Source organism: Ananas comosus, linkage group 20 (genome assembly GCF_001540865.1).
Source record: "Ananas comosus cultivar F153 linkage group 20, ASM154086v1, whole genome shotgun sequence".
In the NCBI taxonomy this organism is placed as follows: Eukaryota; Viridiplantae; Streptophyta; class Magnoliopsida; order Poales; family Bromeliaceae; genus Ananas; species Ananas comosus.
In genome coordinates this window covers 678,557-730,124 of record NC_033640.1, presented here as the reverse complement: position 1 = coordinate 730,124, position 51,568 = coordinate 678,557, and the positions used below count along the sequence as shown (strand labels likewise).

The window sequence follows — 51,568 nt, the reverse complement described above, 5'->3', positions numbered from 1 at the left end:
AAGATAATTTGGTTATTTTACCATCTTTATTAACGTCGTACCCTCTTAAAATTTTTTTGAAATTTTAAGGGATCAAAATATAGATTTTTAAAAGTCAGGAAGAAAAAATAAAAAAGCAGATATTTACGGTTTACAAGAGATTTTTTATAATTTAGTCTTTTTTTTAATTCGGTTGGTTGTTTGACAAAAAATGAATGAAGTAAAAACCAAAGGCATGAGAGATAGGTGTCAATTACACTAACATACGAAATTTATCGCACACTTCACTCTCCACTTTCCGTGAAACGAAAACACACTTTAATGGCGTGCTTGGTTCACTTGGGCCAGATGTAACGACCCAGCCCACTAGCAATAATAATTTATTGGGCACCACCACCAGCCCAAAATGCTTAAGTCCAGTTATTATTACTAGTGTCTAAGTCTCTTATAAATTTAATGATAATTCCATTCGCATTTGGTGTGGGATTATTGGGGTGTCACACCAGAAGAGGCGATGGCTGCGAGTTTCGATCATACATCCGACTTCACCACGGCAGGAAGAGAAAACGTGCTTTCGCATCGCAGACGAAGTTCAGGGCAGCAGTCACAGCAGTCGAAGGCCGTATGCTTCCAACCGCTCCCTGTGTCCGATCGCCAAGTTCGTGATGAACCAAACATGCCCTAAATGTCCACGTTCACAGTTTGACAAGGTGAGGCAGTTCGCGCCAGAGATTCGGTGAAACAAACAGGCGCCAAGCTAGTGATGCATAAGTTTAAAAGTATTTTATATACAATACATTAATAACTAACAAAAATAGTTTCAGAGAAAAATTTCCCACTATATATAAATTTCATTATTAGACTTTCCACTTACACTCAAACTAAAGTTTGTAAAAAGTATAGATTGCAATTTTGTTTTCAAACTAAAGGCTCATGACACTAATTTATTATAATTTTTACCTCGATTTTTTTTTTATTATTGCAATTAAATCCAACATCCAATCAGCAATACATCACCATTCTAATTGACTTGAACTGTGAGACTTGATTTCAACAAGGCATAAACTTCGAGTCAAAAATTATAATAAATTGAAGTTGTAGAACCAAAGTGTCCCCAGCCTCATAGTTTGGGGATGAAACTAGTGATTTGACCATTGACAAAATTGTAGAACACAACAAGAAAATGTAACATGTAAATTAATATTATATATATGGGAAAAAAAGGATTGCACAGCTGAGTTCAATCTCAATAAATGAAACAAAAAATATCACATTAATTTAGTGATTTTTTGAATCAAATAGTTATATTAAGGTACAAGTTCAATCTCAAAAAATAAATCAAATACTACATTAAAGAATAATTCACATCTATCTAAGAATGGTACACAAACAAACAATGAGAAAAAGAATGAGAATGGAATGATTTTGCATCCTAGCTATTGTGATGCTCCCAATCAATCAATCAATTAACAATTTACTTTCTTAATAATGCACAACAAATCTCAATGAATTATATGACCTTCCCTCATTGTTTTACAGCGTGTGACTTACGAGGGGAGCGCTTCTGGGTAGATTAGATCTTTTCTTGATGCCTTTTTATTAATGAACATCTGAATATGATTGGTATGTTTCAGCTCACCTGCTCACCGATCAGATCGAGCCCGACGATGAGAAAAGTGATACCTTGAAACAGCAAGAAGTAGAAGTGGATCCCTTGGGCCGACAAAAGGCTTCTCGCAGAAGCAGTTAACAGTATAAATGCAAAAGCAAGCTCTTTCCTGTACAGCCGATTCTTCTTGATCTTTTTGGATTTCTTATGCATCTCCAGTCTATTTAGATCTGCGAGACCTGATTCAGAGGAAGCTTTATGGAGAAGCCCCTTGCTTTCAACTTGGGGGGCCGAATCATTCCCAGAAAAGGAAAGTAAATCGGCTTCTGATGATCTCCCCAGCTTCTTGGTTACGATCCATTCGTAGGAACTCCCGAATTTGAACAACCCAGAGACCATCGCGTTGAATTTGGTGACCGACATTGTATTTTCAAATAATAGATATGGGACTATAAATGGGAAGGATTTTGGAGACGGGAGGATATTTACTACAGACATGATACCAGGTACGTAACATATAACCCAAGCGGGCAATTCGGCTTCGGGTAGAAACATGGTTAGTGGGAGGATGATGCAGAAGAGTGTGAAAGAATAGAACGGGAGTATGAGTTTCCGTAGGAGGAAGAAAAGGAAGATCAAATTTGCCTTCTTAAAGATATTTACCTATAAAAGGAGAGGAGAAAAAAAGATCAGTCGGAGGCATAGGCATATGTCGACGGCATTTTTAGCTTGTGCAGAAGAGCTGTTCGAGTAGAGTTATATTTTTTCATTAGAATCTCTTTACAGATTCAGAAATTCTCAGTGCTGCGGAAGCAAAAGCTTCTCCAAGCACAAGCTGTTTGGAGCTTCTACTTCAGGGTGCCAAAAAGCTTATTTTAGCTTCCAGCCACAGCACGAGGGCCATACTCTTTGTTAGTAAAAATACCTAGTTTCTCAAAGCTTTTGCGTTTCTGAGAAGTCATTCAAGCAGCCAGGCCAAACAGACACTCACACAAAAAGTTTAAGCAGGGACATTTTTAATGCTAAGTCTATTGATCTATTCAATACATGGGCTCGACAAGTATGGAAACATCACCTTCGACTGAAGAATGTCAAGAAAGCATAAGCGGAACAGCTGCATTGGGCCAGAATGCCAACGGTATTGCTGCTTTTTGTAGGCCTCATAAGACTCCGGGAGTTCACAAAGACACTGCATATAGAATGGTATAAAAGATTTAAACATCTATGATGGTTTGTAGTAGAGTTGTATAAGACTGATATTTTACAAAAAAAAGTCCCTGCAAAATCATGTACTTTCATATTTATTCTTTTCAAATATGATTTTCATATATACCACAGGAAAGTGCAGAATCTTTATGAAAGTACTCTTACTTTAGCTTGCGAAGCCATTCAATTCATGGGAGAGAAGTTGGTTTTGTGTTAGAATATGCATTTTGCACAGAGGCACTTTTGTGGATACAAGGATATATGAAAAAATTTTAAAATTATCTTTTTTAAGGATATTCATGAAAATTCAGATTTTACAGAGATGTTTTGTATATAGATAAGTTAGCAGGGGCACATATGTAAAAATCCGTATAGTAATTAAATCGCCAAACCTTTACGTCATTTAGGAATATGAATTTCCATCCACAGAGGTGAGCGCGGACGGCAATATCCATGTCCTCCACAGTTGTTCTTTCTAACCAGCCGCCAGATTCTTCAAGTGCTTTTATCCTCCATACCCCAGCAGTTCCATTGAAACCAAAAAAATTAATAAAGATGCCATTGACCTGCTGTTCCACCTCAAAATGGAAGGACAGGTTAATGTTTTGCAGCCTAGTGAGTAGGTTTTCATCCTTGTTGACAAAGCCCCACCTAGTTTGTACAAGGGCCAAATCGTCATTACCCTGTAAATAGAACGGGAAAAAAAGAGATTATATCAGGGAGATTCAAAATAAAATTATCCCTAAACATCATATAGTTTGATCTGAAACTAAGTAAACAGAGGAAGTGTGAATTTACCCTTCTTAATAAAAATATTGTTGTACTTTCTATCTGATTCCTAAGGAAGGTAAAACGCTATACATGCGTAATAAATAAGGGATAATATGTAAGTTTTGATATTTTTTGGAGCGCTTGTTCTACATTTAGCCATAAATAAACATTACCTCTAAGGTTCACAGCCTGGAAAGCAACATAAATTTTAGATGCACTGACTAAATCCCAAGGAGCATATACAGTTCTCTTATTAGCATTTTGCTCACTGGAATTGCACGTGTATTGTAGGAAATCATGAATAGATGTGTCTGTACACTTGACTGTATCAGCTGATCTAAATTGTTTATAGACTAGAAGATTGCAGACGGAAGAATAAGAACTTTTCTAGTTGTCATGTCTAGATAGCAGTTCTGAATGCATTAAAATGCTTGAAACAAATAAGCATATCCCCAAAACTTAATATTACTGTTATCTCTGGGTAAATTTAAAAGCAGGTTCAAGAATGTTCTAAGAATGCAAATATTGAAAAAATATTAGGACTAACATTCAGTAAACTGTTATTAAAACAGAGAGAGAGAGAGAGAGAGAGAGAGAGAGACCAATAGAAAAGGACCCAAACCAAAAAACGAGCTACCTTAAAATGAGGGATAGTCCTTTTCAGGAAATCAGGTGCAGGCTGGAAATCAGCATCAAAAATTGCGACAAACTCATAATCCTTCACATATTCACAGCTCATAGCAGACTTGAGATTCCCTGCCTTGTATCCGGTGCGAATGAGTCGATGCCGATACACGATGTTAACACCCTTTTGTTGCCACTTCAACACCTCCGCTTTTATAAGAAGCTGAACGTCCATATCATCTGAGTCATCCAAGACCTGGACTAGCATTCTATCCCTTGGCCAATCCTGGATACACACTGCTGCTATAGATTGCTGGTATACCTGTTGTTTTATAATAAGTGTTTAGCACTAAAATAACTACCATATATATAAATTTTTACATATACATCCCGAGAAATCATCTATTCACATATATACCCTGGCAAAACTAAGATTTTCATATATATCCCTATCAAGTGCTTTTTTTCCCCTGTCAAACAGCCTATTTATCTTAATTTGAGGAATCATCCAATTCTGGGAGGAAACTGATTTTGTATTAATCTCATTCGATTGTATTATTTCACAAGTATGAGATGATTTTAACAAGTTAATTACTACCATCTCCGTATATGATTGCATTATAATCATCCTTGGTTAAATTTACTAAAAGTAACTACACCAAAACTATGAAGATAGTGATATTATTCTATGCAACACCATCTAGTAAAGATAATGCCTAACAGTAAACTTCTCACGATAGTATGATGAAGCATGCAAGTTTTACAAATTAATCTAAAAGCAATAAAAGCTTTACCATTTCCTCTACCATTAAACCACTTTTGCAATTAGTTGAACTTCATTATACCCATATTGTTATAGTGTTTCTCAACCACCACACCTCAAAAGTGGTCAATATACAAAAGAAACATGACATAGCAAGACATAGTAGCAACCCATGTCAGTCACAAGCAAACAGATCTCATGTTATGTTTCAGGGGGAAAAGAAAGGCATAATGTCTTATAACATGAGAATTTTAATTTGGGTACCCGCCCTCTCCTTCTCCCCCCCGGTCCCCCGAAAAAAAAAAAAAACATCAAGAGCTTTTTCAACCCAAACATGATGCTATTTATAACTCCTATAATCGAAATGCCAAATAATTAATGACTGCACGAGAAAAAATAACTCCTACATCAAGCACACCCTTGGCGTGCTCTTAAAGTAACAAAGTCCACCATTGTGGACCAACAGCATAAGTTTCCAAAAATGACAATGCATCAACATCATAAGGTAAACAAGATTTTCCTCACCTGTTTCATTTCTCAATTGTCGACTAGGCTTTAAAAGTAGAAGTATATAAAAATACAAATGCAAGCAGAACGAAGAAGCTCTAGAACTCATCATACAACTATACAAGAGTGTTATTAGCAACTAATGTGAACTAACCTACAATTTAAATGATATGAAATAATTATGAATAACGATGTCTCTAGTGAATGTCGAATTTTTGCAATTATAAAAGTTGATGTCAACAAATTTACGACGCTAATGAATGCAAGACCAAAATGCTTCCCTGTTACTGCATGATCTAACATACGGCAACAAATGCTTTGTCTAATTCACCTTATAACAATAGTTTTGAGAAGGTAAATTTACAGTTGCACATATAAACACTTTATGGTCAAATTTTAGAACAGCATTATAATCATAAAGAGCTCAGGAGCTCAAGCTAGCACACATCAAGTTACTTCATGTCAATTACTCAAAGATCACATCTTCGGTACCAAATTAGCTACAACTCCAAAACTTTAGTGAATAAGATCAGATAAAGTCATAGATAAAAGAAGAAGAACTATGGGGAGGAACCTACATCTTCTTACCTCCCGCTCGTTGCACATTGGGATCTGGAGCAACACCATGGGATACTCCTTATCACTTCCCGTTTCTCCTCCCATTTCCCCTCCTCCCTCCACATCCCCATTCCCCTCGCTGTACTGTACGGCCGCTACGGGCCGAATCCCCCGGGCCCTAATGTAGATGCACAGGAGCATGAGCACGAGCCGATCCACGGATTGGACGAGGAAGAGGACGATGCACACGTTGGCCACGGCCTGGAGAGGTGGCGCGAGGTAATTGGCTCGAACGAAGAGCCAATTGGCGTAGAGGACCTCGAGGGCGTGGGCGGAGGCGTAGGACGGGGCCTCAAAGTGCCATCCGCGGGCGTAGGCGGCGAGGTCGAGGAGGAGGAGGGCGACGGCGAGTGCGAGGAAGGCGCGGATGAGTCGGTAGAGACGCGGGGATGGCTCCGGCGAGCGCGGGGCCGAGGAGACGCGGCGCGCAGCGGTGGCGACGAGGGAGAGGAGGCGGAAGGGGAGCCCCGCGGCGGCTGCGGCGGGGCGGCGGAGGCGGAGGAGGAGGAGCCCCGAGATCTGGCCCGCGCTGCGGCCGCGCCACTTGGATGCGGCGGCGGTGGGAGTGTCGGCGCCGCCACCGTCTCCGCCGTCGCCGTCGCCGTCGCCGCCGGCGGAGGCGGCGGGGGAGGAGGAGGAGGGGGCCTCGGGCGAGAGGAGGCGATCGCGCTCGCGGTTCCACCACTCCTGGAACTCGTAGTTGGGGCGAGGAGGCGGCATGGAGAGGTAGGGTTTTGAGATCGTCGTCTTCGACCTCTCTCTCTCTCTCTCTCTCTCTCCTGCGATCGCGTTCGATCGATCGCGTCGTTGGGAGAGGGAGGGGCAAAATGGTAAAAGGGCACCGGTTAGGGGGAGCGGGTTCCCTACAAAACCGTTTGTAGAATTTAGTACGCACAGGTTGATCCGACCGTTTATTGACAACGTGGTTGATCTGCGACGTCTATATTAAACGGTGTAGATTATCTCTACGTATAATGAACGGTGGGATCAACTTCTCGCCCGGTGAAATCTACGATCGTGTTGTACCCTTTTCATCCGAGACTAGAGGGCGCGGGTGTGACGTGGCGGGAGGGTAGTGGATCACATGTGTGATGACGTCAGATAAGGGTTAAGGTGGGCCCGGTGGTCAAGGGGGTTAGCTGTAGCTAGGTGATACAAAGGGTTTTTTTATTTTATTTAATTTTTTTTTTAGCAGGAGCTTTGGAACGAATTATTTTTTAGGCTTAATTTGTATAAAAAATTAGGCTGAATTATAAAAAAAAAAATTAATGTCAACATCCGCTTTTTTATTTTTTCTTCTGTCATTTAAAAATCTATAATTTATTTATTTAAAAAATAAAAAATATTCACAAAAGTATATTATGACAAAATAACCAAATTACCCCTTATCTTCTTCAGGATGGGCGTGGATGAAGAGATGGGCGAAGGCAGGCAAGGGTGAGGCGGCGAAGGCGGACGAGAACGCGTGTGTGGGCATGAACAGAGAGGTCGGGGAGGGCGAGGCAGTGCGACCGAAAATGAGAAAAGATGAGAGCTTCAGGAGTATTTTAAATATAAAAAATATGATACAAACAAAATCCTAACGGAACACTCACGACGGGGTTACAAGTGAATATTTTTTATTTTTTAAGAGAATAAAGTGTAGGTTTTTGAATGACAGAAAAAAAAGTTAAAAAGACGGGTATTAACATAAAGATTTTCTATAATTCATCCAAAAAAAAATTATTTTAAAATTTTGTAAAAATATATCTTTTTTAAAACTTGACAGATTTAATCTGAATTTTTTGCTATCTAATGAAAATGCACCTCGTACGTGCCCATCTCACCCGTATTTCTTGATATACGTCTAATATATTGTACTATTAAAAAAAGACAAACAAGGCAAAAAAAAAAAAATTCTTTTTCTATTTTATATTTTATTGGTCTTTAATTTTTTTTTCTAATCCAACATTCATTTCTTTCTACAAGTTATTAATCTCCGTGATTTATTTCAATTAGTTCGGTATAATTGTTTTTACTGAAATTGACACGTGATTGTGTAGCATTAATCCAATTTTAGAAACAAAAAAAAAAAAGAGACTCTCTTCAAACACTCTTTGATTCTTCTTTTTCTTCTTGTTTTTTTTAATTATTTTTCTCAATTTCTTATTCTTTCTTATTATTATTTTTGTTCTTCATTCTTCGTATCATCTGCTTTTCTCTATTTTATATATTTTGTCTTCTTTGTTTTTATTTTTACTTTTGGTTTTTTTCATAATTTTTTTTATCATCTTTTTCAACATCAAGTGTTTGGTACTATCGAGATTTCCGCCGTTAAATTTAACCTTTTGACTATTTTCATCCGTTAGATTGTACTATTAAACCAATAACTCACTCAACCTTAGGGGATCCAGATCATTTTAATCGTACATTTTTCTTATTCAAGGGCCGAAAATCTAATAGCACCAATAATTTGATACTATTGATAGTATTTCAGCCTAGTTCTATAAAATAAAGTTGGACTGCAGAATTATAGCTATAATATTATGATATTCAGAACGTTATATTACGTACAAAAACAAATAAAATATTTGCTCCTCGTACTTTTCTATCGCATATAATGCAATCTCCTGCAATGTAACACATATTGAATTTAGTCACGAACAACGAAATCATGGACCGTAAGAATCCAATTGAAATAAATTATGTATATTAGAAACTTAATTTCCAACAAAGAAAAGAGTTAAGAACCCAACTAAAAAATAGGAAAATGGTTGGGAACCAAGAGTGTAAGTAACCCTTGTATTTTTTAAATGCTTCTCCTAGGCCCTTAATTTCATATTTTAAGTAAAAATAATAATATATAATCAAATATTTTAGGTATAAAAATACAAGTAAATATTTTATATTACTTTTATATTTTTCATGACTAGATCTTCACCTTTTTATCATGTCATATTGGAATTGGTTTGGTATATTTCAAATGCTTCTTATTATAAGTGAATAGATTTTTCTCTTGGATGTGTGTTTTATTTGAATTTTTCTGTAGAGTATCATTTACAGAAGGAAATTTGTTTATTTGAAGAAGTATTATATTTTAAAAATTTTAAAATTTGAAGTTTGAATCCAAAATCCAAACTGCATAATCAGATTGCAAAACACGTCAAATCATTCTCAGATTGAGACTAGGATCAGATCGGACGATATCTACTATGTTTTCATCCTAAGGCCCATTTTTTTCATCGAAGGCGAAGTTCATGTAGAAACAGACTTTCAGCTGAATTAGAACTCGGATAAAAGTTACTTTTCTTCGTTGTTGTTCATTTGTATAGTTATGAAATTAAAATTTTTCCAGTTTTACTTTTTTTTGGCAGAAAGTGAATGGCGTAATAATTGAAGGTGCAAGAGAAGTGTTAATTTTTTTTTTTTACTAACTTTTGTCCCCGTGATTGATTTCGACCTGGTTTGGGCGGAAGTCTATTTTGAAATTTTTGATTTTCAATGGAAAATGACATTACTATGAACCTAACAACGGAAGTAGGCATTTAATACCAAAAACCGCTTTGTACCAAAGATTTAAGTGCCGTGGCACGGGATCGTGTCGGAAACTTGCCGGCACTGTACGGCACGATGCGTGCGGAGCCGTGCCGGTCAAAAAAATTCTTGTGTGCCGACACATAATAGCATGGAATATTTATTTTCTTTAGCAACAAAATATTTTAACTATTTATTATGTCTTTTTATCACATCTTTTGAACTTTATTGAGAAAATTACTTACTAATTTAAAGAATAGAGGGTTTTGAGCTGTGCCATCAGCACGGGGTTTGTATCGTACCGGTATCTTGTTGGCACGGTACGGTACAGTGGATACGGCCCGTGCCGATGGGCACTTAAAATCTTGCTTTGTACCATTCTGTAAACATCAAAGTATCAATAGCAACTCAGAATATAAATAAAGATCTATTTATTTATGATATTATGTTGAAATTATTAACACATTAACGGTCTTCGAAAAAACTTTTTAAAGGATATATTAGTTATATTTTCAATTGTGGAAATTTATTTTGAACGCCAAATAAAGGATAGGGATGTAAACGGGGCGGATCCAGAGGCGGGAAAGTTTCCCTACCTCCCACTCTATTTTTTATCGGGACGAGACGGATTCAGAACGAGTTATTTTTTATTTTCTTTTTAGCTCTCACTTACCGTCCCATTCATGATGGATCGGGGGATGGGTGGATTTTTGGCGGATTAAAGGAAGAAATGGATCTCGCACCTCCCGTTCTATTTATTTGGTGGATTGAGATGGATCAGAGCAAATTATATATTTTTATATTTTTTATTTTTATTTATCGCTTCATTCAAAGCGGATCAGAACAGAAACTCCACCAACCGAGATCCATTTGCATCCCTTATAAAGGATGAGCTCCATATGTAAGAACAATACTACTATTATTACAGTATGTAGGGATGTCAATGGGTATGGATATCCGAAATTTTATCCCAATCCGAACCCGAATGAAACGGATATATTCAATACTAAATGGATATGGATTCGGATATGGATATCAAAAATAAAAATCCGACGGATATGAATTCGGATATAGATTTTGACTGTACCCGACCCGAACTCGAACCCGAATCCGATCCGAATTCGACCTGAACCCGAATTTATTTTGTATTTTATATATATATATATATATATATATATATATATATATATATATATATATATATATATATATATGATGTTATATTTGAATTTATATTTTAAAAGTTTAGATTTAATATAATATATTTTGAAATATTGAAAAAAAATAATTATTTCGGGTTTAAATTTTTAGGTTCAGGTTCGGGTTTCGAATTTTTGGTCGGGTTTCGAATTTTTGGTCGCGTTCGGATTCGGGTCTCGAATTTGAAGTCGGATTCGGGTTTAGATTTTTAAAAATTTACTCTGAATCCGACCCGTTGACATCTCTACTGGTATGTCTAAAAAAATTTGTTGGAAACGATCCAATGTGAGGTAATTCAATTCCTTCATCAATCACATCAACCAATCACATCAACGACACGAATTTCAAAGGACAAATGGAGCGATTCGAGTTGAGCGTTACCAACAATATTGTGCGAATCTCCAAGCAATATGAACGGTGACCTCGCATTAGTGGCTGTTCCAACTTTTATTTATGAGGCAATTACTTACGTACCTTTGAAAATTTTTTGATTTTGTAATTTATTTTTTTTTAGAAGGTTAATATTAAAAATTTTTTTTTTTTTTTACATTTCAACCTATTTCAAATATATATTTAGAGTTAAATATTTCAACATATTTCAAATATATATTTAGAGTTAAATATTGTTAATAAACGATTAACAATAGCTGTTATATATATAAAATTATTATTATCGACTTTTCTTATTTGCTCTTTAAGTTAGGAGTACAAAAATTATTTTAATTTTTTATCTTTTTAAATATACCTTTCTATCATCATTAATATTTCTTATTTGTTTTTAAGCTAAGGACAAAAGAGGCATTTTAATTTTTTTTTAAACTTTAATAGATATTTAACTCACATTTAACCTATATTAATTTAACGGATGGTAACTACAGGGGTATTTTGAAATAACGATGGAACATGTGAGAAGTATATTGGAATGAAAAAAAATAGCGATAAATGAGATATTTCTGAAGTTTTGAGGGATATATAGGTAATTATTCTTTTATTTTTTTGTTTTTTTTTTTCACGCGGATCGCACACGAAGCATGATTGGGCCCAAACTTGGCCAAATTGGGCCAAAGCTGGCCCGGTCCGGTCCGGTTCGGTTCGGTCCGGTCCATCTTCAGGCCTATACTAGTCAACGGTGAGCGAGGAGTCTCCGCACCGCGCCCATCCATCACACACTCCGAATCTGCCCTTGAAATCGTATCCAACGGTCCAGATTAATCCGCTCATCCGGTAACTTTCTTTATTCTCACGCATAGTGATCGTACTGTAGCATTTTCAAATCCCGTAAAATCATAAATAAATAAATTCAAATGACGATTCTACCCTTCCCTAATTTCAAATCGCTTCCCCCTTTCGCCCTCCTCCCCACGCTCTCAACGTCTCTCTCTCTCTCTCTCTCTCTCTCTCTCTCTCTTAGGGTTTCGATCTCTCTCTCTCTCCTCCATTAGAGATCTCGATGAAGGCCCTCTTCCACTCGAGGAGCGGGAGGGCTGCGGAAACCCTAACCCCTTCCTCCCAGAAGCAGCGCCCGCCGCGGGTCCCGAAGGAGAACGTCGATCCCAGCCCCGCGGCGGCAGCGGTGCCGCCGCCGGAGTCGTCGCCGTTCCGGTCGCCGTCGTCGGGTGGCGCGAAGCCTCTCGCGCCGAAGAACCGGAGCCCGCTCCCGCCGCGGCCGCCGCAGGGGTCTTCGAACCCTCTCAAGAGGAAGCTGAGCTTGGAAACCCTACCGGAGAATGGTGCTCCTCCCGCATCGGCTTCAGAATCTGGTGTCCAGGTTTGGTTTTGTTCTTTTGTTGTGGATTTGACCCGATTAGGTGCTAAAGATCTATTCTTGTAGACACTTCGCTTGCGTTTGAGATCTTTGTTGGGGTTTCAGGTTATTGTTCGGATTAGGCCTCCGAACGGAGAAGAAGAAGAAAGCGACCTCATTGTGCAGAAGACCTCGCCGAACTCCGTCTCGATTCTTGATCACACCTTTACTTTCGATTCAGTCGCTGATGTCGGATCCACGCAGGCGAGTTCTCATTTCATTAATTCCAAGTTAAAGCTCCCCATTTACCTAAATTCTGATGCTTTAGCATTCGCTCCTTGAATCGTGTATCAGGAGGCTTTATTCCAGCTTGTCGGGATTCCGTTAGTAGAGAATTGCCTTGCTGGGTTCAACAGTTCTATCTTTGCATATGGGCAGGTTGTTTCAGCTTCAGTAACTTAACATCTTGTTGAAAATTTTCACATCTTAATTTGATAACCGCGAACCTGGAACTTATCTTGATTTATATTTTTTTTCCTGAAAAGACCGGCAGCGGGAAAACTTATACGATGTGGGGACCGCCGAGTGCTTTGTCCGAAGGCAGCTCATTAAGCAGCGAGCGAGGATTAACTCCCCGCGTGTTTGAGCTGCTGTTTTCTCGGATCGCGGAAGTGGGTAGCTGTAAAAATTATATTTTTGTGGCATATGGGAAATTGATTTGGTTTATGTTTTCTAACTTATGTTTTTACCGTAGGAGCAAGCTAAGCATTCAGACAGGCAATTGATTTATCATTGCTGCTGTTCTTTTCTGGAGGCAAGTGTACCGATGCTACTTGAATAATGCATGCATTTGTTTTATTTACCTGTTTTTTCTGGTTTATAAATCGTCGCTTGACTTGCAGATTTATAATGAGCAAATAACGGACTTGTTGGATCCAACACAAAGGAACCTTCAGGTTAGAAAATATATTGAATTTGTTTTACTTTGTTTTCTGCTCAAGTACTGCTCTTTCTCCGTGTATACTGATTTGGCTCATGCATTTTCAGATCAGGGAAGATACTAAAGTTGGTGTCTATGTCGATAATTTGACAGAGGAGAATGTGTGCACCATGAAGGATGTAACTCAGTTGTTAATAAAGGTGTGGATGAGAGCGTCCTCTCTTTAAGGATAATTAAAAGTTACAATTTTCTTTTTTTGTTTTATATTGCTTACGACTACTAGTGTTTATCATCCCACTCTTCCTGCTACTCGTGCGTGTTTATGAGTTAAAATTGGTCACTAAGTTCAACCCTTAATCTAACAATTAAATGGTGCATCTTAAAAAATGAGTTTGCCTGGTATTTACGAAATCTGAATAGAGCTGATCAACTTTAGTTAGTTTTGGCTAGTTTAATTCATTATGGCTAAAATTTGTCTAGTTTCATGCAATAAACTAGTTCTAGTGAAAATCATGAAATGAAGATATCTCTGTTTGCTGTTTATTTGGTTCATTTACACTATCTTGGTGATATTGCAGGGATTGGCAAATAGACGAACAGGCGCAACAAGTGTAAATGTAGAGAGTTCCCGTTCACATTGCGTTTTCACTTGCATAGTCAAATGCCAATCCAAGGTAATAGTCTACTATTGCTTGTGGTAAGATAAATGGTTAGTTGAATAATTTAAACACATTGTAATCCGTATAATGTAATCAAAATAGGCTGTAGTTTTCCTTTTAGTAAAATCTATCAAAACGATCTCCCTTTTTTTGGCAATTATTGTAGAACACAGCAGATGGTTTCAACAGCTTAAGAATTAGCAGAATCAATTTGGTTGATCTTGCTGGATCGGAGAGGCAAAAGCTTACAGATGCAGCTGGAGAGCGTTTGAGGGAAGCAGGAAATATAAATCGTTCACTTTCACAACTTGGGTACGATTTCTGTAAATGGAGCTTGCCTTGGTTCTGATGATTATATGTTTCTTTTGTTGTAAGATTGATTGATTGACCTTGTAGGAGTGTAGGACTTAGTTTTGACTTAATAATTGCTTGTTCCCGTAAAGAAAATCTTATGAATATAATTCAAATGAAAATCTTGATTTATACACACACACACACACATATATATATATATATATATATATACATATATATATATATATATATATATATGCATGTATGTATGTATGTATATATGTATGTATGTATGTATGAACCACCATAACTAAGATCTCCTCACCATATTGTCTATGGTAAACCAAGTTAATCAAGTGCTAACCAATGCAATTGGCCGACAATAGAATGAGTAAATTTGAGAATATTCCCATAAAATGATGGCATGTTTGAAGCTACTCGATTTCTGCTAATACTTATATATTCTGTCATTGCAGGAACTTAATTAATATCCTCGCTGAAGTTTCACAGTCCGGCAAGCATAGGCATATTCCTTACCGTGATTCCAAACTGACCTTTTTACTGCAGGAATCTCTTGGTGGTAATGCGAAGCTGGCAATGATATGTGCCATTTCACCGTCTCAAAGGTAATTCTTTGGAATTTTGTTGTGCCTTCTTCTGTCGTTATGGGTGTCTTTTTTTTTCTTGGGTTTTCTTCTTCACCCTTTTCTTTTCTTTCTTGGGGTGTTAAAAGTACATCCTGTGTACTTTTCTATTTATATATACGCCCCTCTTAAACCTTGATTATCATATATAACCTTGAAAGTGCAGTTTCTCACAAAATACCTGTAAGTGAGCAGTTCAATTCATCGGGAAGCTTGGTTTTGCATTTTAAAATCTTTTCTAGGGCCATATCTGTAAGGAGCATCTATATACTTACAAGTTTGCAATCCAGCTTATGGCAACTTTTTAAAACATGCATATGTGGCTATATTTAATTGACAGGTGTGCATGAAGTATGAAAAAGTAGGCATGATTTACCAGGCTAAGGGGGGAAAAAATCCAACATTTGAATGGCATTTGATTTGTAAACATTTTGGTTGTAAGCATAGAATTACTCCTTTTTTAGTAGAAGAGGTATACATGAAAATATGGATTTTCATGGATGTAAGTAAACTGGTAATTTTGTGGGGAGTATTTGTATGTAAATATTTTCCTTTTTGTGCTCTTACTGGAAATTACTAAATGCAGCTGTAAGAGCGAATCCTTCAGTACTCTTAGATTTGCGCAGCGTGCAAAGGCCATAAAAAATAAAGCAGTTGTGAATGAAATTACACAGGATGATGTAAATGTCTTGCGTGAGCAGATCCGACAATTAAAGGTATAAATATTATCATCTTTTTTTTTCCTTGATTAGATATTACTCATGAACCAAATTTTTACTGCATTATACTAGAATTATTCTGATAATAAATGTTCTAACAGGACGAACTTCTAAGAATGAAGTCCAATGGGGCTGTGGCCGCAGAAAATGGAAGTTATTCGACAGGATGGAACGCAAGGAGGAGTTTAAATCTTTTGAGAATGAGTTTATGTCGTGCTACGGGATTACCCCCTTCAAATAAAGATGATAGTGATGAAGAGATGGAAATTGATGAGAACGATGTTGAGAAGCCTTTTCTTCAATTAAGTGTACAACCATCTTGTAGTGAAGAAGAAGTACCTTCAAAATCAGAGAACTTGGGGGAAGGAAAATCCTCTCCCACCTGTAAGGGAGCGGTTGGTGATTCTGAATTAGAGGGTACGACTGAAGCCTTGCGAAGGTCTGCTCAGAATGAGCATGAATTGACCGATGAGGAGAAAGTTCCTGAAGTTGGCCTATTTTTGGAAGGAAAGGGTTGTGAATTCCAGGACATGGTGTTGGGGGGAGATTGTACTCATGATATGGTTGCAGACTTGTGTACTGAATCTTCTCACTCTTCAAGTTCCATCACAGCACCATCTTCTAACCTTAGTATTGTGCCGTGCCAGATGTCACCGGTTCTTCAGCCGCCTACATTGAGCATCTCACCTGTTTTGGAGAATTATAGTAGGAAGAGTCTGAATACTTCGTCTGCAATATCTGCATCCCAGAATAAGATACCAGAAATTGCAAATTTTCCAAATAATTCTCCAATCAGAAAAAGTAAGAAGTTTCGCTCCTCAACCGAACACCTTGCCGCTAGTCTTCGCCGTGGCCTTGAAGCTATTGAGCTTCACCAAAGTAGTTCGGTTTTAAGGAGGTCGTCATTCAAGTTTCCTGTTCAGTCGGTACAGAAGGTTGATGTTGGTATTCAAACGCTTGATTGTGAATTAGAAGAATATTTACCTGTAGCTACTTGTAGCTGTTCGAAGAATGAAACTTCCTCAGATGAAAATAAAGATATTGGCAACAGCATGAATTTGCAATTAGTTCCAGTTGATGGACCAGTGCCATCAGATAAACCAAAGAAGCAACAAGTTATTAAAGTAGGTCTCAACCTATCCATTTTAATACCTCTGATTACTTGGTGGATACCTCTTATTGTTTATTTTTTGTGTTTTTGATTTTGCTCAAGTTTTTTTTGTGGTTAAAGTTATTCAGGGATAGCATTCTATAACTTTTCTATTGCTGAGCCTAAAGATACTTAAGGATAGCCTTCTATTTTCTGCTATTGTTAGGTTATATTCTAACTCTTTATATTTATTGGTTTTGTTTCACAACAATCATGAAAAACAATAGTAGTTTTTTATTTGTTTCTTTCATTCTTTGTGTGAAAATGATGGTGACTTTACAAACTAGCCGACTATTGCAAAAGTAAACCTTCAAGTGCATAGAACTTGAGGGGAAAAAAACAACGAAAAGAAAACACGTAAAATGCCGGAGAGACCGTTAAAGATTTATTTTTCTGTTGCGTTAGGATGTCAGGTTATGTAATTTAGGTTGAAGTAAGAGTAAGTATTGCAGTAATATGAATTTCTTCTTATCTTGGTAGGCTGTGGAGAAGGTCTTAGCCGGAGCAATCCGACGAGAAATGGCACTGGAAGAGCATTGTGCAAAGCAGGCTTCTGAGATTTCGCAACTACACCGTTTGGTATGTGTTCTTTTTTTTTTTTTCCTTCTGTATTTTTGCTTCTTATTCAGAACCTTTAGAAGCAAGAAATTATTAGATGTCCTAATCACCATTGATTTTCAGGTCCAACAATATAAGCATGAGCGGGAATGCAATGCGATAATTGCAGAGACGCGTGAGGACAAGATTTCCCGTCTTGAGAGCCTTATGGATGGTATTTTTTCGACTGAAGAGTTCATGCATGAAGAGTTCGTCTCTTTGACAAATGAACACAAGGTCTTTCATACCATAGTCTTTCGTTGTCATCTTATCATCCACATTGATTATTGTTTGAGTTGTTTAATACATACCCCTGCTAAATTATCTATTGACCTATTTATCCCTGCAAAACCAGAGCCTTTACATAATATAATGCCTTTCAAAATCTTACTTGTACCATTCAGTGTACCGAAGCTTTTCTACTGCACTTCTTAGAAGTAAATATGTATAAGTAGATGATTTTGCAGAGATATGTCCATAGAAGCCCCTAATTTCTTTTCTATGATAAATACAGCTTCTAAAAGAGAAATATGAGAACCATCCCGAAGTTCTGCAACTAAAAATTGAGCTGAAGAGTGTTCAAGAGGAGTTGGATCGATACAAGAACTTCTTCGATTTGGGCGAAAAGGATGTCCTTATTGAGGAAATTCAGGATCTACGAGACCAATTGCACTACTACATAGATTCCTCTTCTATGTCAAATCAAAAGACCAAACCGGTTCTTCAACTGACACACTTTAATGAGCCCATATCATCTCCTCTAACTACAATACCTGAATCGAACGAAGAGAGTATCGATATTGCAAAACTCGAAGAGGAGAGACGGCAATGGACCGAAGCAGAAAGCAGATGGATTACACTCACTGAAGAACTTAGAGTCGAATTGGAAAAACATCGGTCTCTTTATGAAAAATGTAGGCTTGAACTCGATTCTGAAAAGAAATGCTCGGAGGAGTTAAAAGAGGCACTGCAAACAGCCATGCAGGGCCACGCACGGATTTTGGAGCAGTACGCGGATCTTCAGGAGAATCATATGGATTTGCTTTATAGGCATAGAAAGATAAGCGACGGTATTGAGGATGTGAAACGAGCGGCGGCGAAAGCCGGCGTTAAGGGGGCGGAATCTAGGTTCATTAATTCTCTTGCTGCTGAGATTTCTGTACTGAGGGCCGAGAGGGAGAAGGAGAGGAGGTATTGGAGGGATGAGAATAAAGGGCTTCAGGCGCAGCTTCGGGATACTGCTGAAGCTGTTCAGGCCGCCGGGGAGTTGCTCGTGCGGTTGAAAGAAGCAGAAGAAGCAGCTGCAGTTGCTCAGGTACTCGACTGTGTGCTAACTTATATTTCTTAGACAAGATGTAGGAAAATTTTAAAGCTTCTGTTTCAGCTTATTCGAATTTGTTTTGGTTCTGTAAACATAGTACATGCTTTAATATTCAATCATCCTTGTCACAGAAGCGAGCAATGTTAGCAGAACAAGAGACCAAGAAGGCGCGTGAAGAGATCGATAACTTGAAGACGAACTACGACAGAGAGATCGCCTTGCTGAATCAGTTCCTCGCCGAGTCGCGATTGCCCCGCGATGCTTTAAGACCTACTGAAGCCAATGATACTAACGCAGCCAAATACGACGAAGGCGGCAGTCTCACCGACCAGCGGTGGAGAGAGGAGTTCGAGCCGTTCTACCAAGGAATGGGCAACAACGCCTTCTCCAATGGCTCGGATCCGAAATCCTGGTTCTCCGGTTATGACCGATGCAACATCTGAAGCAATGTTTCTTTTATTGTGGCAAAAGAGATGAATGTATTGTACACTCTGTTCTTTTGGTAAAAAAAAAAATCATCTGTTGTAGATTGGACATAACTGTATCTTCAGCTTCTCACTGTCTATGAGAAGCAATGTTTGTTTAGATTCTCAGTATATTGCATTTAAGCCCTGTAAAATCTGGAATCATGTGGGCTATTTTTCTTGTAAACAACCCGTAAAGTAATATATTTTTTTCTCTTTTTTTTTTTTTTTCAGTTTTGATTGGTTATAAATACTAGGGGTGTCAACGAGCCGAACACGAATATGTTTAGTATCGAGTCGAAAAATTTAGCTTTTGTTCGACTCAGAACCGAATATGAGCTGGCTCAGGAACAACAAATTAAAAGGATTAGAAAGGATATTTATAGGAAATATAAATGAGTTTTTTTTAATTGAGTTGAGCTTATATTTAAGTTGGATTAAAAATTAAATAATAAAAATATGTATTATATATATAGCTATTTATTTATATATGTAAATACAAAATATGTGTATTCGAGTTGTTATCGAGCTGAACACGAGCGATCTGACCTCGATCCGTGTTCAGTTTGTTGAAAAATTTTGCTTGTTGAAAAATTTTGCTCGTGTTTGATCATTTACTAAACTACTGATTCGATCTCGAACTTATTTTGAGCTGAACAAGTAGCTCGGAAACAAACAAGTGCCTTGTGATCTTAATTGTCAAAAATGCCTGTAATTGAAGGGGTCCTTTGTAAAGTTTCACCTTCACCGGGGACACGTGACAACATAAATATCGCGCAACACCCCCTATAAAATCCCCTTTTCCCAAATCACTCCCTCTCTCGTACTCTCCCCACCCCCCAAATCCATGGCCTCCTCCTACTCCTCCTCCGGCGAGGGGGAGTCGCGAGTTCGACGTTGTCATCCTCGGCGCCTCGGGGTTCACGGGGAGGTACGTGGTGCGCGAAGCCCTAAAAGCGCTCTCGGCCCCCTCCTCGCCGCTCCGCTCCCTCGCCCTCGCGGGGCGCTCCCCCTCCAAGCTCGCCGCCGCGCTCCGGTGGGCCTCGTCCTCGTCCCCTTCCCCTCCCCCCTCGATCCCCCTCGTCCCCGCCGACGCCTCTGACCCCGCCTCGCTCCTCGCCCTCGCCCGCCGCGCCCGCCTCGTCCTCTCCTGCGTCGGCCCCTTCCGCCTCTACGGCGCCCCCGTCGCCGCCGCCTGCGCCGCGGCCGGCGCCGACTACCTCGACATCTCCGGCGAGCCCGAGTTCATGGAGCGCCTCGAGGCCGACCTCCACCCCCAAGCCCTAGAATCCGGCTCCCTCCTCGTCTCCGCCTGCGGCTTCGACTCCGTCCCCGCCGAATTCGGCCTCCTCTTCCATTCCCATCATTGGACCGCCCGTGGCGCGGTTCCGAATCGCGCTGAGGCCTACGTGAGCTTGGAATCGGAGCGCCGGATCGTCGGGAATTTGGGTACCTACGAGTCGGCGGTGCTCGGCGTCGCCAATGTGGAGAAGCTCCAGGAGCTGAGGAGATCCAGGCCTAGAAAACCTAGGCCTGTGGTATGCTAAAAATCCCTCCTTTTTTTGTGCCCCTCTCATTTTACCTATATATCAGAGCTAAACTTTCACGTTAGATTCAATTTCGTCGTGTAGCTATTTAGTTCATAGAGCTTGATCTTGATCAAATTCATACTAAGAGCTTCAATTCTATTGTTTGTGTCCTCTCTCTTGTGGGGTGTAGAATTATTAATTACCTCATTCTGTTGTATTGTATCTTCCTGATGTTTAGATGCAAACTATCCACTTCTTAGTTGCAATTGTGAACCTCATTGATTTTGTTAACAATTTGACCTTCCCTGCATGTTTGCGGAACCTCTCAGTTTTCTGACAGGTTGATTGCGCATTTACGCTGCGCACCATTCATAGGTTTGAGTATCGCGTCGTCGAATTCCTCACCTTTGTTTCTTTTACTAGCTTACTTGAATTAGATTTATCAAAAATGGATCAAGTTGTCAGAAAGGTTACAGACTCAAATGCTGAGTTAAAAGTGAACCTCATTGATTTTGTTAACAATTTGACCTTCCCTGCATGTTTGCGGAACCTCTCAGTTTTCTGACAGGTTGATTGCGCATTTGCGCTGCGCACCATTCGTAGATTTGAGTATCCCGTCATCGAATTCCTCACCTTTGTGGCTTTTACTATCCCTATGAATAGTTAACTCGAATTAGATTTATCAAAAATGGATCAAGTTGTCAGAACGGTTACAGACTCAAATGCTGAGTTTAAAAGTGCGGCGATTAAGTCGCACCTGAATATACAGGAACTACTCTATAATTTAAGAGTAAGATGATGAAGTTGCAGTGATCCATGTTATGTATTCATTCTTAATCCAGATTCCTGGCCCCCCGCCTCCGAAAGGACCTTTGATCGAGCATCAAAAAACCATCGGATTATGGGCGATAAAGCTGCCATCTGCAGACTCCGTAGTGGTCCGCAGAACCCTTGCGACTTTGACAGAGAATCCTCAAGGCCTTCCCGGAGTCAACGAATCGGAAGATTTCGCGGAGAAACGAAAGCAGTTCTGGTCGTCGGTGAAGCCCGCTCACTTTGGTGTAAAGATCGGTTCGAAATCTATTCTCGGCATGCTGCGGTTCATCTTCACCGGATTATTCATCGGGCTTCTCGGAAAGTACTCTTTTGGGAGAAAAATCCTCTTAAAATTCCCAGAAATTTTCTCTCTCGGCTGGTTTAGGAAAACAGGGCCGACCGAAGAAGAGGTGAGAAGCGCGACTTTCAAAATGTGGTTTATCGGTAAAGGGTATAGCAATCAAAGTGTTGCATCACAACCCGGCAGTAAACTGGATACAGAGATTATTACTAGAGTGTCGGGGCCGGAGATTGGGTACTTGACGACTCCGATAATACTCATTCAGTGCGCTTTGATTGTGCTGGGCCAAAGAGAGAATTTGCCGAAGGGGGGAGTGTATACGCCTGGGATCGTCTTCGGCCCCACCGANATATATAATAATTAATAGAGTCCGGCTACTATACTATTATGAGTATTAGAGTCCTCGTACTCAAATTTTAAAATTTTAAATCTCAAATTTTGTCCTGGAACTTTAATTTTTTACAATTTTACAAAACCCGCCATCTGTCGAGTAATGTTTGTGCTTACGAATAAATTTTACAGCATTTTATAAACTAACATACTTAGCAGTATTTAAGTATAAATTAAGAGGAAATAAGCATGATTTATAATTTTGAGATTGAAATCCAACCATTAATTTGTACTATTTGAAAGTGCTGTAAGATTTATTTGTAAGAAATGTATTTTCCTCCTCAATAATAATTGCACAACTAATTGAAAAAAAGTTAATAATGCTCAATAAAATTTAGATAAAAAAGTATAAAACTTATGTAAACTATGGTCATTTTGAATCAGCTAATCAACCTTTCGAAAGTTTAATTTTACTATTTAACCTCCTAATTTGTTTGATTTGAGCAAATCAACAATACTTCATAGTTGCGAAAATTATATAAAATATATTAATAAAATATATAAAAATAAATAACGCATTCAAATTTTGAAGTTCAAATATCGTTGATAGATTCAAATTAAAAAAATTAAAATAGTCTATAGTTGAGATAAATTTTCTCTGTGTTTACTTAAAATTTAACACCCCGTTTAGTTGGGGTTATCTCTCCTTTGTNATGTTTGCGGAACCTCTCAGTTTTCTGACAGGTTGATTGCGCATCTACGCTGCGCACCATTCATAGATTTGAGTATCGCGTTGTCGAATTCCTCACCTTTGTTTCTTTTACTAGTTTACTTGAATTAGATTTATCAAAAATGGATCAAGTTGTCAGAAAGGTTACAGACTCAAATGCTGAGTTAAAAGTGAACCTCATTGATTTTGTTAACAATTTGACCTTCCCTGCATGTTTGCGGAACCTCTCAGTTTTCTGACAGGTTGATTGCGCATTTGCGCTGCGCACCATTCGTAGATTTGAGTATCCCGTCATCGAATTCCTCACCTTTGTGGCTTTTACTATCCCTATGAATAGTTAACTCGAATTAGATTTATCAAAAATGGATCAAGTTGTCAGAACGGTTACAGACTCAAATGCTGAGTTTAAAAGTGCGGCGATTAAGTCGCACCTGAATATACAGGAACTACTCTATAATTTAAGAGTAAGATGATGAAGTTGCAGTGATCCATGTTATGTATTCACTCTTAACCCAGATTCCTGGCCCCCCGCCTCCGAAAGGACCTTTGATCGAGCATCAAAAAACCATCGGATTATGGGCGATAAAGCTGCCATCTGCAGACTCCGTAGTGGTCCGCAGAACCCTTGCGACTTTGACAGAGAATCCTCAAGGCCTTCCCGGAGTCAACGAATCGGAAGATTTCGCGGAGAAACGAAAGCAGTTCTGGTCGTCGGTGAAGCCCGCTCACTTTGGTGTAAAGATCGGTTCGAAATCTATTCTCGGCATGCTGCGGTTCATCTTCACCGGATTATTCATCGGGCTTCTCGGAAAGTACTCTTTTGGGAGAAAAATCCTCTTAAAATTCCCAGAAATTTTCTCTCTCGGCTGGTTTAGGAAAACAGGGCCGACCGAAGAAGAGGTGAGAAGCGCGACTTTCAAAATGTGGTTTATCGGTAAAGGGTATAGCAATCAAAGTGTTGCATCACAACCCGGCAGTAAACTGGATACAGAGATTATTACTAGAGTGTCGGGGCCGGAGATTGGGTACTTGACGACTCCGATAATACTCATTCAGTGCGCTTTGATTGTGCTGGGCCAAAGAGAGAATTTGCCGAAGGGGGGAGTGTATACGCCTGGGATCGTCTTCGGCCCCACCGATTTACAGCAGAGGTTGCAGGAAAATGGAATCACTTTCGATGTCATTTCGACCAAGACTGACCAGAATTAGCTGCTTTTCATCAGGTTTCAGCTCAACTCTTTTATACTTTGTTGTAATAAGACTCTCTCTCTCTCTCTCTATATATATATCTATAAGTTTCTACTTGTTTGGTGAAACCTTTTAATGTTAATAACTAAGAAGAATAGTTGTCAAAATAATTTCTGTGTTATCATTAAATAGTTTGTGCAATTCTCATAGGTTGTTTAACTACTTGCTTGATCCAACTAGTCCTGTTGTAGGGTGCAATATGTTTTGAGTAGTGTTATTAAGAGAAGCACTAGCGACTTTTCTCTGTAGCAGAATAAGAAACTCCAGATTTGTAGCTTCTGCAGTAGTTTATGCAATTCTTGTTGGTCATATTAGCTATTTTGTTTACTTGCTTGATCAAACTGGTCTTGCTGTAGGAGACAGTACTGTTTGAGTAGTGTTGTTAAGAGAAGTACTATCGACTTTTCTCTCTACAGTAGAATTGGAAGCTTCAAATTGTAGTTTTTGCTTCGAGACTCGATCTTTCTTTTCCTAGTTGAGAAACACTCAGATAGATGGCTACAGCTGAAAGCAGAAGCTAGATTAAACGGATGTTAAGACTAATTGTCACTTATCGACAATGTTTAAAGTGCCGTGGCACGGGGGCGTGCCGTTGTCTGTCTGGCACGGTACGGCATCGGCGCGTTTCCGTACTGACACATGGTATGCTTGCGTGCCGATGAATATGCATGACATTCTACTGCCACGTTTTGTCACGGACTTATTTTAGTTTTTTTGGTTACAATAAGCTCTTATAATATTATTTTGAAAGATTTAATCAAATAATTATAAATATTTGCTATATATGGCTTACTATACTCATTAATTAACATACTTGTAAGCTTTTTTGTATTTAAAGTATGACTATACCGGATTCAAAATAAAAATTTTTATAGATTAGAATTTTTAAAATGCAAAGATATCTTTCTTTCTTTTGATCACATTATAGTTTTTTTTTATAAAATATAAAAAATAATTTTTAAAAAGTATTTAAAAAATTATTTTTTATTATTATTTTTTAAAATTAGTAGATCTATAAAAAAAAATTAAACAATAAATTGTATGAAAATAAATTAAATAAATTTAAGTATCAATTGATTTAATTTGGTTTTTAATTTTATCAGTATTTTTAATCTTTTAGCGTAAAAATGAAATTTTATATTTAATGTGCCTCAAAATTTGTTTATTGAGTTCGATTTTGTTTTCCTAATTCGCTAAAAGTTTCGCGGCGCGATAAATTTGGATAAAATAATTTGTAAAGAAAAAATGAATGTATGTGGTTGAAACGGAAGGCTCGGGTCGATAGGATCGAATATGTAATTTAAAAATTTGCCTGTATATTGATAAACAAAAAAATTAAATTATAATTTTTTTGACTTGCCTAATAAATAGATCTTCGATTTGTAATGTCTTTAGGGAGGTGTAGGGTACCCAGAATAACTAAATTATAATTTTTTTGACTTGTCTTATAAGTAGATTTTCGATTTGTAATGTTTTTAGAGAGGTGTGGGGTACTCAGAATACTTCGGGTACCCCAAAAAATAAAACAAAAAAAAAGCAAAAAAAAAAAGAGCACAGTGCCAGCAGGGTAATGTGTCGCAGCACATTGCGCCGTGCCGTATTGTCTCGTGCGACACGGGGCAATGTGCTGCGGCACCCGGGGGGGGGTGGTGACCCCCTCTGTGCCGCGCCCCTTTCTTGGGGGCACGGTACGTGCCGCCCAGTGCAGTATTTTGATCCTTGCTTATCGGGCTGTTTAAGTCCATTTAATTTGTCTCTTGATTAAATATAAAGATGCATATCAAGAGATCTTGTAGCCTAATATCAACACTCTTTTTTAAAGCTTCTTGAAAAGGCCCATGTATTTTTTAACTACTGCTTACATGGTTATTATGTGGAAACTTTTGTGCATTTTAGTAGAGATATATGTTTCATATTAAGGACTATGATCACAACAGAAATGTAATCATCAATCATTTCATGCAGCATATTAAGTTTCACTCTCCACAATATATATATATATATATATATATATAGAGGACGTCGTTCGATTTTGACCGTTCATTTTATGCCCGTTTGATGGACTTTATTATGATTTCGAAAATTTACGAAATTTATTTTTTAGAAATTTCAAATACTCTAGATCATATTTAACAGAGTGGATCGTCGATTCGGAAGTTCTATTATCGAAAACAACTTANCAATCATTATTTCCACATACCTAACCAATAAGATTCCTTTTTGATTATCTTGTCCTTTATTGGTCCTACAATTTTGACCCATTTACACAAGTTGCGCATCACAAGATAATCAACAATATATCAATCATAACATTATTGATCCATCCAAAGGGTCACATCTAGTGCTGTAAAAAAATATTATTTTATAAAATTAGAAACTAGTCAATCACATAATAACATGTTTATTGAAACGTAATGTGAAAAGTTTGATAGATATTCAACGAAAAAATATATAAGAGCTCATTAATGGCGACATTGGAAGTAGCTCTCGCAGCCCCGCCCGGTGTACGGCCCGCCCCGCGCCGGGCACGGACCGACGCAGGCCGGTCGGTCCGGATTGAAGACCGTCCTCGGGTCGATCGTGGCGAGGATCCTCCGATGCGTCTCCACATCCAACGGTAACTCGACGCCCGCCTCTTCTTCTACTTTCCTCTCTAAGCTCGTGTCAGGGCTCGAGAAATATGCAGCAACGATAGCAGCAGCAGCAGCAGTCGCAGAAGTAGCAGCAGTGGTAGTGGCGGCAGTAGCAGCACCAGCAGCATCGAATGAACTCGCGCGGACGACGAAAGCGCCTCTCGGAATGAGCATAAAGGAGAGGAGCCATAGAGCTCTCAGTATTCTGCTCTCCATCACTCTTGCTCTTCTTTTGTGGAGTGATTCAACATTGGTTACTTCTGGGGTATATATATATAGAACAAGAGCAAATGCTAGGTAAATATGCAATGAGACCCCTCAACTACAGCTCGTTTTGACGAACATCCCCTATACCCCAACTTTCAATTTTTTTTTTTTTTTTTCCGTCAGTTGAATCGGAGATTTTATTAAAATCGGCAATTACATTAGCTATCGGGTTTCCGTTAAATCAGAAAAGCGAGAATTTCATAGCTGCAATTGAAGTAGTTGAATGTTCAGAAAATACGGATAGAGAGACAAAAAAAAATTAGTTAAGGGGCCATTTCGAAAAGACCTATAGTTGAGGGGGTTCTTCATACAATATATACCTAAAAATATTGAAAAAATGTGGTCCTTTGACCAATTAAAGTGTTTGGTTAGGGTTAGGGTTTGATAGAGATGGCTCTCCTACCATCATCATCATCATCATCATCATCATCATCATCATCATAATCATGTGGTGCTAAAGTGGGGTTTAAAAAAAAACATTTTATTTTAATGGACTTTAGCCACCTTTTAGAATATTAGCTGGTTGGCACTTCATCTCACTTTTTTGTTTTTTGTGTTTTGAGAGGTTTTTTACTTAAGTTTAGTGCACTTCAAAATAGAACCCAAATAGGTTACAATTGAGTTAGTACTTAATAATAACTTTTTTTTTCTTAAAAAAATTTAGAACTTGTGATTAAAAAATGTTACTAGTTTAGGGTGTGTTTGGTTCCACGTAAAACTGTGAAAAAATAATTGTCGGTGGAAAAAAAATTTTGTGGAAAAAAAATTTTACGTCATTTAGTGTTTGGTTTATTGAAAAAAAAAAAGGTTTTCTGTAAAGGATTGTTTGGTTGAAATAAAAAAAAAAAAGATAAAAAATTATTTAATATATTTTTATTATATATATTAATAATATATAATAATTAATAGAGTCCGGCTACTATACTTTTATGTGTAGTGGCTTTCCTATACTCATAAGTTTTTGGCCCTTAGTCCTTAGATTTATTTCATTGATCATTTCCACTCGTTAGATCATACTATTAAACCAACTACCCACTCTACCCTAGGGGACCACTATCATTCTAAGTGGGGATCACTATCATCCTAACCACACATCCCATCAATCAACGGTTAAAAATTTATGAGTACAAGGGGATCTATACTCATAAGAGTATAGTAGCCCCAGCTATAATTAATATACTATATATATTATTATTATAATATCTATATATATATATGTATATATTAAATATATTTAAAATTATAATAAACATAATACAAAATATATAAGATTTATATATTTATAAATATTAATAAATAATTATAATATCTCTATGTAAAAATAAAATACTATATATATATATATATATATATGTAAAGAGGGTGGTCCACCATGGACCTCCCTTTTATGCGGTCCACGAAGCCACTTATATATATATAAAGAGGGTGGTCCACTGTGGACCTCCCTCTCATGCAGTCCACGAGACCGAAGTGGCCTCGTGGACCCCGTGAAAAAGCCCCGCCCCATGGGCCGCGATTTTGGCTCCTTGCTCGGCGTTTTCGTTTTTCGCCGTTCACACGCGGAAAACGAAAATAAAAATTTTTCCTCAAATACGTAAGACTATTTTTCCCGAAACATTTTTTTACGGCGAAATAAACAAGTTGCAAATCATTTCTCCACCGAAAATTTCTTTTCCATCCATTTTTACATCAAACCAAACACCCCCTTAAGGTTTTATATACGATTTGCACTTTGCTAAATCGGATTGATGAAAAATGATACAATTTTCGAACTTGCGTATCGGCTTCTTATCCAAAAAGCCCCCACAATAGATGTTACTTTTATAATTTAAAAAGTTTCAGCACGAATTTTTTTGTTTTTTTATAATTTAAAAAGCCTAAAGCTCTCCAGGTTAACAACCAACTGTATTAGATAATACTTGTTATTGTAAAACTTAGGATTGGACTCATGGGTAACACATTTATATAGTTGTGTAGTTAATGCAATTTAAATTTACTAAAATTATTTAATTTCAAAAAGAATAAAAGCTAAAGAAGTTATTTTGGAATGACTTAGGCTTAGTTTGGTATTGAGATCTATCTAACGCTATTAGATAAAATTGAGTTGAGGAAAAAGTATATAGGGAGATGCTTCTGTGTTCTCCGGTGGGACTGTAAAATATATATCGTAACTGACTCATCGCGATATGCGAAATGCAATATTACGTACTATTTTTCCATCGTCGTTTCTCACCGCACGTAACGCAATCTCCTCGCAATCCCAAGCGAAGCCTTATAGTTGAGAGGTCTCCTTATGATTTGGTTGTGAAATTACGAAATTATAAACTATATAGCGGTAAAAAATTATGTTGTTTATTTTGAGGTCAAAAATTTGAAACCTATATATATCTGAATAAGAACTTAGTCCTGAACTTTAGGTTTAATCTATAGATTATAATGATTTTTTTTTTTTTTTTTTTTTTTGTAACCGTTATACTATATAGGGTGCACTTTGTAAAATTTATAAAAATTATATATACAAATTTATCCTAAAAAGAAATTTGAATTTATGAAAAAGAGTGAAACTTTTTTTAATGAGTTGTGTTGATTTCGCGAATTAATGGTATCGAGCCACGTAAGAGAATATGATTGGTCGGTCCATGGCCGACGTGGTGAACCGGGTTCAGGGAAAAAGCATACTCGATTGCCGCGAAAAGACTCTTTTCCCGCTCCATATCTTTCCCGCCAAAACCATTCCCCTTGTCCTTCTTCCTCGTCCTCTCCTTCGCCTCCCCGAAACCCTAAACCCTAGCGCTCGATCCCAATCCATGCCGAAGAGGAGGACGGAACCCTCGCCATCGCCATCGCCCTCCCATGGCGGCGCCTTCACCCGGAGCAGATCCGAGATCTTCCTCCACCGCACTCGATCCGGCCTCGCCCGCCCCGACCCCGCCCCACTTCGCCATCACCTCCTCCTCCGCCGCCTCTCCACCACCTCTCCACCACCCATCCATGGAGGAAACCTCGTCAAGGATCTGCGACTGAGGCGCGTCTTCTCCCCAGCCTCTGTCTCCGTCGAGGAGGAGGCTTCCCCGGATCGAACGGGTAAGATCGGATCAGGGGACGATTCGGTGGGTGAAGAGAGGGGACAGGGTGGGGTTGATGAGATCTCGAAGAGTTTTCATGGATCTAATGGATTTGATAATAGTTCAAATGAGAGCTCTGCGCCTGAGAGCGTAGTCGCTGTGGATTTTGGGATTAAGAGAGGGGATCTAAAGGATGGCGACAAGTTGGATTCAATTGATCCTCCGAAGAGTGGATCGGTGAGATTTTTGAATATCATCTATATTAAATATTTATGCTTTTGTGCTGTGTGCATTGCATGATTTGAACTTTCGAGAGCAAATTACGGTTAGGGTTTCATTTTATTACGTTGCATTGATACAGCGCGCTCCGCCGGAGTGTGTAATCGCTGTGGATTGTAGCATGAAGAGCATGGATTCAAAAGATGATGCGAAGTTGAATGTGATTGATTCTCCAAAGAACACGGAGGTGAGGTTTTTGAAGATGATTTGAATCCATACGTGCTTCTATTCATGTTATACATTTCTAGGCATAGCACAATTTGAACTTTGGAAAGCAAATTGGGGTTAGGGTTTCATATTTCTCACTTTTGGTGTTGAACCAGAGCACTCCACCGCAGTGTGTAGTCGCTGTGGATTTAGGAACGGCGAACATGGATCGATTGATGAAGGATTCTCAGAATGATATTAACGGCGGTGTAAAGTTGGATCCTTTTAGTCCTTCTAAGAAAAACCTTGTGAGCTTTCCTCCTGAACTGTATAACCCTATTCTATTATTTTTGACACAGTTTGAACTTTAGAGATAAAATTAGGGCTAGGGTTTTGTTCTTTCTATTCATCTGAATTGGATTATATTTGGCGTTCTTGTCTTGTTACTCCCGCACTATAATTTAATGGTAGAAATAACTTCCAGGGGCTTGCTCCATGCTCTAGATCGAAGCTGGTTCGGAATCCGAGCCTGTTTAGCTACCGGAGAATGCTTCCTTTTCTCACGGATCTCGATAAAGAGGGTTAGATTAAAATTTACTCTGTAGTTTTGCTTAGATCTAACCTTCTTGTTCACTCTTATGCTAATTTACAGCTCACTATAATCAGGGATCTCCTTATTTTGGTGTTGCAGAGAACCCTCCACGCGAAAATAAAAATCCTGCTGAAGTTGAAAGAATTGTACAGGAAAAACAGTTATCACCACCCGGAAATCTTCTATCTGATCAACCGCCTCAACGTAGCAGCTTAGGCGGAGTATCCTTAAATGAAGAATTGTGCACAAGCTCAGATTTTGTTGACAACCCATCAATGAATTCATGCAACGGACGATGTTTGGAAGTTTCTAAAATCGAATCTGAGGCCTCTCTTGTAGACCCCATTATCGAAGCACAGCTTCTTCACAAACCGGTTTGTTCACCTCCTACATTTTCGGAAGTCTTTTCAGTTCAGGAAATGGCTGGAAGCGCGCCATCCACTATAATTGTGCCGAAAGAAGGTAAAGCGGACTGCAAAAATACTGTTCCCACTATAGATATTGATCGAAGGTCAATAGTAACATCAAAATCAGATATAGTTCATTCTTCCGAAAGGCATCTCCTTTCTCCGAAGAGGGGGATTTTGAAGAGGCATACTAGAGGATGTAAGGGGGCATGCATGTGTTTGGACTGTGTTTCCTTTAGGATACATGCGGATCGGGCTTTTGAGTTCTCGAGGAAGCAGATGCAAGAGGCTGATGAGACAATAGCAGGACTAGTGAAGGAGTTGGCGAGTCTGAGAAATCTCGTGGAGAAGTCTATTTTGCCTTCAGTCGGCAGCGGAAGCTACGGCATTCTTCAATTCACTCAAGTGAGTTTTGTTCCTGCAATGTGTTCTTTATGAAACTAATCGTTCCTACTGCTGTGTTTTACTTAGGTAGTATTATAAGGAAATAACTCGGTATGATTTCCATCTCCACTTTTGCATAGAGGGGCTTACGCAGAGAACCGAAGATCGAGTCTATTAGGTTTCAGGTTGATTGTTGGAGTGAGTCTAATCTTTTCGATTAATTGAATCAATTGTTGTCTTATCTAGTCTGGATTGAGTCTGGTCAAGTTAGTTTCAAACATAGGTTCTGTTATTTTAGATTTAGTAAAGAGTTAAATTTTGAATTAGTTCTGATCAGTTTGGGAGATCACTAGACACATTTTAGGATAACAATCCCGCCACACGATTACTACTTCGAGTTGACTTGAGGTTGAATTGTTTGTCTGGAACAGGAATCAAACCTGATTCCTTGCTGTATCAGTGTCTGTGTTCATAAAAAAATAATTGAATATATTGTTCAAGGAAAAGAAGTGATTAGGCTCATGTGTCGTTACTAAGTACCTCATCGTTTCGCTCCTTGAAGAGCTCCATGCCCTTCGTTCGCTCGATGACGTTAATACTATCTGGGAGGAGCTGCGGGGGAAGGGGACACTAAACGGACAGTTTTAAGGCTTAGAGTCTTGTGGCGTCCTTGTGGTTAGACCTGGCAAATGGGCGGGTTCGGTGACCCGCGGGCGGGTTATTGTACCCGCGGGTTACTTGAGTATGGGTAAAATTTACTCGCAAATTGGGTAGTCAATATCTTTACCCATACCCGCCCGCTGGTGGGCGGGTGGGTATGCGGGTTACCCGCAAATTTTTTTTTTAAATGCAAAACACATATATATAAGTTTTAAAAGCGTAATATAACTCATTGTTTAAAATACCATATCATATAATAATAATATTTAAAGTCTTAAAGCAAAAATATTTCATAATATAAAAGACACGCAATAAGAAATTAGGATTAGAATTTTTAGGATGAGTAAATAAAAAATATATATTAATTAAGAAAATATATTTTATAACTAATAAAGATATGCGCAGGTATCCGTGGGTATCCATGGGTTACCCAAAATGTCCACTGCTTAATGGGTACCCACCCGTTTTATCCGTAATTTTTTAGGTTGAAAAAGTTGATACCCGTACCCGCAAATTTGTGGGTAACCTGCGGGTGCCCGCAAGTTTGGGTCAAGATTGCCAGATCTACTTGTGGTGGACAATTTGGGGTGGTAGTAATAATATTTTTTTTCGAAACCTATCCTTTGATGTTTTTTCTGCTGCCCATCGTGTTGAGGTACTGGCGAAGGAGTGGGCCGCATTCGGTTGAGCTAGGGGACGTCAGTGTTGTACCACCCACTCTCTCTACATGTGTTTGTGTTTCTTGTGTGTTTTCCAATTTCATCTTGTTAGTTTCTCTTCCTGAAGCCTGGCTAGCTGGCTGCCTTACTCTACGTAGCTAAATTTATCTTCTTATTGAATGAAGCATATAGCATGTTACCTCTTTCTCAACAAAATGAATACTAATATAAAATAATATGCACAACATCTAAAAACATAGGTTTTCACTCCTACATTAGATTTACCCCAGTTTACGAGATCTGCATACAAAACTACATCTGTTGGAAGGTTGCAGATTTTACAACTTCCTATCTTCTGTCTTAATCATGTGTTCGAAATAACAGCGGAAACAGAAATTGGAGCATAAACTGGTTCTTTAGGTTTCTATATGTTGTCAATAACAATAAAATCAGATTACAGTCCTAAAAGTATTCAGCACTAATCACAACAAGGTTGCAAGTGAATTCGAATTCAGAAATCAAAATTACAAACATATTAGAAGCTATACTCAACTAGTTTTTCCCATTTACAGCAGGATCTTATCCAAGGAGCTTGCCGACGAGCCTCTCGAGCGGAGGCGATAGCAAGTAACCGTTGTCGACAAATGTTTAATGATCTAAACGCACATTGCAGAATCCCTGTTAGCGATCTTCCCATAAACTCTCATTTCTTTTTTCAGTTATGTTTTAATGAAATGAAGCTGAAGTTTATGCATTTATCTTGCAGGGGCCAAGGGTGACTTTCGCGGATTGCGTAGAAGAACGGAAAATCACATCACCTGGGACGAACTGTAGTAAGTCTCTAGAGAAATTTATGTTCTATGGATCATCGTAAACTTTTTTGTTGATCATCTCTTCTTCTTGTAACTTGATTCGGAACTCGTAACACTACCAATGGTTTTATATCTATCGAAAATCATGCCGACGCTTGGTATGAAAGAATTTGTTTGTTTTCTACTGCTGCGAAAACCCTACTCTCACTTTGTGTTATGTTGTCTGAGTTCCTGTGAAGTTTTATAAATCAAAGCTAAAATGTGTAATTTTATGTACAGAGTCTTGGATTGCAAGCTTATGCTTTTGGTTCTTAAATTATGAAGTGTGTGATGTTCTTAAAATTCTAATTTATTAGAATTTTTACCTCAAACTTTTTTAAACTATTGCGATTAAATTTTACTGTACAATTTAGTTGATTGAATGAATGATAATATATTACTCGTATGGTAGTGGTGTAATTGACTTCAAAATTTGAATGTTTTATTTATCTTTATAAATTCAATTAACATACTTCATGTAATTCTTGTAGTTATAAATTATTAAAGTAAGTAATTGGCTTAAAATTTGAAGTCAAAGTAGAGTTAACCGACTCAAACTAAACAAATTGAAATGTTCGGTAACAAAATTAAAATTTTGAAAGATTAGATAGCTGATTCAATATGATCTACAGATCAGATAAGTTCGATGACTCGGGTTTCACAAATTATTATACTAATAAGAACACTTGATCTTAGCCAAAAGGTGAGAAATATTGAAAAAAAAGCCATTACCTATATTTAGGGATGCAAATGGATCTGGGCTGATGGAGCTTTCGTTTCAACCCGCTCCGAATGAAACTATAATAAGTTTTAAATTATATGAAATAATAATTATTTCTAAAAACTTAATATATTAGAGAATGATATTTTTATTTTTAATATTAATATTCAATATTCTCATTCACATCTTAAGATGATAATGCTAAGACCCTCACATGACTCGAATTCAAAATTTTCTGATTTGATATTATATTAAATTAAAAAAAATAGCAGCTATTTTTTAAAAATTTAAGTTTTTATAGGATAATATTTTTAATATTTATATTCAAAAATAAGTGAACAAAAAAAATATTCCATCCCAAAATTTACTCTCTTTTCTTAATTCGTTTGGATCTGAAAAAAAAAGAAAAGCTAAAAATTTTGAAAAATTTTAAATAGAATGATAAGTCAAAATAAAAAATAAAATAAAAATTAATCTGTTTCCTAAAACCTATGCCCCTGAGGTTAGGGGCAAAATCGACTTTTCACATATTAATCTCTGATCCAAAATGTTGCCCCAATCATAGCCATTGGTGGACCACGTCATCCACGCTGGGACAGTTTTTTTTAAAAAAAAGAAATGGTAAAAATGCACGAAGACCCCTAAATTATATGATTTTTAGTTAATCACTTGAGTTTTTATTTTTAAGACTTGAATATTTTAGCTACCTTAGTTGAAAATTTTTGATTAAAATTTTACGGCTGTGCAATCCATTAATGATTAATGATTAATTATTTTATATTTAGTTAGTACAAAAATGATACAAAAATCGTCAAAATTTTGATGGAAATCCATAATTTCTTAACTAAAATTATTTATTTTTTTTAAAAAAACTTCAAAAACTACCCCTATGGTTTTGTCCTTTCTCATTTTAGTATCCTATGATTTAAACGGTATCACTTTCGTACCCCGTGGTTTTATTTTTCTCTTTTTGTTATTTTTTCCACTAATTTTTTTGTTAAATCAATGACAAAGATAAAATTAAAGAGAACTAAAGTGAATATTCGATAGACTATAGGTGAGGTATCTGAAAATTTTTATATTTGATTTAACGAAAAATTAACAGCGGAGGTGACGAAAAGAGAAAAATGAAACCACATATACTAAATTGATACACTTTAAACCACATAGTACTAAAATGAGAAAGTGCGAAATTACAGGGGTGGTATTTAAAGTTTACCCTTTTTTTAAAAAAAATATTTATAAGTTGATGCGTCCAATTTCACAAAAGTTCAGAGTTGAGAGGGCCTCCATACAATTTCACCAAAAAAATAAAAATAAAAATAAAAATAAAATCCAAAGCCGGCGACGACTGCGATTCGTTGCCGGATCCTTCTTATCCTCTCTCTCTCTCTCTCTCTCTAATCCATTCTCTCTCTCTCTCTCTCTCTCTCTCTGTTAGGGTTTGGGTATGTGATGGATCGCGTCGCGCTCTTGAAGAGGCCACCACCGCCGCCGCCATCGACGCCGCAGCCCCTCTCCGAAGCCCTAACCCCATGGGCGAGGCTCGCGGGGTCTCGGTCTCGCCATGTCCCTCGCACCAGCTCTTCCCCCAAGCTCCGATCCCTCGGCTCCTCTCTCTGCGTCTCCTTGTCCTCCCCCAAGGTTCTAACCCTAGCCTCTTGATCCGATTTTGGTTTTTAAGTCGCCACCTTTTTGGGTTTTTATGGTAGAGAACTGGGTCGAGTTCGTGGGCGCGCACAAGGTGTTCGAAGAAGTGGCCCTGTAGTTGGTCCCTCCTTTGTTACAATTCGAAGTTTCCGGGTTTTTTTTCTTTTAACTCTTTATAATCTCCAGGAAAGATGGATATGCTTATTGTGCTAAATGTGGAGTTTTTAAGGAACAAAATTTTAGAGGATCACGAAATTGGGAGCTTCTTTTGATGCCAATATTTTGATTTTTATGCTCTTACAATGGGCGAAGATGAAACCTTTGTGCGGAAGGAGCAAGTTTCCAATCCATTCTGTTGATCTGATTTATTGTAAAAGACGCCAATTTTGGGTTTGTGTGGTGGAATATTCGATAAATTCGTAGATGGATGCAAGCTGTTTGAAGAAATTATGGATCTTTGGTGCTAACCACCGGTTTCCAAAAGCTCGAGTTATTAGAAAAGGGCAACCGATTCACTTAAAAAATTATGGACATAGTGCCTATGGGTCAGTTGTGATTTTGGCCTCCGCCGCATTGGCAAAATGCTGGCCCATTTAAGCCAACGATTATAATCTTGCTTTTTTTTAAAAAAAAAGAAAAGAGCTGGTTTCTTCTTCTGTGAGCTTTTGATCTTATGATAAATCTGGGATTTTAGATTTTTAGGTTCTTTTGGAGGTTTTTTGACTGCCAACATTTCATCTTCATTATATTTAAATAGTGCACGTGGGGGGATAGATACAAATAATATGGAGAAATGGGGTTTTAAAGAAATTTTTTGGTCGATCGCCTAGTTTGTAGCATATTTTAGGCATTGGATATCTGATTTATCTTCTTAGAATAAACTAACATGCAACTACCTTGATTGGAGTATAATTTCTTAGTAGAAATGTTTGTCTGAGTACAGAAAATTGGATATTTTGTTAAAGAAAGTGTACAGAGACTCCATGGACTGTAGTCCATTTGGAAATAAATCTTCCAAATTTTACACTTATTTCATCGACGCCCTCTTAATTTTTCTTTTGGGTGTATTTTCATGTATTGTATAGGGAATTTCTAAGCTTCGTCAGAGCTGCAGTTTTACTAGTAGAAGGGCCCCACTATTTAGTACGGTTGCTAGTGCGGAGTCCAATGGGCGTGAATCTCGAAGTATTGGTACTCCACTTGAGCCACAATCGCCAGAAGGGAGCTTCTTGTGTGGTGTATTAAAGAACCAACCTCATATTTTTCCTATTGCTGTGGAAGAACAGCTGGAGGAGTTGGCTTATCAAAGGGAAAGTGCGTTCGCTCGCCACAAGCGTAGTATTGGCTCGGAAGAATCATGCCTTCATAGGTTAGTAGCATTTATGTTGTGGATGGTCTCCTTCTCGGGATTTACTTGCACATGTTTGTAATTTTACCTTGAATAATTCTCCCTCTTAGTTGCCGCTTATTATTTCATCCGTTATGTTTCTGAATTCTTTCAAACTTACTCAGCAGTGTTTAGTCTCATGGGTGAAGGGGAAAAAAAAAGCTCCAGTTTTTTTAACATGGTTTTGATGGCATTACAGAAGTCAATTCAATAACAAGAAGAGCATTGATTTATGTATTGAATTTTAGACGTCTTTTAGTAATTCTACATTTTTGCATCAAAATATATTATAAAAAGAGAAGGAGAAGAAGTTAAAACTTGGAGAAAGAACTTTACGAAGCCAAATTTTGGTAAGCCCGATGCCCTTAATGATGGATTGGTCTGAGTCATGTATCATAGGCATCCAATTTAGGTTAACTATTTATCGTTTGGGTTCTTTAACTTTGGGTTATATTATGTTCTTTAACTATTTATCGTTTGGGTTCCTCTACCTATTTATGCACCAATATTAATGAGTACCAAAAAAAAAAATGTTCTATATTTTTGGGAGTCTTTATTAGGATAAAGTTCCAAAGTAGCAGTTTTGATGCAAGGGACTTTATCCTGGCTATTTAAGGAAACTGAACAATCCATTTAGACCCACAACAGCAGAACCTGGTATGAATTAAGCAGCTCGGTCAATAGAACAATGCAGTGGCTTAAAAGTGCTTTTCTTCGCAAGGAGAAACACTTGTTGTGCTTTCTGGTAGAAGAGAAAGCAGGAAGCAGGCCCTAGTATCGAGTAAAATTGGCGCTATCAGTCACTGAAGTTGCCCAGATTCAACACCTGTTTCTTCATCTTATGAAGTAGCAAATTCATGTATTAATAATTGTTGTCTTCTCAAAATGTCCATGCCACAAAAGCTCTAGAAGGGTAAGATTGCAATTTGCACAAAATGCAACAGTTGAGGACTCAATTGTAACAGTTGGAATTTTCTGTGGGTCAAACTGAAACTATATACAGCTATTGATGTAAATTCCAGCTTCTTCCTTTCGCAGTTCGGGTTAGAGCTTTGCAGGATTACTATAGATGTCTTTGGATCTACATAGTACTATATATTGTTTAACAGTACACTGATATGTTCTTGTATCCACATCCTATGGCTTTATTAGGCATTGGAGGCGTCCTGGAAATAGTGTTTATGATTCTAAGATGTTTTTTCAGTTTCCGTAGTCATTCAAAGCATACCTTTCTTGTATTTTTTTTTTCTCTTCTCTGTACCAAATCAGAAGAGGTATAAAATATCTCTCATCTTTTGATATGTAATGATATCATCTTTCCTAGATATCCGTATTTCCCATTTGATATTTCGTAAGCATTCCTCAATGTTTAAATTTGTACAACTAAGTGATCCTAACTTACGAGTTATCAAATCCAGGAGAATTGCAGAAATGAAGGACAACGAGTGCCAAATTGCCGTCGAGGACATCATCTACATGTCAATTGTCCACAAGTTCTCCGAAATCGAAGTCCCCATGGTTCCCAAACTCTCCAAATTGATCACCAACGGAGAACTGGAGATATGCCCATCCAAGGACACGAGTTTAGAATCCGTCCACCAGCCAGAAATCTTAGAACTGGTGAGAGAGCATCTCTCGAATATCCTCAAATGGACTCGTCAATCCAACTCGATCGAGATCAAAAGGCTTCAATTCGGCCGTCACTACGCCGCATCCATAATGTACGGGTATTTTCTCAAGTCCGTTTCTCTGCGGTTTCAGCTCGAGCTTAGTCTGAATCCAATTCAAGAAGTGCTTCCTCTCGACTGCTTTGCGAACGCTCGAAGTCAAAATCCGCATAAAAAGAAGCAGGAGAACTCTATTCATCTCGACTATTCTTTCGACACGGCTACGACTTCTTCTACTTCTCCGCGCTCTGGTTCGGATTTAAGACTAAAAGCTTCGGCACTGAGGGGTTACGTGATGGGATTCGATTCGAAGGTACTGCAGCTCTGCGCGAAGCTGCGGTCACGGGAAGCCGTCAGCGTGATCGAGAAGCACACCTGGGCTTTATTCGGAGACGGCGAAGATAAAGAAGCTGAGAGCAATGAGGTAGTAAGAGTTTCGCCCTCCGGATTGAAGAGGCTGGTTCTGGAAGCTGTTGCATTTGGTTCCTTTCTATGGGATGTGGAAGATTATGTTGACTCTGTTTATAAGCTGAAGGAGAGCTGAGAGAAAAAGCAGTTTGAATTAGATTTAATCTGCTTTTTGTAAACAGAAGCTAAGAAAAACTGGTAGTTCAGATTCTGTAAATAGAAACCTGTACTAGAACTAAAGGTTTTGTTTAAAAGTGTAAGAGTAAAAAAGGACTAGAACTAAAGGTTTGATTCTGTGTACGCTAGCAATAATAACTTGTTGGATCCAAACCACCGGCCCAAAATGTTTAAGCCCAGTTATTATTACTAATATGTCCGTTGCTTATAAATCCATTAGACTCTCCTATATTATCCGATATGAGACTATTGGGATGTCACTATTGGGATGTTATATACTCCCCTCGTTTAGGTTTAGGTCCTGACGTTCTCGTCAGTCCGACCCAATCATATATATGGTCCCAGGTTCATATGGCGATGTAAGATTTATCTCACACTTTCGGCTGGTTACCAGGCTCTGATACCAAATGTAACGATCCTATTCGCTAGCAATAATAACTTGTTCGATCCAAACCATCAATCCAAAATGTTTAAGTTCAGTTATTATTACTATTGTGTCCGTTATTGATAAACCCATCAGACTCTTCCCACATTATTCGATGTGAGATTTTTGGGATGTCACAAGCACTATAGAACTAAAGGTTTGATTTTGGTCCTCAACTTTGAATCATCAGTAAATTTGATTTAAAATCACTATTTTAACTGGTGAAAATTGTGTGCTGGAGAAAGAAATTTGAAAACAAAAAAAAAAAAAGAAAGAAAAAGCTGAGGGTGTGATTTCATAGTCGTCTAAAGGTGAGGGGGGTCCCAGTGCATTTTTACCTGAATTACCTGAATTATATTGCAATTTGTCTTGTTTCTTTAGTTCAAAAGCAATTGTTCTTGATAACAAAACTAGTTTATTATAACAAATTCTTTAATCCACATATCAAATTGAGCTTTTCTTTTTTCCCCCCTACAGGTACATGTGTGAGTGTGTGTGTGTTTTTTTTATTCTTCTTTTTTTTAAAAAAAAAATAATTTAAGGTTGTTGTCACCGAAAAATTCTAGAATGCAATGGGTATATTGGTGATGTGGCGTAACAAATCAATTAAATATCTCCTTTTAGAGATATATGTCCTATCATAATTATAAAAAAATATTTTTTATTATACTTTTGTTTTTTTTCTGAGAGATAGGTAGCACGCTACCCGCTTCGTTTATTTTATTTAGAAATAAACTTAGCTGAAAATGTAAATCAACTAAGATTCGAACTTGGGTCTCAGGTACCAACCACCAAACCCTTTGTCACTTGCTCTAGGGACGGTCGGTTTTATTATACTTTTGTTTGAAAAGAAGAAATATGATTGGTTTGTTATCGATGACGTGGTGCTGACTGTGTAGAATTCCTCGTTGTCACTAGAGATGTCAACGGGTCGGATTTGGGGCGAATTTTTAAAAATCCGAACCCGAACCCAAACCGGACTCCAAACCCGAGACCCGAACCCGAACTCGAACCCGACGGATTTTAAAAATCCATATTCAAATCCGAACCCGAACAAAAATCCGAAACCCGAACCCGAAAATTTGTACGAAACATTATTTTTTTTTCAATATTTCAAAATATATTATATTAAATCTAAATTTTAAAATACAAATTCAAATTAACATACATATATATATATATATATATATATATATATATATATATATATATATATATTATAATACAAAATAAATTCGGGTTCGGGTCGGGTACAATCAAAATCCATATCTGAGTCCATATCCGTCGGGTTTCTATTTTTGATATTTATATCCGAATCCACATCCATATCCATCGGATATATCCATTTTATTCGGATTTGGATTCGGATAAAATTTCGGATACCCCTATCCATTGACATTCATAGTTGTCACTGTGTTCAAGTCTCATTAGATTCCATTCCAAGATTCTAGAATCTTTTACATGTTCAAAGTCATATGAAAAACAGCTAAATGTCCAATCAAAATTTAGATTTGTAATAATTACTATGTGTAGTTGTCATTAGTCAATTTAGCTTAATTACATCTAGTAGTTAAATTTTATTCATCTAATTTGACCGAACTTGTGCATGAAGTCAAAACTATTTTTCGTTCGATTGAGACCCTCTCAACTTTTGATTCCTGTATTTACGCAATTTTTCACCTAATAAATTTTGAACTTTGTTAATTTCAATGGTGATTCTATTAAACTCTACTACTTATGCACTTTTTAGCTGATGAAACTGTAAATTTTATTAATGTTTAACAGATAACGAAACCGTAGAAAATAACTCAAATCAAATTTAAAAAGAGTGCCAATCAAAGAAAAAAACCAAAAAAAAAACCTCTTATTTCAACCAAGAGAAAGAATATAATAAACAACATGAATATTTAATAATCTTAATACCCAAGAAATAGACTCAATGGAATGTTCTTTGACTTTTATTATGTCGTGTGTTCAAGGGAGTCTAATTCAACATTCCAACATGAAACCATTGTTTCAAAGGAAAAAACCTTGTACTAGTTTTGCAGGCCTATGACTCATTCAACTATAGAACAATTCCAAAGAAAATAAAAAGAAAATTCATCTTCTTCTCCCTCCTCTTGTCGTGTCGATTCGTAGTGAAATTTTTAACTATCAAATAACCTAAATTTCTCCGCCGTGACCAACAAGCGATAGTACAAAAATATTCACATCTTATTAATCGACTACGCATTTCGTTCTGATCTTAAACCTTCACGTCTCTCTCTCTCTTTCTTTCTTTGTTAAAATCCTATAAAGGATAATTCAATGGTACTTTTCTTGCTAAGGATAATAATTGGGTCCTTGGTCTCATCCATAGAGCTAGCCACATTTATTGTCTTTAGGGGTGTCCCTCTTTTCCTAGTTGCTCTCATTCGGTTTCTCAAATTACCAGGCCAGGCGATCGATAGCTTGCTCGATCGCATAGCCGATCTGCTCGGCGCGGTCGCAGAGTATGCGATTCGGCTACTGGCTGACGTAATTCAGTCAGTCGTATCGACCTTTTTCGAAGCGCTCAGCAGCACGGTCGAGGGAACGTACGAGCTTGCCTCGTCGGGGGTCGTGGTGATCTTGGAGAAGGCGAAGGAAGGGGTCGAGGAGTTACTGGAGATACTGCCGGAGTTGATCGAGGGCGCGGCGGAGATGGTGGGGAGGGTGTTGCTTAGCATTTGGGAGAACTACAAGGATGCTATTGGGTATGTTAGGGAAAATATTTGATCTCTACATGTAATGAAATGTTTGCATGATGTATATATGGTGTCTTAATATTTTTGTATATTTTATATATAAAGAGAATTTCACTAACATTAAATACATATCCAGCTTTTTTAGTATAGTCATGTTTAAATTTGAATGAGAAAATAGTTAGAAATTGGAAAAAAAAAAATCAATTCTTGATAATTTTAAGTTTGTTCATTATATGATTAACTGCATGAAAAATAAATTTGGATGGCTAGATAAAGATAGAGCAATAAAAATATTAGCTTATACAAAGATAAATAAAAAATATTCAAGTATTATTTTATAATAAGGTAATTAAATAGACCAACTAATAATCTTCAATTTTAAAAGTAATAAACTCATAAATCCATGGGTAGGAGTGTAACTAGGCCGGTAATCTAGCTCGTTGTAATTCGTGTTCTAGAATCAGTTCGTTTGTGTTCGACTTGATATAGCTTGAATATTACATACATACATACAGACATATATGTATATATTTCTTATCATTTGGATTTTAGGCAACTCAAATGTAAAGAAACCTATATATATTTTATAAATTTTAATTATTACATTAAGATTCTAATTTTTTATTTTTTTTTTCAACTTTTCGATTTCAGTAGTAGAGTTGACAATCCAACTTGTTATTCGCGAGTCGGCTCGTCTTCGGCTCGTAAATAAAACGAGTTGAACATGAGTTGAAGTTTTTGACTTGATATTTTAACGAGCCAATTCGTATTCGACTTGTTTAATAAACGATGGAACACGAGCAGCCCCAGCTCGTTCGTGTTTGACTTGTTGACAGCTCTAAAAGTGTAACATGCGTGTCAAGCCATGGATCGACCCAATTTTTTTTATATTTTTATATTTTTATTTTTTAATATTAGCTTTTTACAATATATATATAGAGAGAGAGAGAGAGTAAGAGTAGAGCTACTATGTTATCGGAAGTACAGAGGATCTGACGCTTCCTACTTTTTGGCCCTTAGATCAGCCCCTTTAATTATTTTTAACCTTTGCATTATTAATACGATAATCCTGTGGAGACCACTCAACCCTAGGGGTACTACTCAATTTTAGAATGGACCGCAATCATCTCAACCATACAATTCTTAATCGAAGGGTTAAAAAATCGAAAGTATCAAATTCTCTATACTTCTGATAGCACAGTAGCTCTACACTGTATAGTAATTTATTCGCTAAATAAGTTCTAGATAGCTTTCAAAGAATTTTAAAAAATTATTAAAAATATTGATAGTAAAATTAAAGAAACAAAATCACCAAGAATAATTTTTAAATTACATATATTTGTTGTTAAATATTAAAAAAAAATATTAAAGTAAAATGATTATGTAGCACACGTAATGTGTTATATGTGGTCCCTCAAATTACACTCAAATCTCATAAAAGCGACATTTATTATTTAATATCTCCAAAGTATATTCTCTTATTTGTACTTAACATTTTATTCTCAAAAAAAAGTTTTTTTTTTTTTAAAAAAAACATATATAATTGAATGATTTATTTCGCATATACACCAAATATAAGTTGCAATTTATGCACGCATCGATCAAACCCATCACCATCCGTTGATTCCGAATCCAACGGAGTACAATTATCACCGCATAGAGCGTCGACATGTGGACAGGAGGGCCCCGCATGGGGCGAAGTTCTATACGGAGGTCCGCATAGAAGATCTTATGAGGTCGCCAATGTAGTATATTTCTAACTATTATTTTTCATGAAAAATTAATTTTGTAAAAAATAATAAATTTAATGGTTGAGATTGAAAGTGTACAGTATCCAATATAAAACTTGTTAATTTTAGAAAATTAATTTATAATTTAACCTTGTAATGTATTTGATTTAATTTTGTCCTTTATTTAGAAAATTTATTTTTGTTAATAGAAGATTTTGCAATCTAATAAAATTGCTTGTTAGTTGATAGATTGTTTCGCAATTTTTTTTGACACAAATCATGAAATTCTATTTGAATTTGATAAAAAATTTCTTAAATTTTTATTTGAAATAAATAATAAAATATTAGGTTAAAAAATTAAAAATTTTGAAGCACAAATACTTACTTCAAAACATGCTACAATTTAAATAAAATATATACATTTTTACCTAAAAATATCATTCACTCGGTCTTCGTTTCACTAAGGCTTCGTTTGGGATTACGGAGAGATTGCGTTACGTGCGGTGAGAAAGTACGTTCGAAAAATACCATGTTTGTTTCTGTACGTAATATTGTATTCCGCATATCGCGATGAGTCAGTCACTATATATTTTCTGCGGTCCTACCGGAGAACGCAGAAGCATATCCCTATATGTTTTTTTCTCAACTCCATTTTATCTAATAACGTTAGATAGGCCTCAATACCAAACTAAGCCTAATTTACTAAATCTAAATCGTCATACTATTTTTTAACATTTTAAAAAAATATTTTTCTTTTCAATTACTAATTAGCTTAATAAGCTAATTAAGCTTTTTTACTTGTTTGATTAGCCGTAAAAGTATTTTTACAGGTTTGGAGAAAAATTGAAGCTTTCATTTTTCACTATTTTTCGGCAAAAAACGAAAACTCGAGCAGCTTAATTTTATTTTCATTTATTTTTTTCCACCAATTTTTTTTCTTTCAACCAAATAAATATTAATAAAAAATTATTTTTTTCCCCCTTCAAACTAAACAATACAAAACTTAAAACTTTTTTTTTCCATCGAAATTATTTTTCACAGTATGAACCAAACAGACCCTACATATATATAATTGAGCTCCTATACTTTTAAAAGTACCAAGTCATTGGTGCTTGTAAATTTTCGGCCCTTAGATTAAGGAATGTGCAGTTAGGATGATGTGGGCCTTACAGGGTTGAGTGGATGATTGGTTGAAAGTATAATCTAACGGATGAAAATGATCCGAGGCATAGATCTAACGGTAAAAAATTTACAAGCACGAAGTGCTTGGTGCTTTTACAGGCACCATAGCCGGACTATATATATATAACCCTGTAAAGTTAAACTTTCATAAATTAAATATAGTAAATTATAAATATAACCCTGTAAAGTTAAACTTTCATAAATTATTCATGTAAATGTCCTAATATTTTCAGATATGTCCTTATTGTTAGAATTCGTTAGAAAAGTTTAGTTAACTATAGATTAAATAGTTAATCCTAGTTAATTTTTGATCTTTTTACCCTTCTTATGTTATACTGTTATAATTTTTGGAGGGACATATTTGTGATCACAAAATTAGAAATGTAAAAAATTTTCTAACGGTATATATCTTAAAACATTAGAATTTTTACATAAATAATTTATAAAAATTAAATTTTATAGAAAAATATTTGTAATTCACTATATTCAGGGGGACATGTATGCAATTAATTCTAAAATTTTTGTCCAAACTCGAGTAAGGTCCCCATATACAATTTATGAGGCTCCCCCAAGGAATGCGGAGCGCCCGCTCCGTTTTCGTTATGCGGGCGCGGTCGCATGCGACCTCCGCACCACCTCCCCCCATGAAACGCAAATGCCGTTGTGTTGCCCTCGTGAAACCCTCGTCTCCTCTCTCTCTCTCTCTCTCTCTCTCTCTCTCTCTCTCTCCGCCGCGGCGGTGCCATGTCGCCACCACCACCACCACCACCGCGACCGCGACCGCCGCCGCCGCCGAGCACGAGGTCGGAGGACGCGCCGCGCGAAATGGCCGCTTCTTCGGGGTTTCGTTTGGTCTAGGTCTCGCTCGGTTTGGTGCGCGTTGTGTGGAGGGCGCTAGGGTTTCGTAGATACGGCGTTGGGGGTGTTAGGGTTTTTGTTATTTTTGTTTGTTTTGGGGGGGTGAGGGGGCGATGGTGATGTCGAAGGACAACCTCCGGGGCTTCGCCCTGGCCCTCTCCTCGAGCTTCTTCATCGGGTCGAGCTTCGTCATCAAGAAGATCGGATTGAGAAAGGCCGCGTTGTCGGGGGTAAGAGCAGGTTGTGCATCTCCTCCTCCTCTTCTCCTCCTCCAAGCCCCCCTTTTTTTATGATTTTTTTGGGGATTTTATGATCCGGGTATTGATCATTTCGTGTCGAAATCGCATAAAAACGTGATCTTTTTAGCATATTGCCATTGTGTAGATCGTATAATATAGTTTTAATTGGTGCTTTTTGAAATTGTTTCTTTCTCTTGATTATTTCATATTGAATCATGAAAAAAAAAAAATTTCTTTTTTCCTGCTTGATTGGTTTGTGTTGTGATGTTCACATTGTTTCGACTTTCATTTCGCAAGGTTCGGGTGGTTACTCATACTTAATCGAGCCCCTGTGGTGGCTGGGAATGATTACTAGTAAGTATATTGCTCAAAACTTTGCCTCTCTTTCGTGTTATTCGAAGTAGTATTGTAGATTCCATGTTTCTCTACAAGTACATTGTTGTTTACCATTCCACAAATTATATTGGGTGTTAATCGGATTGGGAAAATTATCAGCCATTTAATCTTGTTTTTATGGTATATCTTCAATAGGACGAAACTCACGGAATGAAGTTTTCGAAATTTCAAGTTAATTACTATTCTATTGATGTTCAAACAATATAAAATGCACCTATATTAGTTGTGGTATGGGTAGAGAGTGATACAGGTCATGCTTACGACTCGCACTAAGAGAATATTCTCGGTCAAAGTATAATTCTTGGGATAAGAGAGGGAGACATATTACTTTTACTGTTGACATTTCATCGCTTTTTAGTTACTATAACCATTAGTTTGATCTTACATAAGCTGGTATTAATATTATTTTAGTACCATCTAGGTGTTCCATGTGGTACTATTGATAACATTTTCTTTGTCATGTATAAGGATGAGCACATTGTTTGAATTATCCTATGGTGTGGAGGTCCCACAACATCTTCTGTCTTTTTTTAAACCAAACATCTGGGAAAGTCATTTGACCGTTTGATGTTGTTTGGATTGGTTTAAGTCTAGTAATCATACCTTGTTGATATTTTGGGTCAACTGGGTCTTCGTTGATTGGGCTATTCATGGACCTGGACCACACCTCGATTAGCTAACCAATAACTTGGGCCAGTTTCCTAATGACTATATTATACTAAACCGTCATTATTTTCTTATCAACCTTTTGCAGAAAGACTGTTGAATCATTGCAAATGCTTAATTTATCTTTTAATGATGTTAAGGAAATTCTTGAAGATAAGTTTTAAGATTGGATAGTAGCCTCCATATAGTTCATGTTACTTTGGTTGTCTTTCTAAGTCCATATAAACAGTCGTTTGAATATTCCAAGCTGCATAGTTTGATTATGTTTTAGTTTTGGAATTTCAAATTCACTATTTGCTACTAATTCCTTCTCCTCCTCTTCTAGTGATTGTTGGTGAGATTGCTAATTTTGCTGCATACGCATTTGCTCCCGCAATACTTGTTACTCCCCTGGGAGCTCTGAGCATAATTGTAAGGTAGTAATGGTACCCATTACTTATGGAAATGAATGATTTACATTTTTCTGTGCTAAATATCTCGATTTTACAGTGCAGTACTTGCACACTTCATTTTGGGCGAGAAATTGCACATTTTTGGTATCCTCGGCTGCGTTCTCTGCGTTGTGGGCTCTACAACTATAGTTTTGCATGCCCCTAAAGAGAGAAACATCGAGTCGGTGAAGGAAGTGTGGCATCTCGCAACTGAACCTGGTAATTATGTTTAATTACTTTTTCATACTAACAGTTCTTATGGGTTGGTTCACCAAACTTTATTCCTCTCAATCAGTGTACAAAAACTTCATGTTTTGTAACAATTGGTTTTGCCAGTCAAGTGCCGTTAAATTTCGCTAACGAAATGGGATAACATGGTAACTAATTTCATTGCTATGTCATCTCTTTAGAATAATAACATGACAGCTAAATCAACAGCTATATATCTTTCTATTAAGGAAATGTATCGGCACCTACTGGACATACCTGATCGTAACGGAAATCGAAATGCAGCACATCAGTTGCCATAATAACAGAAACTAAAGCTCGTGATTTAATCGAAACTTTATGATAATTTTCTGATATATGGAGTAATTTTCCCCATAATAAGACAAATTATGCCAGCAACAGATTCTTCCGTGACTAGATTTTTAGCAATAACACTAGGTCCCTGATGAGTTTTTTATTCTTATCCCTTGGTGTACTGGTTTTTCCGAAATTAATTTTGATTCCCATTAGTTAATTTCAAACTAATAATGTTTCATTAACAGGTTTTCTTATCTATTCCTGCGTGGCTGCGGTCTTAGTTCTTGTTCTGATTATTCGGTTTGTTCCACGCTATGGGCAAAAGCACATGGTTATATATATTGGAATTTGCTCATTGATGGGTTCTCTCACGGTAATTTTTGCAAAAGTTTCACACCCAAATAGGGTCTCAAATATAAATAATAATCGACCCATAATTGCAAATTTGTCATCTTCAACAGGTTATGAGCGTGAAAGCTGTGGGAATCGCCTTAAAGCTGTCATTTTCAGGAATGAATCAATTTATTTATGTTCAAACTTGGTTTTTCTCAGCTGTTGTCATTATCTGTTGTCTCGTGCAACTGAACTACTTAAACAAGGTAATTAATAACTCAATATAGAAAGTGGAGAGTCAGCTCTTATGCGTAATTTTTTATGCCCTAGTCGGTAAATTTGGTTCAAAACAATGTATAATCTAGAATAAAAGTTTGTAAGTATAAAACCTTATCGGAAATCCATTCTACAGTTGAATCTTTTTATTTGCACATGGATCAATGTTAATAATATTAAATTGGAGTTTGTGTTTGCTGTGAGTGAAGCTATAAGCAATATTTAGTCGGGACTTCATGGTGGTTGTATTTGACATATAATATTGATTTGTTGATGAGGAATATACTTTAAGATAAGGAAAAGCTAGAACAGTACAGCTGTTAGAGTTAGGTTGCAAACAATCTACTATATGGTGGCAAATAATCGCATAGAATTTGAACCAGAGGAATGATAAGGTTAAAATAATTTAGGGCTTTGATTGCCCTATTTTCACTTGTTTTTGTATATTTACTATTAAGCTTTTGAGCATGATCTGATGACTTGTTCGAAATATGCAGGCTTTGGACACATTTAATACAGCCGTTGTATCGCCGGTCTACTTTGTGATGTTTACCATTCTCACTATTTTTGCTAGCATGATCATGTTTAAGGTGACATACTCGATTAGTATCTTCTTAATGTTATTTTTTTTCTTTTCAATTAATGCTGTTTTTCCCTTCCTTTGATCTTTCAATATTCTACTCTGCTTGTCGTTGCCTGTGCGAGCTTGAATTGCATTGTACTTCTGAAATCTTTTTTTTTAATCAAAACGTATTGTCGGGTACTATTTAGCTGTGCGATCTTCAACTACAACTTCAAGTCTGAGCCCATTAAAGTAGAATCTTTGATTAATACAATTGCATTGAAATAAAATCTTTGATAATACAGTTGTTGTACTCCTGTATACTATCCGCTATTTCTTTTACAGTTTACTCCGTTTACTCTCTCTCTTTAAGTTTTTTTTTTTTTCGAAATTATTAGTATAAGCATATTTCTATTTGGGTTACTCTTATCCCAAGCTTTTCAGCTTCTCATGCAAGTCCATAATATTACTCTCTTTGATACCAGGAATGGGACTCGCAGAATGCGACACAGATCGTTACAGAACTTTGTGGCTTTGTTACCATCCTCTCGGGAACTTTCCTTCTACACAAGACAAAGGATATGGGGAACGATTCTCCAAATACTGAGACAGCCGTTCTCACAGAATCGGAGCTTCAAAACCAATAAAGATAGTGTTTCTTCACTTGCTTTTCATCCATTGGTCGTTTTCGCGATCTACAGAGCCTACCGTTCACCGTGACTTCTCAACACTTCGATATAATAGAATTCATTGGACCTTTGTTTCACAAGGGCTTCTAGGTCTGAATTCCACTTCCTGGCTCATATACTGCTGGAAAATAAGATGTTGGTTCCTCCAATTCACGGAATTATTTTTACGACATGAGACTGCAGAGACTTCGAAAGATTATAGATTGGAACACACTAAACACATTCTTTGTTTTTATTATTAAAGGTGATGTATATAGAATTCTTACTGTTTGTATAGAATAAATAACAATAGCAGATTTAG

General features: G+C 37.2%; 7 protein-coding genes across 12 annotated transcripts in view; 5 read left to right on the top strand and 2 right to left on the bottom strand.

Annotated features, from left to right (window-relative positions):
- On the bottom strand, positions 1,219 to 6,887 carry LOC109725929 (probable xyloglucan glycosyltransferase 6). Of its 2 annotated transcripts, none has more exons than XM_020255333.1 (5): positions 6,048 to 6,887; positions 4,203 to 4,511; positions 3,187 to 3,477; positions 2,664 to 2,777; positions 1,219 to 2,251 (listed from the first exon to the last, which is right to left on the bottom strand). In XM_020255333.1, exons 1-5 carry the CDS (start codon positions 6,795 to 6,797, stop codon positions 1,610 to 1,612), a joined length of 2,106 nt encoding a protein of 701 aa, XP_020110922.1. In that variant the 5' UTR covers positions 6,798 to 6,887; the 3' UTR covers positions 1,219 to 1,609. The 2 variants fall into 2 exon arrangements, with proteins under 2 accessions (XP_020110922.1, XP_020110923.1); XM_020255334.1 differs by having other exon boundaries at positions 3,193 to 3,477.
- On the top strand, positions 12,170 to 19,546 carry LOC109725456 (kinesin-like protein KIN-12B). Its single transcript, XM_020254648.1, has 16 exons — positions 12,170 to 12,558; positions 12,661 to 12,798; positions 12,889 to 12,972; positions 13,080 to 13,205; positions 13,289 to 13,348; positions 13,437 to 13,490; positions 13,582 to 13,674; positions 14,053 to 14,148; positions 14,300 to 14,445; positions 14,904 to 15,053; positions 15,658 to 15,787; positions 15,892 to 16,914; positions 17,421 to 17,519; positions 17,622 to 17,774; positions 18,052 to 18,852; positions 18,990 to 19,546. Exons 1-16 carry the CDS (start codon positions 12,241 to 12,243, stop codon positions 19,299 to 19,301), a joined length of 3,783 nt encoding a protein of 1,260 aa, XP_020110237.1. The 5' UTR covers positions 12,170 to 12,240; the 3' UTR covers positions 19,302 to 19,546.
- LOC109726021 (probable mitochondrial saccharopine dehydrogenase-like oxidoreductase At5g39410) lies at positions 20,084 to 24,435 on the top strand (the record flags this gene model as incomplete). Its single annotated transcript, XM_020255453.1, is given in 2 exon segments — positions 20,084 to 20,856; positions 23,545 to 24,435. Coding segments are annotated over 2 exon segments (1,466 nt in total), but the record flags the coding sequence as incomplete, so codon positions are not given.
- On the bottom strand, positions 26,619 to 27,163 carry LOC109725823. The gene has a single exon (XM_020255198.1). It carries the CDS (start codon positions 27,123 to 27,125, stop codon positions 26,739 to 26,741), a length of 387 nt encoding a protein of 128 aa, XP_020110787.1. The 5' UTR covers positions 27,126 to 27,163; the 3' UTR covers positions 26,619 to 26,738.
- On the top strand, positions 27,085 to 34,497 carry LOC109725822. 2 transcript variants are annotated; one of them, XM_020255196.1, is made up of 8 exons: positions 27,085 to 27,206; positions 29,777 to 30,478; positions 30,603 to 30,707; positions 30,844 to 30,975; positions 31,152 to 31,248; positions 31,359 to 32,071; positions 33,942 to 34,049; positions 34,136 to 34,497. In XM_020255196.1, the coding sequence occupies exons 2-8, from the start codon at positions 29,801 to 29,803 to the stop codon at positions 34,241 to 34,243; spliced, it is 1,941 nt and encodes a 646-aa protein (XP_020110785.1). In that variant the 5' UTR covers positions 27,085 to 27,206; positions 29,777 to 29,800; the 3' UTR covers positions 34,244 to 34,497. The 2 variants fall into 2 exon arrangements, with proteins under 2 accessions (XP_020110785.1, XP_020110786.1); XM_020255197.1 differs by lacking the exon at positions 27,085 to 27,206 and having other exon boundaries at positions 28,466 to 30,478; positions 33,945 to 34,049.
- LOC109725831 (UV-B-induced protein At3g17800, chloroplastic-like) lies at positions 36,323 to 40,383 on the top strand. The gene is made up of 3 exons (XM_020255206.1): positions 36,323 to 36,585; positions 37,677 to 37,960; positions 39,397 to 40,383. Exons 1-3 carry the CDS (start codon positions 36,397 to 36,399, stop codon positions 40,187 to 40,189), a joined length of 1,266 nt encoding a protein of 421 aa, XP_020110795.1. The 5' UTR covers positions 36,323 to 36,396; the 3' UTR covers positions 40,190 to 40,383.
- The window catches only part of LOC109725405 (probable magnesium transporter NIPA2), a 5,072-nt gene continuing 385 nt past the window's right edge, over positions 46,882 to 51,568 (top strand). The window contains exons 1-8 of one of the 4 annotated variants that reach the window (XR_002220250.1): positions 46,886 to 47,390; positions 47,687 to 47,743; positions 48,777 to 48,867; positions 48,941 to 49,101; positions 49,653 to 49,780; positions 49,869 to 50,006; positions 50,514 to 50,606; positions 51,064 to 51,511. Coding sequence is in view for 3 of the 4 variants with exons in the window: in XM_020254579.1 (XP_020110168.1) it covers positions 47,264 to 47,390; positions 47,687 to 47,743; positions 48,777 to 48,867; positions 48,941 to 49,101; positions 49,653 to 49,780; positions 49,869 to 50,006; positions 50,514 to 50,606; positions 51,064 to 51,225 (957 nt within the window). In the remaining variant the exon portion in view is untranslated. Of the gene's footprint in view, positions 47,391 to 47,686; positions 47,744 to 48,776; positions 48,868 to 48,940; positions 49,102 to 49,652; positions 49,781 to 49,868; positions 50,007 to 50,513; positions 50,607 to 51,063 lie in introns of all 4 variants that reach the window. The other 3 variants (XM_020254579.1, XM_020254581.1, XM_020254580.1) reach the window with 3 other exon arrangements.

Coding starts and splice junctions, on each gene's coding strand:
- LOC109725831 (XM_020255206.1), top strand. CDS start 36,397: ATGGATCGCGTCGCGCTCTTGAAGAGGCCACCACCGCCGCCGCCATCG. Junction 36,586..37,676: donor TCTCCTTGTCCTCCCCCAAG/GTTCTAACCCTA, acceptor TGTATTGTATAG/GGAATTTCTAAGCTTCGTCA. Junction 37,961..39,396: donor GAAGAATCATGCCTTCATAG/GTTAGTAGCATT, acceptor TATCAAATCCAG/GAGAATTGCAGAAATGAAGG.
- LOC109725823 (XM_020255198.1), bottom strand. CDS start 27,125: ATGGAGAGCAGAATACTGAGAGCTCTATGGCTCCTCTCCTTTATGCTC.
- LOC109725929 (XM_020255333.1), bottom strand. CDS start 6,797: ATGCCGCCTCCTCGCCCCAACTACGAGTTCCAGGAGTGGTGGAACCGC. Junction 4,512..6,047: donor CAATGTGCAACGAGCGGGAG/GTAAGAAGATGT, acceptor ATAAAACAACAG/GTATACCAGCAATCTATAGC. Junction 2,252..2,663: donor TTGACATTCTTCAGTCGAAG/GTGATGTTTCCA, acceptor CTCCTTTTATAG/GTAAATATCTTTAAGAAGGC.
- LOC109725456 (XM_020254648.1), top strand. CDS start 12,241: ATGAAGGCCCTCTTCCACTCGAGGAGCGGGAGGGCTGCGGAAACCCTA. Junction 13,349..13,436: donor GCTGCTGTTCTTTTCTGGAG/GCAAGTGTACCG, acceptor CTTGACTTGCAG/ATTTATAATGAGCAAATAAC. Junction 18,853..18,989: donor AAGCAGCTGCAGTTGCTCAG/GTACTCGACTGT, acceptor TCCTTGTCACAG/AAGCGAGCAATGTTAGCAGA.
- LOC109725822 (XM_020255196.1), top strand. CDS start 29,801: ATGATTGGTCGGTCCATGGCCGACGTGGTGAACCGGGTTCAGGGAAAA. Junction 32,072..33,941: donor GCATTCTTCAATTCACTCAA/GTGAGTTTTGTT, acceptor TCCCATTTACAG/CAGGATCTTATCCAAGGAGC. Junction 34,050..34,135: donor ACGCACATTGCAGAATCCCT/GTTAGCGATCTT, acceptor TTTATCTTGCAG/GGGCCAAGGGTGACTTTCGC.